We start from the raw sequence: 72,089 nt of genomic DNA, 5'->3' as shown, positions 1-72,089 counted from the left end.
AAAGTAGAAATAGATATATGTTATTCTAAGCGCAAAAATAACATCTTTAAAGCAAAAAAAAATTATTAACATTCTTATTCCTAAAACCGCTTCTAAAAAGTTTGAAATGGCAACACCTCAGGCAAATGCTGAGGTCATCTTGCGAAATGTCATCTTGACAAACGGTTTTGTGTTTACTTTTGGCATTTGTGCAGTTCTGTTTTTTCTTTAGTTTTTGGTTGAAAAAAGACGCATTTGAGTGTTTTTGTAAACTGTTACGACAGTAAAAACTTGTGCTGTTTGTGCCGCACCGTGGGAAAAAGGCGATTTAGGCCGATCTTTTCACAAGTAAATTCCCATATTGTGATAACATCATATCATGAGCCAACCATCGTTATAAACGTAGTATAATAAAAACTTATTAAGAAATCTACAATAATTATAAAATATTTAATTTTCATCAAAATGCGTTTTATTGGATAAGTACCTTTACTCTAATGAAGTACGTTAAAAAAACGCATAAAGTGTTCATAAACGGTAATATTTTTTATAATTTAAAGCATAATCTATTAATAATAGATATTTATCATGTAAATATCTTTTGACGACGTCACTGGTAAAGATTAGTTGTATCCATGGAGATTAGTTGTATCTAATCGTGTGTGTGTGTGTGTATAATAAGTGTACGTGCACACAGGACGCGATTAAGCGATTAGCTTTGCTATGAGATACGACGCTATGCGATGCTATGCTTTTGATTACTTGCTATATTTTGGTTGTGTTTTAATAGAAAGCGATAAACAAAAGCGTAGTAACTTTCAAACCTCTGCCTGCGTCAGTTCCAGCTACCATGGAATTATTATTATTAGAAAATTTATTTTTACGATATATGTATATAAAAAAATGAAAAGTCAAAAAAAGAAATGGGTACATGAAATTTATCGTGAACAATTAACCTACGGAGAATTTTATCATTTGTTCTCCGAATTAACCCTATATCCTGACAAATTTCGAGAATATTTCCGAATGTCTTTGGAAACATTCATACTTATTGAAACTGGTATAACACCATTAGTGGAAAAAGTGACAACAAACTGGAGGGTTCCAATCAGCGTTAAAGAACGCCTTGCCGTAACGTTAAGGTAAGAAAAAAATGCTTAGATATATGTGAGTACTTAAATATTTTATTTCAAATTCGTTACAGTTATTTTAGAAAAATAACTGTAACAAATGGAAATGTAAACGTATAAAATATGTCTTTTTTCTTCAGCGGAGAATTGTGTAAGAACTATTTGTTTCTGTGGAATAAGCGGGTGAAGCCAATGGTGTTGCCACAAAAGTGTGTGTCATTTGAGGCTGATGAGTTGCCATATTATTGGCAAAACTTATATTTTCAACATGGTGCTCGTTCACTGTGGCTTGATAAAGGAGTTCCTGCATCTTGAGACGAAACCACATCTTTGTTTCAAAAAGCATTTTTTTTAGCGGTGTATGGAAACTCATAAGAAAGTGATAGTCATCATCCTGAGTAATCTAAGATTGTGTCGATAAAACGGAATTATTTGCTTTAAGAACGTCAATTTTTTGTTGCTCTAATTTCAAAAATTCTTCAATATCAAAGTCTTCTTTTCTTTTAGCTGCTCTTTTTGCAGGCCGTTTTGGCGGATGCCCACAGTCAGTTGGCTCTTGACGTACATTTTTATCTGAGCTAGTAGTTGCAATAGTTTGGTTGTTGTGATCAGATAATAGTTGTTCTGATTCAATTCTTTCATCCGGAGTACCAGATGTCTCATCGTCGATGTCATCAGGAAATAAATGATCATTGGATACATCTTCATTTAGTTGGCTTGCGTTATCGTCAGTGGGTAAGTTGCCAGTTAGCTGTCTCGGAGTCATTTGATCCTTAAGGAACCATAAAATCTTAAAGTAAGTCCACTTAACTAAAGATTAAAGGAGTTTCGTCTCCAAATTTAGGTTTCGGCAACTTCTTCAGCTCATTTCTAAAGATATCTCGTAAAGATTTCCATCTTTTTTTAGCAGCTTTTTCTAAAAAAAAAATAATAAAATTGTATGTTTTCAAAAACTAATCTTGTTTTTATGAATCAATTATTAGTTAAAAATTAACAGTAGAATGTTGACATATCTCTTAACATATCACTACAGATAATTCACTAAGGGCCAGTTCTACAAACATGGTATAACTTTTTTCCTAGAGTAATTACTATGACAACGATTGTTGAGACAATTGTAATTTTAGCAATTATTCTAAAAATAAACTTATACCATGATTGTGGAACTGGCCTTTAGTGATAATAACACACTAATTATAACCATAACTAACCTATCTGGCGATAGGTGCCTCTTATAGAACCCTAGCATTCTCTTTTCACCTTGGCGTTTCAACTGTGCAAAGATAGTTAAACAAACATGCGAAGCAATATGGAAAGTTTATGTTGCTATATATTTGCCGGTCCCGACGAAAGAAATTTTTAGTCGTTCCGCCTCTGACTATTGGAATAAATGGAACTTGCCTCATTGCGTCGGCTCAATTGATGGTAAACATGTACGAATTAAACGCCCGGCGAATTCAGGAACAATGTTTTACAATTATAAACAATATTTTTCCATCGTTTTACAAGCTGTGGCTGACGCCAACTACAAATTTCTGACCATAGAAGTGGGTGCATATGGAAAACAAAGCGATGGAGAAATCTTTCAGTCGTCACAAACATATGCTTTGTTAAAAAATGAAGAGTTTAATTTACTCAAGACAACAACATTACCTGATTCAGACATAGAACTCCCGTACTATTTGATTGGAGATGAAGCATATCCCTTGACACATTTCCTAATACGACCATTTCCTCGAAGGCAACTCACAGATGAAAATGAGAATTTCAACCCTAGGCTATGCAGAGCTCGAAGGTGTGTGGAATGTGCATTTGGTATTCTAGTGGATAGATGGAGAATATTAACGAAAGCAATAGAGACCGACCCTTCCGTAGCAGAAATCATAATTAAATGCGCTTGTTTGCTACACAATATTATAATATACCGAAAAGGAATCCATGATTATGATATAAACAATCACGAACAAACTTGCAGTGACATGATCAGCCAGCCTGCCTCACCTGTAAACAACAGAGCATCAAAACAAGCATATGAATTAAGAGATATTTTGAAATCGTATTTAGTAAACCACTAATATAATTGTTATTATATTTCTCGTAAATTAAAAAAAGTTTTTTTTAAATATCAAAATAAACTAGTATGTAAGCACCATGTTTAACTTACTTGAAACGTTTAGTTCTGCAGCTACCTCCTGCCATAATTTGTCAACTTTGTCCCGATCTCGATAGCCTTTGTTTTGTTGATCCCATAGTGGAAGACGCACTCGGACTGCATTTATTAATTTTTTTGCATCCATACTACACGAAATACGGACAAATATAACTAGACAATAACTAGCAGCGCGAGGACCCAAGCGATTAAAATCAAACTTGCTTGAAAATCAAACAGACGCGCGAGATCGCGTTGCATCGCATCGCATCTTAAAGCAGCAACAAGCGCGCTGTTTGAACGCTTGCTTTTGATTTTAGAGGTTTGTATTAATCGCACCGCATCGCATAGCATCGCTTATCGCTTAATCGCGTCCTGTGTGCACGTACACTAATATACGTTATCTACATTCAATACTTTGAATATTGACTTCTTTATAGAATATCTTATTTATGAAAATTTATAAATCATATTTTATTTAAAAAAATGCTTCATATTTTAATAATGAGGAATAGTATTGGTTTGCGCCTGTCAAAATAAGTGACAAATTTTTATGATACTATAAAGTGTGTTTTTTGCCATTTCTACATAAACATTTGGCATTATTGCATCAGAGATGTTGCAAGCAATCAAACGGCCCATAGTTCTACGGCAATGCTAATTCTAGCCTTTAAATGTTCTTCTAAGGTTTCATCAAGACTCAATTTCTAGCTAGTAGTCAGGTTATGTATTTCTGCTCTACTTTTTATTGAGCTTTGAAACATTCATTCGCCAATGCCAATGAGTTCAGGATTGCCAAAATAAACTTCTTCTAAACTGTACATCGATTTGAGTTTATTTCGATTAAATATTTGCATGATTTTTTTGTATTCCTTCCATACAAATTCGGTTATTTTTGTTATAAAACATATCGTTCTTAAATTCATCTACTACAATTGTGTTCAATGTATAGTAAAAGAAAATCAATAATTTAAAATATATATTAAAATTATAACACACAAGTTAGTAATGTTAAGGTTAGAAATGGCTGAACTTTTTAATTTAGACTTTTATTTAATGTACAAATATAGAAATGCAGCCCAAAGAAGAAAGCCTATTTTTTTATTATATGATAATCCTTTAGTATCTAATGAATTGTCTTTAGTATGATAATCCTTTAGATATCTCGAAAACTATAATACTTGGTATAAAACTATATAGGGTTAAATATGTTCAAAATGATCTCACCTATCACCATCTTTTTTATATACGTCGATGAACCAAACATATATATACTGTATATATATTTATAAATGGTAAACTACTATTTCATCTATCCCTATTCTTAACCTCTACTCAATTGTCTTATATCCGCCTAGTCCAGTGTATTGTAGTTGTACGTAAGTGATAATTTCTGACCAGCTCCAGAACATCCGAAGCGTAAGATGTAGTTGATACTTTTCAAGCAAGTGTATTGCTTTTTTTATAATTCCCTGTGCTTATTAAAATACTGTGATCTGAAGCCTATATATCTCAACCTAACCTCCACATATATAATACATTATAGGGATTTTTTTTCCTTTTATAGGTACGGCTTCAAATTAAATTTGTCAACTGAAATATCAAGTCACTATAACAGTTTACCTAAATTAACATTTTTTAAGGATTTATTCAAAAAATAAGTAATATTTACTAAGAAATTCTAAAACAATGCTTATTATCTGTTTATATATTTAAAGCGTTTTAGAGCGTAATTATTGTTTACAAAAAGAACCAGTATTTACTTCATTAAATATAATTCATAATTGAAGCAGCCGAATCTTCTTGTAAGAAACGAATAAAACCACTTTAACAATGTCCATTAAACCGTATAAAATGGTTTTTGTATTCCTGACATTTCAAGTTCTTATAAAAGTCAATTTATCTAAGCAAATGTCAGAAAAGGCTGAAATGTCTAACTTGATTGTAAATTTTATGACCTCAAAGGTTATAGATCCAAAGCTCCCATATGCAATTTTAGAAAACATGTGTTGGGATCATGGTAAAACATTTTCGCAGCTGCTATAAAACACAATATACTTAATTTTTTTTTAGATTCTAAGTTCCAGCTTTACAGTAAACTAGCGAAAAATCTTTTTTTTTTCGGAGGTAATAGTGTTGAAAATAATTTAGAATTACTACAAAAAGGAAGAATTAAACGGATTTTTAATTTTATTATCGTTGCCCATTTAGATTGCAATTTTGAAAAGTTTTATCATCAGGTAAGTACAGAAATATCTTTAAAGTTACCTATTGTTAAGAAAATTTATATGAATTTTTTACGAACTCTGTAACTTTTCTTTTTGGCTATTTGGGACCTCGCCATCCTTAACACACTTATTTTCCTAAATAGAAGATTAAGCTATTAACTAGGAGATCCTATATTTTATAATACAGGCTCGTTACATCATAATCAATTTATGGTGTGGCCTGATGATGCTTTGCAAATGCTAAACTTATTCTGATCACTTATTTATTGATCGTTCATGTTCGATAACCCTTGTGAATTTTAGTTTTAATATAGAAACTAATAAAAGAATATGGCTATGCAGATATGATGGAGAACCGATTATTATTGCAATACAACTTCATAGAGTGGTGCTTGAAGGCAAATTATCGCAAAGCGCATGCATGCATTTCGTGTGCTATGCTACACACCTGCTAATTTGTTAGCAGGTGTTTTTCAGTACGAAGTTATTAAGCGTCTAACTTTGATAAGGATAACTGAATTAACACTTCCAAAAAATTTGGCTTATCATGCAACAGCTAAGGTTGCCAAATGCTCGTTGGGATGATCTTCTATCAAATAAAATTATTCATATATGGAATAGATTCAGAGTTTAGCTTCCTGCTATCTTTAACATAATTATCTCTAAAAGAGCCTTTGCTGACAAACCATTGTGCAAAGAATTACATGGCTTCTGTGAGGCCTTGCAGGTTGTTAGTCGAGCTTTAGTCAATTACAGAATTACATACTACTCGGACAAGGTTTATACTCATCTTTTGGCAGGCATATTCTGATTTGCATTACTCGAAACTCAGTCACTTTCGATTCTTGAGTTGTCTCATGTTTTAATGTCAATCAGATTCCCAGGTTGCTTTGGCTTGGCTTGCTTCTTCAGCCACGATAGGAAGTCTTTTAGGGGCAAGGGTTTCTTATTTACGAGAAATAATCCCAGTAATATTCCAAAGATTCGTGGCCTAGCCCAAAACAAAGTACTGCAATTGGTTTCATGGTCCCAAAAATCTGTCGTTTAAACGAATGTTTCTTAAAACCGGTTGCTTAAGTTATTGGTTAAATTCCCTTTTTTATCCGCGCATGTGTTTTTCGCTTTGCCATGAGGCGGAGAGCTAAAGAATCCGAGATGCTAATTCATCCTGTAGAGTTGCGAAATTCACTTTTAGTTTGAGTGAAATATGGACAGCGCTTATATATGAGACTCCTGCGATGGAACCTGGGTCATGTAACAAATTTCCACCTTGGGAATGATTGCGGAGTTCGAGCAGTTACCCTAAAAACTACACAAAGTATTCTCCAATAACGTGACACTACTGGTTATTTCTTTTGTTTATGATTATATATTCTGTTGTTTCCTCTTCTTTAAAGAAAAAAGAGGATTGCCATTTTTTCATGCAGACTATAAATATAGATAATATAATTAGGCTAATAGAAATTTAGTCGGGGTAGTTATTTGAGTTAGGTAAGTCATAGATTAAACGGTTCATAACGATGCATATGCGCATACTATTAATATTTACTCTAATTTTTTAATCTTAAATCAACTTATCTCAAATCATGATTTTACCGAGGGCAAATAGAATAAAGAGTTAGAAAAGGTTGATCAATGAACATTTAATAATTTTGGTGATATTTGTCGTATAGTTTATTCAAAATACTTTTTGGAATAATTTCATATGCATAACTGTTTCTAATTTTATTTCTAGGTTATTGAAAATGACATCTTACTTTATCCATCAATTTGGCTTATTTTTGGAAATATATCTCAGTTGTATGTAAATAATCTATATATTCCAGTAAACAGAGTATTTATAATACCTCATTACAACTCCGCTACAAGAATATGGACTTTGGCGTCCCTGTATAAAACAAATAAATATTACAAGGGATATTTAAAAAACTTGTTTGGTAGTTGGACTTCTCAAGGAGGCTTAGATCTAACTGGCTCTTTTACATTAACAAGAAACAGAAGCAATTTTGTAAACATGCCCTTTAGGGTTTCATATGTTTTTACTAAACCATATTTTAATGATGTGTATACTCACAGGTAAAAATTACATTTAGTTTGAATTTATAAAAAATTACAACTTTTAGACATAAGGAAACAGACCCCGCATCAAAAATGAGCTTATTTGTCATGCAACAGATTTGTGATTATTGGAATATGACTCACATCATGATCTTTAGAAATGACTGGGGTTTTAAATATAGACACCCTACTAAACATTTTTTACGTGGTGCTTATAGTGATCTTTTGAAAGGAAGATCCGATATCTTAGGTAGGATCAATAAAAAATATATTATTATATGCAAAAAAATATAATTTTACTTTTAAGGTACTATAGGTTACATAAGACTCAACATCTTTAAAATTTTGTACCCGCAAGATCCCTATTTTGCATTTGCAATATTTTACATAGCTCCACCGCTTCCTTACTATCTAAACCTGTATGTTTTGCCTTTTGATACTACTTGTTGGATTCTAATTATTACCTTAATGATCTTAATAGGAATTTGTATAGGAATAATTTTTATATGGGAAGAAAAGGTAAAATACTTTAATAGTGTTTCTCAACAAAAGAAACAGAACTTTTCTGGATGCAGCGACGTACTTATTATGCAGGTATTAAATGTGATCAATATAAAAATGTAGTAAAATTGCGTCTTCATTAATCATTCTCTTTGCAAAATTTGCAGTTTTATTACCCCCTTTTAATTTTATTTATAATGTTGTGTTGTATTATCTGTTAATTATTATTAAGTGTTATTTACTTATTATATGCATTATTGTAGCTAATACCTGCAACTGACATGTCTTTTAAAATTATACATGTTTCTTAAAATTTACTTTTACGATATAAAAAATAAAAGAATAGAAAGGCAGAAAACGCTGCCATGTTTACCCTCCCGCCTCACTTATAACAATAAAATGTATTTATGTTCCTGGTAGTTATTGTCAAAAATATGAAATTAATGTTAAATTTAGCAGTAAAAAAAATACTTTTTAAATTTGAGTTTGAGGTCCCAGATTTAGTAATACGCTATATGTTTATATCTTACAACTCATGATCTCACAACTCCAAGACCCAATATATTTAGGCTGTCACCGATTTATAACATACAGTGCGGCTCATAATTGTTCCCCCTCCCCCTCTTATCTTTTGAATGCGTTTATGCAAAAATTTGAAATTTGGCACACATCATTAGCAACCTAAATACTACTTTCTGGTCTCTAGCTCATTTTGCAAAACTTCAAAATGGCGGCGGTATACCATTTTGAAAAATAAAATTAAATAGAAAGAGGGGTCATGCGATACATCGTTTGAAAGCTCCCATTGAATGCTTTTTGGTCGTAAAATCTTAAGTCATTACTTCTACCCATTACAAAATGGCAACCTTTGAAAATTTAATTTTAACATTTTTATTTATTGTTATTTTCTTTACTACACCTGTTCAGGTATAATTTTTTTGTAGATGTGTTGTTGTTTGTAAAGTTTGTATTTTTTGTCACTGTCAATGTCACATTATTATCATAAAAGTACACAACAGTACTAAACAAAAAGTACAAAAAGTACTACACAAAAACTTGTCTGGTTTACCAACACCTTTAAAAGCGAATAAGACCGAAAGAAGAGAATATTTTTATTATTTCGTTCAGTGTAATTTTTCTTCTGCCTTGATATAATCGAGAATCCCTGATCCACATCCCCTTGATGCAAAAATTTAAATTATTTTCATTTACTGTGAAAATCGTAATGTACATGAGACTGAAAGAATTTTTAATATTCGCTTTCCTGACCGTCCAATATGTCGAAAGTATATTCGCGAGCGAATTCAGAAATTTGCCGAGATGAGTATTGTTGCCAGTAGGGAAGAATCCAGGCCATCCCAGCTATCCAAAAAAAAAAAACAGAAAACAGGTGGATACTATAGCAGCTATGTTAAGAGATACACAACAGTGGGTGATACGTGTGATATATCTTCTACTACTGTGAAAAGGGTACTTAAAAAACATAAATTTCATCCGTATAAAATTCAAATGATTTATCAATTGACAGAAGATGATCCTAATCGACGTATGAAACTGTGCGAATTAATGACCGAGAGAATAGGATATCAGCCATTCTTAGATGAAGAAGATTTGTTTCAGTGATAAATGTCCTTTTTTCTTGAATGGTAATATTTATAGACAGAATGTCCGTTATTGGAGCAGCGTAAATCTCCACATACTTCGTGAAACACACACACAATACCCAAAAAAAAAAAATATTTATGGGCTTGCATATCAGAATCACATTGTTGGACTTGTTCTTTTAGACCAAAATTTGACTGGAGACCTGTACTTAAACATGTTGGAAAATGCAGTAGAACCACTAATCCTTAAGATTATTGAAGACAATCCTCATAAATTTGAGTCAACAATCACAAAAATCTCGGTCAAAGAATAATTGATGCATGTCGCAATATTGATGTTAAGCCACTTTCCAACATGTTCGTCAAGAGATTATTTTACTGTCTTAAGTTAATGGTGCACATTTTCAACATCTTTTGTAGTAAAATAGGTACATTTCTGTGTTACTTAAAGCCGCCTACTCATTAACGAACTTGTAACTGTAACTGCAACAGTTACTGTATCAAAGGAACTACTATAACCACGTTCTTTGCTCTCGCGACCCTCTCGAGCCGCATTGTTCGCCGTGAGCTTAAGCCGCCATGTCGCAACCAGAAATGATAGTCAGTGCTGCTTTTATTTGAATAGATGTATTAATTGAAAAAGAAAAACGTCCTCGGCGATGGTGGTCTCATGCACTGTATAAAGAGAGAAGTGGATCTTCATTATTTGCAGCTTTGAAGATGCAACAAATTAGCGGACACTACAAAAATTTTACCCGCATGAGTCCAACGGATTTTGAATATTGTATTAATTTAATTAACAACAACAACATTATCGTAATTATTATTTTTTTCTTGCAGATATCTGCAGTTGTGCCTATTACGGAACCAATTTCAGCCCAAGCATCTTCTTTCAAATGCCTTTTATAATAATCCTTATGTTTTTGATCCCATATCACAGGCATCTTTTTATAATTTTCAATTAAGGCCAAAACGTTTTCTTCATCCCACGTAATCATATTTTTTGGGTTGCAGCGCTGCACGGCACACGCGAACCTCGCAAAACAACGTCCACGAACCAACTAAAAATTCCTTTGTGTTCGTCCTAAAAACCGACAAAATTTGGTTCGCGGCAAGCGGCTCTGCGCGTGCTCGCGAACTCTGTTCGGTACACGTCCACATTACTGAATTTGGTTGCTGTAACAGTTGCAGTTACAGTTACAGTTCGTCAATGAGTACGCGGCTTTAAATTCAATTATTTTAAATAAAAATAAAAATGCAAAAAAAGGATTTTGAAAGGCTGCCATTTTGCTATAGGTAGAAGTAATGACTTAATATTCTAGGACCAGAGAGCATTCAGTGGGAGCTTTCAAACGATGTATCGCATGATCCTCCTTTCTATTTAATTTTATTTTTCAAAATGGCGTCCTGCTGCGATTTTGATGCTCTGCAAAATGAGCTTGGAACCCAAAAGTAGGATTTAAGTTGCTAATAATATGTGCCAAATTTCAAATTTTTATATAAACGCATTCAAAAGATAAGAAAGGAAGGACAATTAAGCGCCGCATGTATATGTTTATAATGGTGAGGCTTAATTTAATATTTCGTATGTTACAAAATTGACGTATCACATTCTTGTCCCATTATTGTCTCATTACTTATTTTTAGACTTAGAGTGGATGTTCTTGTTCGCCTTTTTTGCATTTATTCTCCTACTATTTTGTTTGACTCATTTACGTATACGTTTACTTTTGTATACTATACCGGGTGGTGCGTCACCGAGCGGAACATAGGAAATCCCATGTAAATTTTAAGGGGGTCACTTATTGGCTTCCCTTATATTTTACAGAAAAAAATATAAGATAACTTTTCGAAGAGACCAATCTGGCAAACCCTCGTGCAAAGTTTCAAAAAATTTTAATAAGCGAATCTTCAATTATTCAATTAAATGTAATTGCAAAATTACTAAATTTTCGGTTCAGTTAAACCAGACACCAGCCACCAGCAAACAATTTGTTATAAGGCTTTGACAAATCTGTACGTTACATCTGATCTGTCCGTACAGCCGAATACAAGACATGTTTTTTTTTCGTTTCATTTATTATCTCACAACCATACATTCAAAGTAAGACACGTTAACATTACTTTTTTATCTGAATTTTTATTTAATATAAGTAAGTTAATCCAATAACAATTATTATTATCGATTATTAAAAAAATTATTTTATCATACTTAGAATTCAATTAAACCAATAGCAGTATTTGAAATATTTTCAATTTATTTTCCCATCAAGCCTATCTGGTCCATTTCAACCATTAAACCTATTGTTAGTAAATTTGAGTCCAAAGACATTGCAATAAATAATTGTAAATGTTTAACTCAGAAGATCGAAAATAGATCCGAAAAAAGAAAGAACAGAACTCTTAATATTTTACTAAGTGTATAAAAAAAAATAAAATAAAATACAATAACTTTTTTTAAAATAATAGAGAATAATACATAATACATAAAAACATCAATTAATCAAATGTTTAAGCAACCCCCCATTAACAGCTAAACAATATCCTAACCGATCATAAAATTCATTTCTAGCGTTACTAAGTTGATATTGGGAAATTTTATTACATTCTAACGAAATAGCGTTTTGTAACTGGTTTAGATTCTTAAATTTTACACTTTTATAAATGACACTTTTTAAATGACCCCACAAAAAGAAGTCATTCGGTGAAAGATTAGGTGACCTGGCTGGCCAAATTATCCGGTACCGTGGACCAATAATATTGCCGTTAAAAGCATTTTCCAAGCACTCTCTAACCATACGGGCATTATGGGCCGGGCAACCATCCATTTGGTACCAGATCATTTGACCTGAACAACTTCTTCCAAGGCGGGTCCAATTTGATTTTGAAATAAGTCCAAATAGGTTATAGTCCATAAAAAAGGGTCCAATGATATGGTGTCCGATAATTCCCACGAATACATTTGTTTTTTGGGGATATTGTGTCCGAGTATGAACAAAGCGATGTTCATTTTCTTGGCTCCAATACCGGCAATTCTGAACATTTGGTTCATGTTGCGGGTAAATGTAAATGTACATGTTTTTCGAATTTATAGGAATAAAATTTGTGTTTTTTTTAAGTGCGCACTACCGTTGTATGATGTTTATTTATCTCTTGCCCAAGAACCCTTGTACTAACCATCTTGTTTTCCTCCACACTCAGTAGAATATTAAGATCTCTGTTCTCTCTTTCTTCGGCTATTTTCGATATCCTGAGTTGAACATTTACAATTATTTATTACGGTACCTTTGGACTCGAACTTATTGACAATACGTTTAATAGTTGAAATGGGCTTGGTGGGGAAATAAACTGAAAACATTTCAGATACTGCTCTAAAACTGTTTCCCACATAATGCCACTTAAATATGGCTATTTTTTCGTCGATTGAATAATTCATACTTGGTGCCCGTTTGGTTTTACCTGAACCGAAAATTTGTTAATTTTGCAATTACATTTAATTGAATAATTCAAGATTCGCTTATTAAAATTTTTTGAAACTTTGCACGAGGGTTTGCCAGATTGGTCTCTTCAAAAAGTTATCTCACATTTTTTCTGTAAAATGTACAGGGAAGCCAATAATTGACCCCTTAAAATTTACATGGGTTTTCCTATGTTCCGCTCGGCGACGCACCACCCGGTATAATATAAAATTACTGTATTTTTAGATTTTAATTCGTAAATACCTAATGCCTTGCAATGTTTTTTAACCTTTAATGTCGAATAAACCAAAATAAATGAACAAAAACATCACTTGACAAGTAACTAGTGATTATGGCCTTATTTCAGCTAGCCATAATAAGCCAAATGGGAATATTATATGAGCCGAAAAGTATGTCTGGGAAAATAGTTATATTTGTGGCATTATTTACTACAGCTTTTCTATACACAGCATTTTCTGCAAATATTGTAATATTTCTGCAAGCAAAAACTACAAACATTAAAAGTATTGCAGATCTTCATAATATAGGATACAACTTTGGAAGTGAGGATACCACTTATAATAGATATTATTTTACTGTAAGTTGTCATTTTTCGTATTTTAAATATGTTTTAAATGTTGAGCTTAATACCTTATGCATATGTTTTATAAAAAGAAGAGGTTAAACTCTTTAAAAAAATTAAAGCCTATAAATTATTAGTTAATTAATAAAATAATTACTTAAGTGGCTTCATCCAGACTTGTCTTTAAGTTCATGATTCCTGGGTGCCCAATTCGATAGAATAGAACAATTAATAGAGCATCCCTGGGGATCGATCTTTAACTCATCTCTACTCCCTCGCGTCACATCTTAAAATTCGTATTCTCGACAGAAAAGAAGAGAGCAAATTTGAAGGGAAAGCGTAGGCGTGTTGCCAAATATTCCAACCAATTATAGAAGAGTATTCTTGACATTTGAGAGCTTGTTTTTAGTAGTGGGGATAGTTTTATGGATTGCCGATTTTTTTGCTGTTTAGTGTTTTCGTTTAAGGCTGTTTATTTAAGATTATTTCTCGGAATTCTCCAATATTCATTAGCATCTTCTTGGTTTTGCCAAAGAAAATAATAGTAAACTATAGAAAATCTATCCCGTGTAAATTTTTTGACCACCTAAAAGGATCCCCGCTTTTCGAGCGAGGATCCATCGGTGAAATTACGCGTTGAAATCTGGCCGATCGCTTGGCTGTGTTGCAAAATTTAATTCGGCGGTTGCGACCCGGCTGAGCAACACAATATTATTTTTGTTATTCGCTCTTGTGACGGACGTAATTCTGTTATTTTTTTTATTATGGCTGTAGGCGAACTAGAAGAGAGAATCCTACGTTAAAGATGTTTAAATTTCCTTATAAAAATCCAAGTATTTGCGAACGTTGGATTTTAAATTGCGGTAAGTCCTAGAGTTCTATAAACATACTCAACCTTAATAGTGCCTTAGTAAGTAAGTACAGGGTGTTCCATTTAAGAGGAAAAACAGCATATTTTTTGACTTTTCCGGTATATTTAAAAAAATTGAAGATAGCCAATCGACGTATTTTAACTCGGAGAATTTGAAAATCGTAATAAGAAATCAATTCCATAACAAACAAAAAAGACTGACGACATTGTTTTCTTATTACGATTTTCAAATTCTCCGAGTTAAAATACGTCGATTGGCTATCTTCAATTTTGTAAATATACGGAAAAAGTTAAAAATATGCCGTTTTTCCTCTTAAATGGAACACCTTGTACCTAAAATTCGTTTCATGGGTCTTTAACTGTGGCTCCTGGAAGAGCCAGGTATAAATACGTGTATTTTTACGCAAAGTTACAGCTGAATATCTGTGAAATGAACATCACCTACAATCTATATCTATCTCAAGTTTTAATTGGGAACTATTCGGCAATGAAAATTACAGTTAACCAAAAACTATAATTTTCTGACTTTTAGGTAAATGAAAAATGTCTAAGGTCGTAAAACTATGAGGTGATGTACAAAGTTAATTTTTGAATACTGAAAATTACATTTAAAGAATAAAATATATAATACCGGTTTAAATAGTCAAATTACAAAACAATAATTACTTTGAGATAAACCCTTAAAAATAGTACCATAACAAATAATAATAGTTATTTATTAGAGTAAAATAGGCGTTTTAAAATTACTGCCTTCGCTAAAGCTCGTGTAGTAAACTTCATTTTACTCCCTATTAATCATTTTACTGCCTCATCTGTAAAAGTCAATAAAGTGAACTTTTTGAGTGAAGGCGAAAAATATATTATTTTATTTTATTATACTGAATCTTCTAATCTTGACCAACTTTAAAGTATACAAACTCGAAAATTAGCGAATCGTCGAATTTAAATCATCAGGTTGACAAAAAATATAAGTTACGCTTTTCTTTTAAAATAGGTAGGTATTTTATGATACCGATTTTGGGGAAGTTTGAGGATCGTTGATATAAATATTTTTGATAGAATTTCTCTTTTGCGCGCCATTGTTTTTTTGTGCTCATGCAGTTTTGTATACTTTTGTATACTTAGTGTTGCCATTGCTAAGTGGGACACAGGAAATCCCATGTTATTTTTTTATAGGGATTGGCTTTCCTCTTTAACTTAGAGAAAAAAGTATTAAAATTTATTAAAGAGCACTAAAATCTATAGCCTATAAAATAGCACAGCAATAAAATAGCACGTCACGCACAGACATTTTTTACTTATTTAAACAGCTTAAATCTCTACCACTTGTTACTTTGATAGTCAAAATACCTTTGACATATATATCAATTCACGCCGATTCTGTGAGCTTTATTAAGCTTTATAGCCAAAAATCTATATAAAAATTAAAAAATTATCTTTTTTCATTGCAATGTATTTACAGGTAACAACCAACATTTTTTTATCTTGACTAGTGGACCGTTAAATAAGTTTGTCGTTTTATACATGACTACTGTATTGGTAGTAAATACAGTAGTTCAGTCCAAAAGATGTTTATTTTGTCCAAAAACTATTTTATTAAATATAAAGCGCAAGATTGTTTGAGTCTCAAAATAGAGAACAAAATTATTGCTCAAAAAGAGATTTCTACTTGGCTAGGAAGTAAAGACGATTCTTGTTACTTACACAAACTTTTTTTAGTGCATCATTTGGTTATTTATTTATTTATTTATTTACAGTCAAGGCTTTCTAACAGACAGGCACAGCTGTCCAATAATAAGAAAGCACGTTATATCACAAATACAAATTAGTAAACAAGTTCTATATAATAGTAATTACAACTACAGAGAATTAATTCTTAAAATTACATCACAATCTAGAAAGAATTACTTATGTAGTTTAATCAGGAAGCCGTCTTAGGTGTCGTTTAAAGGCATCAAAGCTCAAAAAAAATAAGTCAATATTAGGATGGTTTAACTCCAAACTATTATACATACGGGTACATCTAATAATTGGAGAATTCGATAAGTAATTGGAAAAATACCTGGACACTACAAAAGTTTGTCTATTACGAAGGATGTAAGGATTGATGTTAAAATTGAGTTTTTCTAAAACAGATGAAGAATCAATAAAGTTGTTTACGGCCTTGTATATAAATATTAAATCAAAATTTCTTCTTCGGACCTCCAACGATTGCATATTATAAAATTTTAAATTATCATCATAACTAAAGAAATGCCGTCGTCTGTTAAACCTATAATTTAAAGTGTTAACAAATTTGCGCTGCACACTCTCTAGTCGGCCAATATAATTGGTGTACATTGGATTCCAAACTGTTGTTGCGTATTGCAGTACAGGTCTTACTATACTATTGAATAAAATTGTTAAGGAATTTATGTTGCTAAATCCTTTTGTTGCTCGAAAAACAAATCCAAGATTTTTAAGAGCCTTTTGTACAATATTTTCAAGATGCTTTTCACTTATCACTAATATATTTAAATTTTGCAAATGAGAGACGAGCCTTTAAAAAAAGAACAAAAACAAAAACTAAAAAATTTTAAAAATAAGTAGTTTTTCGTACTATTTGTTATTATCAAGGCTAATGGAGACATATAACTGAAATATGTTCATGATGATGGCATTTCCGGTTATACCATAAGTTCTTGCTAACTTCCTTATTTTAAAAGGCACGCTCTACACTTCATTTAATTTTTTGATTCTACGTTAAATTTGATCTACGAAAAACATTCATGAATGAATGTTTTTTACTATTGAAGGATATTTCCAAACTTTGTGTTCTCAAGACGCATGCCAATTAGCCAAAATATTTAAAAAATATTCGTATTTGATTAAGAATGTTATTGCGCCTGTTAAAAATTTGACTCCAGTTTATTTCAACACCCTGTACCAAATTTGGTACACTTATGTTTTAAGTGGTCCTGAACAATAATCCAGTACCATTTTTCAAAAATAAATATCGCTAATACTACTTCTCGATTTTTCGCACTTCAAACTTGAATACAGTAGGCCATGACCTGCTTTCTCTAAATGTCGAACTTGCCATTTTTGACCATCTAACAAAAAAAAAGTTTTTGAAAATTTGTCAAGAAACAAAAATTTTAGAGGGGTGGCTAACCTTTAAGTGGGACACACTGTATAGACATATATTAATATAAGCTAATGAGCATTAACTTCCTGTATAACCGGAAGTGCCGCCAGCATAAAAATATTTAAGTCGTATGCCTCCCCATCTCTATCAACCCTATCAAATTGCGAGATTTAATAATTTCTTGTTTTCGAAAACAATTCTTTTGTAAATGGTTTTCGACTAGGTTCATCCAGGGACACGCTGTATTAAAAATGTGCATATTTTATTTGCAATTTTTTTGCCAACCGCTCATTTTTTTAACTAGTTTGTGGATTTTTTAGGGAGAAAATTGAGAAAAAAATACCCATTAAGTGCATCAAAATTTATGTTTTTTTTAATCTGAGACACCCTGTATTCTCATATTTATGAAAAATCCTACAATTTGAGTTTGAACACTTAACTGTATCAATTATATAGCTGTAAATTAAAATAATTCGTATTTCTATTGTATTAGATTATATATACAGGGTGTACAGGTGTATTAGATTATATAGATTATATGTATGTGATGTACATATAAGTATAAGTATTAGAATAATTTTCTTTTTTTTCGTCTAAAAGTGTTAATGATTTGCGGATCCAAGATTTTAGTAATAAATGTTATAAAAATGTGAATATGTACTACCTACATGTATATAAAAATCCAATTTTAGAATAACTTAAGCAGGAAGTATAATATACATATACTTAGTACATATACATATATTATGTAAGTACATATCTATATTATTAAAATTAGAAGTTTTTAAATTTTTGTTATAAAATATAGGTAATTATGCACCAAAATTCAACCCGGCATTTTGTCCTGTTTAATTAGCTTTAAACCATAACTTTAAGTTTTTTGATAAAAATAATATAGGTACTAGTAATGTTTCTTTGATTTTGTTATTTAAAATGTTTGTGAGAATTATTTTCTATTAAAACATATTCCTCCACTTTGTTCCTAATTAACTTCAAATGTCAACTTTAAAGATTAAGGCCTTATTAATAATAATTCTGCGATGCGGTACAAAGACAAATCAATGCAAAAAATGCCAAAAATTAAGTCTTTATACATTTGGAATTATTTTATTTTTCTAGGCACGTGCATTTTTTTTTTAATTTTAGCGTTTGAAATAATAATGGAGAAATTTTAATTTTAATGCGAACAAAACCAAAATGATGACTTAACAATTTTTCGCGATTTTTACAAATTTTTTCAATACAATAATATGGTAGGTGTCAGATTTTATGTAGTTTTCCAGAAGCAAATAATGCAGGCGGCAAAACCTCACTATATATTAAGCCTCAAGCAATTTTATCTCAGTGTATCTAAATAAATAAGGTAAAAAACATAGTCACAAGTTTCTAATAATAAGTTAAATCAATATGTTAAGAATAAACTAAAAATTAATTAAAACATCCATTTTCCCAAAACCTAATTGCGAATACCTCGTTCTGCCTTTATACGGCGCGGCGCGGCGCGAGAGAATTATTCACTAACAGATAAAATTTAAAATGTTACCAGTAATGGCAACGTCGCTTCGATTCTTACACGGTTAGCGCATAAAATATTCTTATTTAAGGAAGCATTGATGTCTCCTTGTCGGTTTACAGCTTGCCATTTACGTGGGTTATCTATTCGTTAGTATAATTATCTTTGGTTTTGCTCAACAATATCCCACACTAAGATTGAATTTAAGTTAATCTTGGTAGCAAATTAGAAAAGCAGAAATACGATAAAAAAGAACTACTTTAAATAACCGTAATCAAAGACAAAATAAACAATATACATTCATAAACACACCACCCCATAAAATAATAAACACAAAACAAAATTTACCAAAATGACACATGACATACAAAGTGAAATTAATGCGCTTGCGTTACATACGAGACCTAAATCGTTCCCCGCAAAAAAACCAGTAGAAGAAATTTTGATCTCCAGGGAGCAACCTTTCTATCAATTTTTAGTAGAGCGAAGTTCAGAAATACGGATTTTGTATTTTTAATAGAGCCACGCCCCCTTTCTATTAGCTGTTCTACTCCCGGTTTTCAAGAATTGGGGCCCTGCCATAGCAATATGAATGTAGCAGACTATAAAAATCACTTTTGTATAATATTTTATTTCATTTTGTTCAAACCCCTTTAAAAAAACACGCTTCTTCATAGATGACACTAAAATGCAGTCAATTGAATGTAAAACTTTAGTTGTCTACAATTCAAATTAGGAATTTAAAATTAAAATTCAGAACTTATTTGGATTAATTATATATTCTCTTTACCAAAACAAGTTATGCAGTTGCAAGTTAACCCAGATCAGCACAAGTTCTTAACCCTCTGATTGGCTTTGTTGATGATGAACCTTTTAGGTTATATGGAGTTTTTAAATAATTTTTACGAATAACGTTCGTTTCTAGTCCACTCAACTGATATTTACAACTTAACTCTTAAACAACGCTTGGTTATGTATGTGTTATTAAATGTTATTAAATTATTAAATGTTCCAAAATATAGGTTTATGTATGTATTGAGTACTTAGAAAAAAATTATGGATAAAGTCATGAAAACTATTGCTAAATATTTTTTGTTTAAATTAGTAACAGTTTTTATTAAAAATAAACATTATAACTAAATATTCTATTATTGAAACACATATTTATGGATTTTATATAAAATTAGTTTATTACATAAAATGGATAATATTGACATTAAAAGGAAAATATTTTTTTATCATTTCACTAGACAAATTTAGACTTATAAATATGTTTTTATAGAAACCTGATATAAAAACAAACGAATACTACAGAAAGCTTATTTACCACAATAACCTGCACTACGCAAATGGTTCATTAAAAAATTTTATGACAGTGGAAGAAGGGGTTCGACAAATGACACAAAATTACTTTGCTTTTCATGCGGATCCTCAAGCTGCTTATTATGCTATTCAAAATAAATATACAAATGCACAAAAATGCGCTTTAAGGAAAGTGGAGACTATTTTTAAAACTGAACCTATGTATGTGTCTTTGCCCAAAAATTCTACGTATTATGAATTTCTCATAAAAAGGTATTAAGGTTTAAAAAATTTATTTATTATTCATTAATATTTGCATATTACTTTTTTAGCATAAGAAGAATTCAAGAAGTTGGGCTTCTAGCCAGAGAGCAAAAAATATTTTTTAGTAAAATGCCAAAATGCATGGGACATAAGAAGATGTTTTTTAACGTTGGTGTAAAAGAATCTTACTTTGCCTTTTATATTTTTGGTACAGGCTATGTTATAAGTATAATCTTATTAATTTTAGAAAATCTAATTGCTTCATATATCAAACGAATGGACCAGAATAATGTCAAGATTTTGGTAAAAACTAAAATATAATATTGATGTTAGGAGTAGGACAGTAGGATCTCAGTAATTATAATAATATAAGCTTTATTTTACATTTAGGTCAAATAAATATGTAGTGATTTAGCCTTTAGGGAAAGTAGATGTATTAATAGATCATCTATAAACAAAAAAGCAAACATAATAAATATACCAAGTCTGCTGTTTTGAATTTTTATTAAAACATATTCAAGCAATTAAGCTTTGAAGCTTTTAAACCTCCAAATTTTATCACTTTTCAAAAAAATCCTTGAAAAAATATTATAATGATACTTCGTATCTTTTTTATACTACCAAAGATCTTTAATATTCTAGGCTCAATCATAACCCTTATCTCTAATAAATTTCAAGATACAGTCTTTCAAGCAATAATAATCAGGCTAAAAATTTTTAGTCCTCCTTTAACGTAAATATCGTCTAGGTAATATCGTTGATTGAATATTTGGTAATTTAATAATTTTTTAATTATTATATAATATTAAATTAATAAAATCTAAATACTTCCTAAATTTTGCAAAAAACTGAAATTTGGCAAAATCATTTTATTTTTTTTCTGGCGTTATTTCAAAATATATGACAAAAGTATTTATTAAATGAATAAATAATTATTGTGACTTTTTCTCGCCTATACGATGACACCTTTAAATTTAAAATACGACGTTCTGTCTTTAAAGAGCCATCATCAACTTTGTTTTTCTTTGTGGGCGCTATATTGACCACTTGCAGTTTAACTGCGCTGTGATCTCGCATAAATAACTAGATAAATGTGGTGGTCAAGTAATGTATTGGAAGGTGCTATCTCTTACAACTTAAATTTTATTAACAAATAATAAATTACTTACCAAAATCCTTTTTTGAGACAAAAATAAATAAATAAAAACAAAACAAAAATGCAATAAGCTTTTATTTATTAATTAGAAAATTAACAAAAATATTAAATAAAGGTGATGATATAGGTAGGTTTCACGTAAATATAAAGAGTAAATTAAATAATTAAAGATTTAATATCTATATACGGTACTATAGTTTTTTAGAGTCAATAATTTTTTGCAAAAAGTAGCCCGAAATGTGATTTTTGACAATACGGGTTTGTGAAACCAGCCAATATCTCAAAAACTGTGTCGGGTAGTGAGATCTGTGAAGTACACTTTTTTTGGACAAAAATATTGAAAAATAGATACCTTTAACTGAAATTAATATAAAAATAAAATCGCAAAATTTAAAAGGTTTTGAATAAGGGTGTAACAACACTATAAAATATAGAAAATAGGCCACATTTTAATTTGCAATACAGGCAAACACTTAATTACTAATTCTTAAAACTAGAAAAAGTTAATAAGAAAAAAAAACAAATATTTTGTTTTACAGTATGAAGGGTCTCATCGCGATTATACAGGATGTCCAAAATAAGGATGATTAAATGGTTTAATTAGGCGAAAGTTGCGCAATATAAATGCAATGATTGAATAAATGCAATCTAAAAATTGGAAAAATGCCAAATACTTCCTAATATTCAGGAAAAAGGTGAAATTTGGCAAAATGGTTTTTTTTTTCTGGCGTTATTTGAAAATATAAAATAAAATCATGTATACATTGTTGTAAACACTTTCTCTCATTTACAAGTTAACATCTTTAACTTTTAAATACGACGTTCCTTCTTTAGAGTGTCATAATCAACTTTGTTTCTTCTTGTCGACGCCATGTTGGCCACTTGCAGTTTTGTCTAACCCTTTTAATTACTTTTTCAACGAGGTAATTTCTAGTGAGTAGTTGGAATCATCCCTATTAAATATTATATACCTCTCTCTCTTTTAAATACAATTTCGAATTTCAAAAAATTCAAAACATACTTTATTCATAAATACATGGTACCTACTTGTTAACATGGTACTTCTATGATATAAAATAGGCATATTAATCGACATATTACTAACACATAATTTAAAAACAATACACAATAGTGGGTTCAACATACTAGTATAAACACAAAATGTATTTTCAATTTCAAAGCAAGACGACTTAAAAATTTTTTAGAGTAACATCACAAATTCTAACCTTTACATCTTTACTAAAAACTAATTATTACTATTGGCCTATTCCTAACTATCTTCAAAAAATTCTAATGCTATAAAAATACTTGCTTTTAAGAAGTTTCGTTAAGGACTTTTTAAAGCGAGGAGAACTTCTAGAGACTTTTATGACATTTGGAAAATGATTAAAAATTTTTATGCTCAAGTAAATAAGAGAATTCTTAGTTCACTTTTCGGGATGGGCATTGGAATATTGTATTTTTTTCTGATATTATAATGTTTTAAGGAGCCATTATTTTGAAGATACAATTTATATTTTTTGTTTATTAGGCAAGCAGACTCAACAATAAACAAGCAACACAAGGAAAGTATCTATAAATAGGAGCCTGCATGTCCTGTGGAGATTTATGACACATATATTTAATGGCTCGTTTTTTAAAAACAAACATCAAGTCAAAAAGCCGTTTACTAATGCAACTCCAAAATGTTATTCCATACTGTAGGTATTTTTGTATGAAAGTAAGTTCCAACTTTCGACAAAAAAAAAAAATAGAACGTTTTTGCAGATATCAATCTCAGTTCATTTAAAACCACTCTATAATTATATATATTATAACAGCATAACATCGTCTAGCCAGTTTTTGCCTCCTGACATATCTCCATAAAACTTAGGTTTATGATCGATAACAGTTCCAAGAAATCTGTTAAAATTATTCACTTCCAATTCTTTGTTGTGAATCATGAACTGCTCTGAACATAAAAACTTAACAATTTAGTCTTATCTATGTTTAAAAATAACAAATTAGCATCAAACCACTGTTTAATCATTAATAAATCTTTAGAAATTGTTCTTGTTAATGTGCTTTTGTTATTGTCTGCCCATAAGATAGTGGTGTTATCTGCAAAAATAGTGAAGAATCCTCTTATCTGGAGAAACGCCAGGTCATTTATATACAATAGAAATAAAATAGGACCGAGAAACGAACCCTGCTTACTACACAAAGTTCAGACAAATTGCCATTTGGCCAAACAAACTTTTTTCTGTCTAACAAAACAAAATTTTAACCATTCTAGAGCAACTCCCCTAAACCCATATCTAGAAAGCTTACCGAGCACTATTCCATGGTTGACACAGTCAAAGTCTTTAGAGAAGTCGCAGAATACCGCTGCAGCAAAGTGACCTTCTTCAAGCTCAAATATAATCTCTCCAAGAATGAAAACATTACTCGACATTCATTTAATATGTTATTTTTTTTAATTAGGAAAGCTACCATTCGTACTATAACCGGTTTCTCAATAACTTTAAAGGCTTTTTAGGCTTTATTTTTATCTTTTTCATGAATGAATTTCATCATGAAAACAATTATTGAAAATACTTAAAACACTAAAGACCATAAACATAATATATTGATTTAAAATTTTCTTAAAGTAAAAAAAAGAAAAAGAGAAAATGGCTCTCATAGACATGAAGAGACAATATCTTTAAGAGTTCGAGTTGATTTTTGTAGATAAAATAGATAATTTTCTGTGAGGTTTATAATTAGATTTTTTTAAAGATTTTTAGAAGATTTTGAGATTCCCATTTTAGGTTGTTATAAATCAAAGTCTTAATATACGCACACTGATTAATTTTGCCTAAAGGAGCCATCGTCTCACAAACTAAACACATTTACATATATCTATCTATTTGTGATAACGATATCCAAGAAAAATTTTTAACAACTACCAAATTGCAATACGGCAAACACGAACCTGTGCAAAAACTCTCCCACACGACTCAGGGATGATCGGCCGATTCACAGAACACAAATATATAGCCGATTACTAATGAGAAGCGACGGACGAAATTATTTTCGCGCATACTGGAGAGAACCGCCATCTATTTTTCACGCATATTTGCGGTCACGCTTTAGCCCATAAGGTTGCGTATCTTCCCAAATATTCAATCAACGGTAATATGTAAAACTAGGAAAAAGTCATCAGGGCATAAAGCTACAATACATGTATTTAGTTTTATCATAGAATAACGAGACAAATTCATATCAATTCATATCAATTAGACAAATTCATTCAATCAAAATTTCTCTCGTTAGCCTATGGTTTTATTTAAGCCTAAAATACTAGTATAGTCCTAATGTCTAAGCGACATTCTCCTAATATGAGGAAACTAAAAATGGTTTCAAAGGAATACTGTTATCCATTAGCATAATTTTTGCCATATGTTACTAGCTTTGGGGATTATTTAACAGTGAACAAAATTATCAGATTTTTTTTTAAATAAGAGCATTATCATCGGTAATCGGCATTAAATCCTCTGGGTTAGCTTAAATCCATAATTGGGTCCTCTCACGATTTTCCAGGTGTAATATTTGGTAGGTACTTGATAGGTAGCGAGATTAAATGAGAAAGGCAGAGGGTTATCTAGTTAGACTTATTTATTTCTAACTTAAATACATGAACGAGCTTAATACACACAGTTATTACCGTACTGAACTACGCGACGCTGTCAGGTGTTATGCTGCGACTTACAGTGCGAGGTTGCCGAGCATCATAAGATACAATACATAACACGCCCCTTATTAACAAATTAAATTAAAAGAAAGCTTATTATTAACATAACATAAATGATGGTTATAAACTGAGATAAAGGAACAGTAACACTTACAATTTAAAAATTTATAGAATAACAAATATATAAAATCCAGTTTTTCAGGGCGCTTAATTACCCGACCACTTCTTGTTTTAGAAATGTTATTGTCCATAAGGTTTACAGAAAGATCTATCTGCGGTAAAGCCTGTGCAGTAGGCTGAGTCTCGCTGGAATCTTTGTTTTCAGAATACTCAGAATATTCTGAAACAGCTGGTTCTGAAACTTTATTGAGAATACTTATTTCTCTAAGTCAACGCGGTTTCTTCTATATTCACCTTCTTGCTCGGTTCGAACATAATAGTCATTATAATCACCTTTGGAAATATCTAACCACTTTTTTCCAATCACGAAGGCCTCGTTCAATTAATATCTTATCATTTGGCTGTAAATCAGGCAGTTTTTTAGCATGTTGGTCATAGTTCAGTTTCTGTTGCATCTGCTTGTATTCCATTTTTTTTTAATATCTTTGTGCTAAATTTGAGTTTAGGCAGGAAAATGCGTAAAATTGGAAAGGTTGTTCTTAATTTTCTACCCATCAGAAGATCGCATGGAGCGGGCAAGTCTTGCTTAGGGGTAACATTATAGCTTAAAACAGCTAACAAAGGATCTTGTTTACTTATAAGAGCTTTTGTTAGAAGAACTTTAGCAGTTTGAATTGATTGTTCGACCATTCCATTACTTTGGGAGTGTTCGGGGCTAGATGTTTTAAGAGTTATGTCGTTTAAAGCGAAATTAGCAAATTCTGCGGAGAAGGAGAACCGTTGAGAAGGAGAATCTCTTGAGGTGTGCCATTTATCGGAAACACATTTTTTAAAGAAGATATTGTCATGGTCGCCGTCTTAATAGGTATCTTATTGACTATGACAAATTTGCTGAAATAGTCACAGATAACAAGAAAGTCGGTACCCTTATGACTCTTGAAATCTATACCCACTTTTTCCCAGGGTAATTTCGGAATTGTATGAGGTGTCAAAGCCTATTTCTGGTTACTACGGGAGTACTCCTGGCAAATTTTGCAACTTAATGCCATATCTTCTATAGCTGTAGTGATTCCGGGCCAGTATACGGTCTCATCAGCAAGTTTTTTACATGAAACAACTCCTTGGTAACTACGATATTTCATTTTAATGGCTAAGGGTATTAAAATTCGCTTCTTATAAAAAATAATATTTTTATGCAGATATATTTCGCTGCGAATATTCCAATATAACTTAGCTCTGATGGTTTTAAATTGCCTATATGTTCTGGCGAGCCTGAAATTCTATAGTCTATGAGTTTCTGAATAATAGGATCTTTAGAAATTGCATTTAGCAGTTTTTGTTCATTTTCTTTAGAAGTTGCAAGGACAGGGTATACCTTTAAGTGATTCTCTAGATAATCAGTATTTATCGATTCGTTTACTAGATCTCTGCTAAGTGCATCAGCATTTTTTTTTCCTGGCACATACTCCAGAGTAAATTGATATCTTAATAGTCTGATTATCAATCTTTGAAGTCTAACAGAGGCCTATGGTCGGTCTGAAGTAAAAACTTATTTCCATAGAGATAAAAATGGAATTTTTTACATCCAAAAACTAAAGCAAGAATTTGTTTCTCAATGTAATTGTACTTTTGTTGCGTCTCTGTTAAAGAAACCGAGGCAAACTCAACTGGATGATTATCTTGCATTAATACAGCATCTAGGCCATAAGGGCTAGCTGTTTACAGATAAAACAGTTTTCTTTAAAGGGTCAAAGAATGACAAAACTGGCGCAAACGTTACTAAATTTTTTAAACGGTTGAAAGATCTGATTTCATTTTCTGACCACTGCCAATCGTTGTAAATAAATTATGTGACGCTGTCAGGTGTTATGCTGCGACTTAGAGTACAGTTCGAGGTTGCCGAGCATCATTAAATACAATACATAACACCAGGATTATCATAAAATTCATCTAATAATTTAAACTTGTATCATACAACAGTCAGACAACCATTGGAAAGGCTACTTTGAACTGGAATTTGTTTTCTAAATTAAGTTTTTACACAGCTTTTATTTTAGTTACTTAAATATGGCTAAAGAGTTTACTATCTCGGTTCTAGGATTAATATCCTGGTCTCTGAGTTTTGCATTAAAATAATTCAATAAAAGCTAATATTTTATTTACTGTTTCTTTTATTGATATTTAGAGTATTCACACAAAGTGCAACTAGGTGATAAAACATCTAAATGGATACGAAAGTATGCGGTCGAACGATATAAGCTTAAAAAATATACACAAGAGAGACTTTTTGTCCAATAACAAAAAAGGGTACCAATTTTACAGTTTTGAAACGAATCTAGTTATCAACTAGTTACACGTATTATATCATAATATAATAACTTATATAAGTTAAATGTTGTAAATCTCCTCATTTCATTTTCAAGGCAGTTGTAACCTATAAGGAGTAAAGCAAAAGCATTATTTAGAGCCAACCAAATTCCGGCAGTATTCTTCTAGAGTCATGTACCCTATGTATATTCCTTTGAGTTAAAGGAGTTGGAGCTCTCGGTGGTGAATCAGAAGGAGGACTTAACGGTTGAGGAGTTAATGGCCTCGGAGTAAAAGATCGTTCCTTATCCTATAATAATTTTTTTTTGTCATTTTAGGATAATCTGCCATAATTCGACCTAGTAATATACCTTTTCTTTATGGTGAATCTCATCCTCTACATCAGACACGTTTTCTAGAGCAAGAGATGCCTTAAATTCATGTTTTGCTTCTTCAAAAAGCTGAAGATCTTGATCTTCAAATTTCTCCTCACCTTGCTTTAACTCATCTTTACCTACTAAATATAAAGTAAAAAAACTACTATTTTTTACTTTAAATCCTACCTTGAACATCAGATCTGTCCTCTTTAAAATTTTCGGAAGAAATTATTCTATTTAACTCATCACAACTGCCTTTACTTTCAGAATCTTCCGAAGAAAAGCCATCTTTGTCTTCATTCTCTTGGCCACTTTCTATTTGTGGTTGTTCAAAACGAAGTCGCATTGTTGACACGAGTTGCTTAGATGGAGATGTTTCATTTACCTTTAAAGATTTATCGGGAGAGGATAACTTGGGAAATTGTTGAAAAGACCTCGAGGGTGATGAGTTTTTGGACGTCTCTAAAGGCTTAACCGGCGGTGAGGGTATCATAAAGGGACTTTGGGCACCGCGAGTTGGAGACTTACCTTCAACAAAAAATTCATCTTAAATCACAATATCATATTTTGTTATACTATTTTAAAAGGTTTGCGTTTCTAATATATTTTGTTAAATATGGTTTTTATAATTCAGGATTGGCAATCAGATATTTTATTTATATAAAAATAAAACCGTAAAAATTATAATGATTATAAAAAATTTAATTAGTCGTTTTCGTTTTGACAAAATCTAAGTATAAACTACAATCAACAATGTACGAACTGTAAAACGCTACTGCCAAACAATGTTTACCCAATGCTCATTTTCTCTATCCTGTTAGGACTAATGACGGTTCTTTGCTAAAAAAACTAAATGTGTACTAAATAAAATAATATTTTTTAGAAAGTAATAGTAAAAGACTTTATACGTCATCTAAGTAGCCAAAATCTAACTATGATCGAATTTATCACCGTATATCTAAATTAATAAAGTCTTACTCGATGAATCCATAATATTCTTGTCAGTTTTATCAAGCTGATCTGAAGGTATACCATTCGATGTCTCAAAAATAAAAACTGAAGATGCCTGGTTACTTTCTAAATTTATCAAATCTAGATCTTGTTCTGTCGATTGCTTCGGTTGCGTCACTTCGTTTTTCGTAACTAAAGGTTCAGGAGGAAATATTGCAATAGTTGGCGAAAGTACGGTGCTTTTTTTATTATTTGAATCAAGTATAGTTACGTTTGGACTGATGCTTACACTTCCTCTGATCGTTCCTAAAACATTATAATATCATTTATTTAAATATCCATGTTTTTCTAAATAATGCTTCACACACCATACGGTGATGTATCATCTTTTATAAGTTTAACAATTTCAGCTCCAGTATAATCAGGTAAAGTCACCTGAGGACTTGCAGATCTAGAACTATCAGGACTCTTTGCAGCTAATCGTTTAGCCTCTGTTATGGCTTTTTGAAGGTTTTGTTGTTTTTTGAATGAATCTCTTCTGTGACACCTTCCAATTTGCGATCTGTAATAATAAATATATGAAAAGTATTTATGTCCGGAGAAATTTTACTGCCTATTCTTTGATTAATTTGAATCTAAAATCTCCATTGTTAGTGGAACACACAATATAGAATTTATCGTCTGTTTTGTCATCTACATGAGTAGTGTCAATTTTTTAAATAATTATACAGCAGATATCGAAAGTTTGGTAAAATGTTGTCCCTTACCTTGTACTTACCCGATAATTGTTAATACATCGTGTGTAATAATAATTATCATATATATATTTTGCAATACTTACGCTACGTAGGCTCCTTTAACCACTGCTTGCCACTTATTTAAGCTAGAATCCATGGCTGCCATTTTTGCGATTCGTCTAAATCTGTGAAAAGAAATGTTATTTCTACTGAAAGTGGATAAGAAATTATACTAAGAAGTGTCTTAAACTTAAGTATAATCTCATTTCAACTTAAAATATATTCATAACAATAGTACCTTGCCAAAGAGGTTTCACCTTCCGGTGGAGGTGCAAATAGTTCTTCATTTTCATCTATAGCAACTGGAGCTACTTTAAAGTCTTTCATAAGACGTCGTTCCCAAATTTTCATTCTTTTACCCAGTACAGCTAGAAAAAATATATTAATATAAGGTTGAAGAAATATAAAAAACTTACCCTTTTCTCTTTTCTCAGCAGATGAGACGTCCATGCCATTTCTGCTCAGTAACTCAATCAGTTCATAACGAAACGAAGATATATCACTTTTTAATTCATTTATATCATCTTCAGTTACCAGACTTTCATCATATTTTCTATGCATAGATGAGACATATCTCCACACTAAGGCTCTCATTACTGCAGTATATCTGTAGTCTCGCTCTTTCTCTTCTCTATTTCGTCTCTAAGAACAAATTATTGTATACATTTATTTTCGCTAGAATTAATAATTTAGAGGTGTACCTTTGTAGACATTCTTTTAAGTTTGTCTTTCTTTCGAAGCCCTAAAAGTTTAAATAAATGTTTAGGTTTAGGAAATATATTAAAAGGAGGTGGTAAAGTGCCAGATTCCTCGAAGTAGCTCATCCAAAGCTTGGTTCTTGCAAACTTCCATTCAGTATCCGAATGTTGCTTCAAAATATTTTAAATTATTAATTATTTATGTTAAACGAGTTTATGTTACCTCAATCATTGCATAAGAATTAGACATCATTGCAATAAGGAGATTCAGTAGTACAATAACGTTGATTACAGAATAAGAACCGAACATCAGTAGTCCCCAAAACCTGGTGTAGGTTTTTATACCAGTTAGTTCAAAGCTATCGAGATCCACCATTCCAAAAGAAGCCCAAAATAACGACTGAGAAGATTCAAAGACACTAAAAATGTAAGTCTAATTAAAAAAGTTAAAAAGGGTTTTAATATTAATTACTTTGCAAATCGTCTCCATTTCATACAAGAGTCGCCTGCATTGTCAAAGTCGGGTTCACCACTTGGTAGGTGATAGCACTTTTGTTTTTCGAGGTCGGAAAAGTACCATAAAAGTTGGTTAAGTCCTTAACAATAAAGTATGGTTAGTTTTTAATGCAGCTGAAATTCTTTGCAAGAACTTACCACAAGCAAAAGCAAAAAGAACCAATGAATAAATGAAAAAGAACTTCACTATATCGATTACCATTCGTCCTAGTGAAATTTGTAAAGGTCCTAAGTGTGGGTTTATTGAGAATAAGTGCACCAATTTTAAGGCACTAAAAATTAATTTTGTTATCTTAAACTCACTGACGGGTTTCTTTTAGTGGTTAAATAGCTGTACCTATTTAACTAAAAAAATTGGAATGTTTTCTATAACTGCAGTATAATAAGATACCGATGTTCCTCATTTTTTACATTTTTTATTGTTAAGCCCCGCTTTAATATTTAATCAAGCATATATGTAAGCCACACAAATTACATTTATATTATTGGTTTACTTGCGATTCCGAGTTTTCTATAATACTAATACTGATGATAGTTTTGAACCTCTAGTTCTTTCTACATACTTTATTCTATGTATATTTACTTTGTACATCTTGAATATGGCCCAGTATGCCTCGTTGTACCTACCTCGACTTTAGAACTTTGAAAGGCTAAAATTAGCATTGCCGTGAAACTATGGCTAGTTTATTTGCTTGCAACATCTCTGATGCATTAATGCCAAATGCTTGTATACAAATGGCAAAAAACACACTTTATAAGATCATAAAAATTTGTCACTTATTTTGACAGGGGCATAACATTACTATTCCTCTTTAATAAAATATGAACCTGAAATGAATGTTTTTTTTTTTTTTTTAAATATGATAAGATACTCGATAAAGAAGTCAACATTCAAAGTTAAATGAATGTAGATCACGTATATTAAAGAAAAAGGCAACAACATCGCAACGCCGCACGATCGCATTGTTAATTGCACCGAGACAAGTAATCTTTACCATTACCAGTGACGTCGTCAAAAAATATTTACATGATAAATATTTATTATTAATAGGTTATGATAAATTATAAACAATATTACCGTTATTATGCTGTTATGATAATATCGGTATTTACTTGTGAAACAAGCGGCTTAAGTCGCCGCCTTTTTCCATGGTGCGGCACAAACGGCGCAAAAACACTGAAATGCCTTTTTCCTTTTTTAAGCAAAAACTAAAGTAAAAACACAAAACTTCCAACGTTTGCTTTGAAGATGTTATTTTTGCTCTTAGAATAACATATATCTATTTATACTTTTTAGTTTTAATCCAAAAATATAACATTATTATATGTGTTGATATTTAGCTGAAAATTTCCTCTTTTGAAAATGCGTGTAAAGTTGACAACAGAGAATCGATGAATATGTTTATAAACAAAACACCCCCCTTGCCCCTGTCCACATGTTGAACTCAAGCAAATTGGTTGTTTACTAATTCTAGCCTTTCAATGTTCTAAGACTGCGACCATTGTTGATCTTTTATGTCGTCTCTGTCCTTTTGAATTGTCTGAATTGTCGAAACAGTGGGCTGCCAAGGCAGTTGTGCATATAGGTCTCCTAATGGACCCGTCATGCCCCACCGCGGGTCACCAGAGCTCAACGGCCTTAGAGAAGCCGATAAGGCTCTCTGGTCTGAAGGACTTAAAGTCACTCGGTACACTAAAAGTGTTACCCAAGTATTTGAACACTTTCAGTCACACACTGCCACTCCTCTCTACCTGCAATGTGCGTTACGAATCCCTCGCAGTCCACAGTCACTGGAGCCATGCAGTCACTGCCCATCAGAAGAAGAGGACATTCCTGTATGGCCCGTGACCAAATTTTTGCGTGACCGGTCTCGCCAGCACGTAGTTCGCCGAAGACGTATAGCCTGTACGCAGTCCTCATTGCCTCGAATTGCACAACGAGGTTCAGAGGCGGAAGGCTCAGCAGAGTCTCGAGCGCTCTAGTTGGCGTCGTCCGCATGGAACCCGTTATGCTGAGACATGCAAGACGTTGGACTCTGTCCAGTTGAGCACGAATTTTCGCTTTCTCCGTATATGGCCACCAAACGATAACCCCGTATGTAAGAAGATCCAGTGCGCGAGTAGATCCAGTGGAGGATCTTAGGAGACAGACCCCAGGTATTGCCAAAAGCCCGCCTGCAGGCCCATAGCGCACAGGTAGCCTTCTTAATTCTGGTATCTGAATGATCTTACCAGGAGAGTTTGGGATCTAACTTGATTTCCAGAAATTGACCTGTCCTGGAGTAATGCTGCAGCTGCACGCCACCTAGAGATATAACAGGGGGCGTGCCAAAGTTACGTCTCCTCGTGAATAGTAGGAGCTCTGCTTTTTTGGGGTTAATCCTGAGACCCCCCCGAGAGGCACCATATGTCCACCATACGCAGGGCTCTCATCATAGGGCCCCGCATTGAGACAGCGTCTTTCCCCGGGCAAAGGATTACCAGATCATTAGCATAGACCTGTGTGTATAGGCCAGCATTGTTTAAAAGATTTATCAGGCTGTCGACCACAAGGCACCACAAGGTAGGGGACAATACTCCTCCCTGCGGGCACACCCCGAGCCGCCAACGTTTCGATAATCTCGTTGTTGAGCTGAGCAGATACATGACGTTTCGAGAGCATGACCTCTATCTAGCTAACCAAACAGGGTTCTGAGCCGCGGCTCTCGAGTGCTTGGCAGATTAATGCTAAAGGGGTGTTGTCGCCCCTTCAATGTCTAGAAACGCACCCAGACAGGTCTTGCCACTACCCAGAGCACCCTCCACCTTCCTCACAAGGTGGTGTAGGGCCAGGTCCGTGGATTTTCCCGCCTGATAGGCGTATTGGTGCACATGCAGTAGTTTTTTGACCAGGATGCTTTCCTTAAGGTACCGATCAATCAGCCTCTCCATCGCCTTCAGCATAAACCTGGTAAGGCTGATAGGTCGGTACGATTTGGGATCTGTAAAATCGCTTTTTCCGGGTTTCGGAATCAAGACGACTTTCACTTGACGCCATAACTTTGGGACGTAGCCCTAAGCAAGTCCCTGTTCTTATCCAATACTTAAAAAGAAGAGCTCCATCAATGGGAGTGTTAGCAGATCCTCTTCTCTCAGCCTTTATGTATATAGAATTCTCTATTTCCTATAGCTCAGTGCTCCCCCATCTGCAATCAAGTGTTCCATCGACTCCTCTTCCTCGCCGAATTTCTTAATAAACTTTATGGTATATACCAACGAAACACAAATCCTTGTTATTCCTAATAAGTTGCATTGCCAATACTAAGTAATTTTATATTAACATTTGGTATACCCAATGTATATCCTTTATCATTCTTTAGGTTCAAAAATAATTTCCTTTATATTCACAAAAATATCATAATAATAATAAATATTTTTTAATTGCAAACTCAACATACCTACATAAAAAAAGAGAAAAAATACACATTTATTATTTTATGCAAATAAAAGCTCATATTATGTTAACAAAAAAAAAGAACTTGAGGTAATCTATTTTTCAACTTGCAACCTGTTTTCATAGCTATTTCTACTATTTTACATGTATTTTAGATTTAACGGTTTATACAGGGTATTAGTAAATAAGTGCGACAAACTTCAGGAGGTGATTCTGCATGGAAAAGTAATAACAGTTTGCTATATAAACGTATGTCCGCAAATGCTGTGTTTTCCGAGATACGGGGTGTTAAAAGTTTTTGTTAAAAATTGATGATTTATTTATTACTCTGAAACCGGTCGAGATATGCAAATGAAATTTGGAGGGTTTTAAGATGTATTTATCGCGTATTTTTTGACACGCAATTAAGAATTTTATGTTCACGATTGGCGCTCATACGGGTAATGATCTCAATTTTTTTCAAGAAAAAAATGATACATCCCCAAGATATTTTAAATTCAAAATAACTTTTGAATTTCTCGTTCAATTCGTGACAAAAAAATCCCTCATTTTTTTTTGGTATTTGGCGCCGTTTCTCTGCAAAAAAACATCTTGACGCGTATTTTTTATTTCTTTAATACATTATCAAGAACTATCTAATACAAAAATATTAAACCAGAACAATAATAGAAAATAACAATACTAAAATTTTAAATAGGCGCAAAGCTACAAGAAATGTTCAAAATGACCTCCCTCAGACGTTACACAAGATACAATTGAAAATGAATATGTGGGCCAGTGGAGACTTTGTGGGTCGTCAAAAGTATTTTCCATTTACTGGTCTGAAAGGTGTGCAGCAGGTAATTTACAGCATATCTTTTGACACATTACCCCCAGATTTTAACAAATCAACTAGGTCGTGCTGCAATTTGAGTGCAGAAGATAAATCAGCACAACTCATACAGACATTGTATATAAATGTATCTTGTAAAGAGCTATTTGCAACTTGTGGAAACCTGGAAACCAGAATTTGCTACTTCTTAAACTATACGAATAGCAACCTAATGGCTAGACGAATGTCACTGCATTTAGGCGATATTCCTGAAGTTTATCATTTTGGTTAAAGCGCCACAAAAGGCGTTGGGCATCCCTATGTTTTTCCGCCAATAAAATTTGTAAATATATTTGTTTAATATCAGCTAAAATACCTAAGGTAGAATCGAAAAACTAAAAACATCTTTGTTATATGTTTTTACAGTTTTCGACCTAATAAAAAAGAATCACTTACACTAACTTCATAATGTATTTCTTATTATCTTACAATCGGCTATAATTCGATTCCTCAACGTCATCAACATTTTCGACGGGAGTGGAATAAACTAATGACTTATGAAAACCCCAAATGCAAAAATCTAGAGAATTTAAATCTGGCGATCGAGCAGGTCAATGTTACCTATCCAAAGATTTTGAAAAACTGTATCTAAGTGATTACGTACATTTATACTAAAATGGGCTGGTGAACCATCGTGCATGAACCATAAGTGTTGACTCAGCTGTAGAGGAATTTCTTCAGAAAGAACAGGTAACTCTTCCTGTAGGAAATAAAGGTAAAATTCTCCTGTTAAGCGTTGTGGGAGGAAATATGGGCCGATTAACTGATCGTCAATTAATCCAAGCCATACATTTACTGAAAACTGATGCTGAAAATGAGCCTCAAAGATTCCATGTAGATTCTCCTCAGCCCATAAGTGATTGTTATGGAGATTTCGTATGCAATGTCTTCCAAAAGTAGCTTCGTCAAAATACCATTTAAATAATTAGGAATTTGAGCGATTTGATGAAGAATATTGGCAAAAAAATAGATGTGGAAAAAAGTCTCTAGTCTAGGTAGTAGAACTTGCACACGTTAAACATATATTGGATACAAATGATTTTCTTTAAAAATTTCAAATACAGTGAAGTCGATTACAAACAAAATGTTGGCAATTTTTCGAGGACTTATTTCAGGTGACTCCGCAATTAACTCTAGAACCGCTTTTTCTAGTTGCACCGTTCGTACTTGTCAAAGGCGACGGTAGTCAGCCGTTTGTTTCTTAAACGTACCATTTTCACACAAACGTTGGTGAAGACGAACAAATATTGTGTGATGGGGTACTCTACGTCCTGGATGCAACTCAGCATCTTCGAGATTGTCGACCATTTCCATTTCTTCGGCCATAGACAAAATGCATATCTGACAGTTCCGCATTTGTAAAATTTTCCATTTTTTTCGATAAAAGAAAAATTAATTACTTATTAATAATAGCTAAAAGCTTAATAGTAAAGGAACGCTAATTTGACATTTCGTATTTCGCAGATGAATGTTGACATTTTGTATTTAATATTATACTCTATTTACTTTTTGGTAAGAGCACAGTGCCTCATTATTTATGCAGAAGTAGCATAAATATAGGATGAGTCTTCCATTTTTCTACATGTAACAAAATGATAAACCAGGCTGTTTTTACCAATTTTAATGGGATAAGTCCTGTATGGTCTCAAATACAATAGGTCGTAAAATTCGGAACAATGGTTTCGAGTTCATTTTTATGACAAACGGGTTGCCAGTGTCGTCCCGACTATGGATATTGATTTTAATTTTTAAGTTAAATAATTATCTGTTATGAAAAATGTATAAATAATGTTGGATTTTATCTATTATCTATTAGATAAAGATTTTTAGAAAAAGTATGGTTGGTAGGTATAACCTATATTTATTAAATTAACAAGAAACATTTCTTAAAAGCGGAAAAGCCTTATTATAAAACTATGGCAAATAAAATGAAATATAAAAATTTGATTAATACCGCAATTTGATTGTTTTTTAAATGTTTAAAAAATTCTTATAAAATTTAATTTTTTTAATACCAACCAATAAAAAATGCAACTCTCCAAACATATCTTGTCATTTATAAGAAAGGTACATAAATATAAGGATCTTTTAATTTATTAACTATAATTACATATATTACAATAAAAATATTTACGAACTATACAAAAAAAAATCAATTTATAAATCACACATTTCATTACTCTCATCGCTTTCATCCGAATCAGACATTCTCACTGTTATAACTAAGGGTTCGACAGTTTCTTCTAGAAGATTATTGAGGGTCCACATATTTTCTTCTTCTTTTATAGCATGATTCACAGCATTGCTCCAGTTTTCTTGGGTAACGTTATCCACTGCTGCATTCAGAAGTTCTCTCACATCTTTCAATTTAAAGGTTTTATTATTTCTAGCCACAAATCCTTTTACTTGAGCCCAAATTAACTTTATAGGATTTAATTTACAATGGTAAGGTGGCAAACGAAGTACAGTTATATTGTGTTGTTTTGCCATTTCGTCAATAACGTGTCTCTTATATTTTGATTTATTTTCTGTAACTATTGTCAGAAGCTCTGCTTTTACCGCGTCATCTTCAAAAGGTATTTCTTTTTCGGTAAGCCAGTTTTTTATTTCCCCTTTTCGCCAGCAGGATGATGGTAATTTTTCTATTAATTTTGAATGGTAGCTGGCATTGTCCATAACAATAATTGAAGTTTCGGGAATTGACTTGATCATTTCGGAAAAATAATCTTCAAAAACATCAGCGTTCATTTCTTCGTGGTAATCCTTAGTTGACTTCGATTCGAATTCAAAGAGACCGCCATTTAAAAATCTGGTACATTTTCGTCTTCTTTTATAAGTGTCAAAATTTTGTCGATAGTTGGGATTTCATTCTTAAAATAAAATGAATATACTGTCCTCCTGATGATATGCATTGCTGTCTCATCAACTGCTATCGGCTTCCTACCGGCAGTTTTCTTTACACTCTTCTTAGGCAAGTTCTCACGGTTTTCAATTTTTCTGTCACTAAGAAGTCTGTAAATTGTTGCTTTACTTATGCCTGTCATATTGGCACATGTAGAAACTAGATTTCTAATAGTACTTAGAGGCATTTGATGCACAAGTGCATTATGTACGTAGTTATATAGTATAGTCATATATATCATCATACTATAGTCCTTGCTTTAAAATCTAAAACACCTTTACACACTATGGGGCTAAACTTTGACATTCTTACAACAAATGCGCAACAATACTGAAAAATAAATTAAGTTTTTAGTATATATCTATATTATATACCTGTTTGCATTTAAGATTGCACAATTTAGGTACCTATAATACTCCATATTTACCTACCTAGACAATATCTACTTATAAGGGTTAAAAAGAACTTGTTCATTAGGTACTTAAGTAATTCAAATAATTTATGGCTAAAATTGGCCTATTTCTTGCAATATTAAATAAACCCAAAAAATGAAAACATTCAGGTGTACTAGAAAAGTGGAACGCCAATGGTTTACGACCGTTTTATGGCTATCGACTCTTTCGTGTGCTCCTACGGATTAAGAAATGGACTATAGATAAATGTTGACAGTAGCCTATTAGATAATGTATTAAAGATTAATCATCAAGATTTTTTTATGCATAAAAACGGGGCCACATGCGAAAAGAAATAAGAAAAAGATAAGAGAGGTTTTTTGTCACATATTGAATAAGGAATTCAAAAATTCACGGACAAAGGAGACTTCTTGAAAAGAGATAAAGGTATTTCAAATTAATAAAGAATATATTAGCGACACAACAGAAATTGAATATACCGTGTCTTGTTTTCTACTATTATACATTCAATTCTTAAAAACATATAGGGCCAATTAAATTATAAGGTTCGAAGAAATAATAACTCCCCAACATTAAGCTTATCTATAGTAGAATAAATAAAATATGTTATTCAAATAAAAAACTAAAAGTCTATAACTAGTAATGATATTGAACTTTTAATTATAAATTTAATTAAAAATATCCATACAGAATTTAATTTAGAAAAAATTGTTTTACTAAAATGTTTTTATACCTCGTATTTGTTATAAATATTAGGTATTTATAGAGAAAACATAAAATTTTGGTGTGAGTTTTATTTTTTCATTTAAAATTTCCAAATAAAAACCAACTGCAGAATTTCAATTCCATCCTGTAGGACCTAAGTATTACTACCCAGTAGGATAGTTTAAAGATATGAAGACGCATATGAGTGTCAATGAGTCTTAATGGGCTTGTTTGATTAAGTTATAACGGTATATCTATTTTTTTGCTCCGTTTAAAAAAAAAAATTATGAAGCTAGAACTGGTTGCCCAATAGTGTTTCTGTAAAAATATAGAGGTAACGAGCTGTTATTAAATCATAGATAAGGGCTATAAATAAGATCTCATTTCCCAGTAAGAAATGTTTAGAAGCTGACAGAAACGATAATATAGCTAAAATTTACGTAATCAGACAATCAAATTAAAGCATATACATATAAAGTTAATAGCGGTAAAATTGGGAGAAAAATTAAAGCAAAATAAAGAGGTAGGGATTCGTATTTTATTCGTTATTAGAGGTTCATGTTGAATATCTTTATTTTAGATAAGAGTGTATACAATAGACAAGGATGTTATAATAAATAACAAGGATATATTACTTAGTTTTAAGCAAAATTTACATTATGTCAGATCTATCTTTCTTAGCCTCAAAATTAGCTTACACTGTTAATAACTTCGTTTGCTCACGTTAGACCAAAAAATGTGTTCGCACATATTTTGAACCGAGTTTATGCTCGAAACATGAACATACCCAGAAATCTGTTGACGCAATAAATATGTTTTGGCATTGATTAATTACAAAGAAAGTAAGAACATTAGCCCAAGAAGGGGCACATGACTAAATTTTTTTTTTACAATTTAGCGGATGCCACAGCGAAAATCCACGAATTAGGCTGCAGGATCACCTTACCATTCACCAGATTTAGCCCGAAGCGACTTTCTTTTGTTCACTACTTTAACTTGCAAACACATTTTACAAATGTCTTTAGGATTTGCCCCACTTCTCACAGAATATACGAAATGAGTGTTTTGGATTGGTATCGATTCCTAGGTATTTAATTCTTTTTCTAAGGTCGAGGTTACTACAGTACGAAATGGAAGCCTAAACTTTCTAAAAGATGAGCAGTTAAGAAGCGGCAAAGCCAGCAGCAATCTTGTATTTTGTGAAAAGCTATCGTCTAGAAATTATCTTTAAAAAGTCGGCTACGTGTGGTCAATTGAATGAATATTCCAAAGTTTTCTAGTATAGTTCTCTTTAATACTGTCTAATATCATCAAGTTCTAATACCATCTTATTTCTTCATATTTTATTACCAAGCATCTTTACGTAATCCTTTTATTCATTGTTTTTTGATTTGATTAACATTTGCTTAAAAATACTTATTTAAAGAAATGTTTTGAATGTATTTGCTACAATGTTATGCACTCAAAACTCTTTTTAATATTTCATTTTCAGATTTTTAGACAATTAAGATATTGTTCAAAATTCTGTAGAGACAATAAGACATGTTTTTTTATCTATTGTCAAGCCCATTTTCGTAATAAACATTACAATATAGGAAACCGATAAATATAGAAAAAAAAAATTAAAAAAAATATATAAATATATTTTACCTAAGAATATTTGCAGCTGCAAACAGTCCTTCGGCAATAAGCTGTGGATCAAAAGCATTCCATTCCTCCCTTCTTAAATATGCTGTTTGTGGATCATTATAAATTTCATTGCATTGTTGAAGATAGGCGATAGCTCTTAATCCAAAGGTCATAGAATAAAAAAGGTTTCTAGTAAAATCGATGAAATTCCAAAGATTGCGCAAGTAACTTTTTATGCCTTCTGTAAATATTTCTTGAGTTTCTTCAAATATAAATCCTAAAAGGATATATGGTCTTAAGAATACATTAACTTAGTGATTTATATCATAATAACTTACCTATGACATATATCAATACAGCATATTCTAAAAAAGTTGGTGTATTACCCCTTTGTTTCTGATATTTTTCCAAAACGTAAGCTTTCATAGATTGGGAACCAACGTATTCGAAAAAAATATCGTCAGCCCTTAAAGACACCAAGATCAATAGTACTGTAAAATTTATGGAGTTTTCATAATGGAAGAAAATAGTTAAAGGACTTACATAAGAAAAATAAGTAAGATGACGCATGAATCAAAAACTTCATAAAAGGTTTCCTCATAAGTTTACCACTTTTTGTCTCAGGTGCAAATGTATACAGAAGGCAATATAATGGAAAGAATAGGGCCACTTTTATAATTATCATTAACTTTTGAACAGTGGATTTCCTGCGAAATCCGGGAACTCCTTCATACCATAAAGCTGCTAAAAGCTGTTGAATATTCGGATGCGAAACAAACTATAAGAAAAAGTTTTGCGTAAGTAAAAATATATTATTATTCTATTATTTAATATGTGAGTTATACTATTAACTAAAACAAAACCTTTTTCTGCTTGTACAGGATAGCAAGTTCAAGCCTTGCCAGTTTCATGTGTTCGCCCTCCTGGTACGGAGGGTTATTAGGATCATGGTTTAAAATAATTGCCAATTCGCTTGAACTTCTTGACTGTTGCAGCAAATCCACAGCAAATTGCTGACATTGCTTACGTAAATCCATATATTCAGATTTTGATTCAGGTTCTGCAAAAGCCAAATTCCGTAATTCCCATGATAACTGAAATGCTGTTAAAAGAGGATCACTAGAGGAAAGCGCCATTAGCGATGGACTAGCCAAGGCCTTATACTCATTTAACCGAGATAATGAGTATCGCAAAGAATCTTCTTCTGATTGACTTACGCAGTCATCACAGCCGCATCTATAAGCATTCTGTATTTTAATATAACCAAACAGGTATTACATTATACTTACTTAATATCATGTGGCATGGGTATCGTAGCTCCCCTATCTAATAAAATCTTTAATATTTCGTAGTTATTTCTATGAGCAGCTAAAATTAAAGGAGTAATATCGGGTGTGAACACTGCAGTATTTAAATCCACTTTTTGCCAACTCTAAAAATAGTTTATCACTTAAATGAAACCCAGTATCCAAATTATTTACATAAGGTTCTCCTTCTTTATGTATCAATTCTTCATGTTCTAAAAGTAACTCGACTGCTTCAACAAACTCAACATTGATAGCATATAGAAGAGCATCTCTGGTTTCAACGCCCATAATAACAAGAAGTTCTACCATTTCAAGATTTTCTTGGTCAATCGCTATTGTTAGTGCCCCTCTACCTAAACTGTCTACACAGTTTATATCAAAGGTATTTTTTCTTTGGGCTCTCGATAGCAATCTTTAAATTCAATATACATTCTTCAATTGTAAAAATTTACAAAAAAATAGGTTAATAGTAAAGTAATGAGGAAAATAAAAACCAAGTAGAAGGCTTAAAAAATTAAAATTAAAAAGTTCAATATAACAAAATTAGAGCTTTTTAGAAGAAGGTTGATGATAAAAGTAATTCTGTTTTCATTATTAATTTTTCATCATTTTCAATTTTATACAGAGTCTGTAAGTTCGAATAAATTCAGTAGTTCATATAACTTTTTTTTCTCAAAAAAATCCTCGGACTCGTCGATTAGTATTTTTAGTTGCTCTCTTTTTTGTAGAAACCAAAGTTATATAGTGTGCCCCAAAAACAAGACATGACGTCACCGACGATTTTTTTAATAGCAATCCTAAGTTTTTATTACTTATTTTTATAGGGCGTATCAAATTATCCATAGCTGCAAAATTTCAAGTTTATGTGATTAACCATTTTTAAAAGAATTGAAATTAACAAAAAAATATTTAATTTAAATTATAAAATCTCTTTTACGCAAAAAGTTTTTTAACAAACGTTTAAAATGTAGTCCATCTACTATTTAATATTATTCGATGTACTTGAAAATCATTCTGATTATGTTTAACGATTTATGTATAAATTAATAGACAGCATGTTCCAAAATTGAAATACCGGGTGGTGCTTCGCCGAGCGGAACATAGGAAATCCCATGTAAATTTTAAGGGGGTCAATTATTGGCTTCCCTGTACATTTTTTCTATAAAATTTACATGGGTTTTCCTATGTTCCGCTCGGATCCACCGCACCACCCGGTATATATTATAATGTTATCGATGATTTTTTTAAAAAAGGCTTTTACTTATTTCTAAAGAGAATATCGACTTTTCTAAATAGCAAAATTTCAATTTGTCGTCACAATATTGCCGTTATTGGGCACAAGAAAATCCATTTTAGATAAGACAAGGCCAGCCTTAACATCCAGAGAAAGTAAATGTTTGGGAGGGAATTGTAGGCCAGTAAGTTATACGTCCAATTTTCTTTAAAGAAAATCTAAATGGGGCAAAATATTTACTGTTTTTACAAGAAGAACTAATTCCAAATCTAGCTGTTCTGTTTTCTGATTAAATAGAAGCTGATATGCCAAATAGGAACATCTGGTTTCAACAAGATAGTGCGCCTTCCCATTATGCGTATCCTGTTCGAAACTATTTGGATACTATATTTCCAGGCAGATGAATTGGTAGAGAAGAGACTAACTCCTTTAGTTTTTTTCCTATGGCGATATTTTAATTTCAAAAACGACTGAATTTAGTTCAAGTTACAGACTCGTACTGTATAACTTCTATTAAAAATTAAAATGTGCATACTTAAATGGCAAAAATTTATTTGTGAAAATATTTTTATGACGTATTGGACTCTTTTGAATTTTTTCTAGGTATTATTCATTTCTTGAGACACGAATTATAAAAGTCGCACTTTTCTTATAAGAAAAATGAAACGAACCATCAACATCAATAAAGTTCAAGCTTTTTAAATAAATTCCGTTCTATATAAAAAGCGCTCATGGCATAAAATAAAAATGTAGCGTAAAGGGTAGCCAAAGGCAATTTCGAATCACATGTATTATCTTAAAAAGAACTCAGGCATACAGAATATCTTAAAAAACTAAAAATTTGTTATATGGTTAAACGGAAATTATGCTGAAAGGACCATTATTTATCTAAATAATCATGTGGCTCACTACAATCGAAGAACTTGAGCTGCCGAGAAAATTAGGTGGTTATAATTTAAATTGTCACAATAAAGGAGTACTCAGAAAATACAAGAAGGCTACATTCATTAGGATATTTGTAACGAACAGGTAACAAAAATTAATCACAAAAATTAGACTTTGGGATAAATGAAGATGCATATGCGAAACTCCTAGTAAACCTCAATATTTAAAACATTGGGGTGTCAAAGCTTTTGATCCTGATAAGCAGGGAAGCAGTAAAGAAGTTTATAATAAATAAATTGGTTACCGCCATGGGCGAAGCTGCCTGATAGAGTCGTCAACACTTGCAAAACCGGAATATATGCAAGTGGCAAAAAAATTCACTTATTCTACCCATCGATTAATGATAATTGTTGAATACCGTAATTGTTTTTTTTTTTTGGAATTTATTAATTATATCCATTGTTTATGTATTCTTTTTTTCACAACAATTTTTTAATCTTATAACGAAGCGATTAGCGACTATTGGGCATTGTTGTTGTGATATTCAGTTTAGCTAATCCTTACTAAAATTGTTTTTGGCTTGTTTTAAATTTGTTAGATCTGATGATGAGATCATTGATTTAGGGGCTCCTGGGCCGATACAGAAGCACTTAAAACTACTATAAAAAGCTAATTGACATCTGAAATCCACAAAAAATTGCAGTTCTAAATTAGTTTCATGTTTTATGATATGGAGACTATAACATTATAACTCAAACGTTTCTTTTCTAGGCTTTTCACTAGCAAAACTTGTCGCAATTTATATAATTTTCTTCAGCCAGACTTCGGAAGCTCCCCGAATCCGTGGCCTTGAGCCACGGTCCACCCGGCCCATCCCTTAATCCGGCCCTGAATACACCTGTTTTAAATTGTACTTTTAATTATAAGTTTTCTTGAGACCGAGACTTGTTTGATTTTTGATATAGGCAATGCTGAATTAATTAGTAGATACAAGACTTGCTACTTACTTTCTTACAGTTGGAAGGTCTCCTCTTTCAATAGCCAAAAGGTATTTCTTTTCATTCAAAGTTAATGCTTTCGGCAGGTTCGGTAATGTTGTAAATTTATGACTGCGCCTAGCTTCGACATCTTCCTATAACATAAACTTACATATTGGAAATTTTGAACAGAAATAATAGGATTTACGTCATTTATATTTTCTTTACTCTCCATTGAACCGCTGGAATATGTACCCAATAATTTACTAAAAAAAATTAATTTGGTATATTTAATTCGTCTAAAAGTTACAAAAAATATTTTCAAAATATTATAAACATTTAAATTTTGGATTCTCACTCGGAAAAAATAACTTTAAAAATATGTAAGGACCAAAGCTTCGTTTAAACTACAAAGTCTACATTTTTACTAAATAAAACGAATATAATATTCATAAAAATTGGGGAAATATAAATAGAAACCGTCGTTTCTAGATTTAATCCTCTTAAGGTATTTAACAAACAAGATTAACTGGATGTCCTACAAATCCGTTACAAGGTCTTATTAGTTACTGTTTATAACTTAAATATGTTTTAAATGAATCTTTTATTCGATTTTTATCTAGTAAAAATATATAGGTATATGTAGACTACTCCCCAGATAACACAGAACATGCCAGAAACATACCATTTATAACTCAATGTTTCGGATGTTTACCGTACATTCTAGCGATGGTTTTTGTTAAATATTGCTGGTATAATTCTCATACGATGTTTTAGAAACAGTTTACTAATTAATTTTTGCACGGTTGTGCAAATTTTAGCTTTCATAAAGTAAAAGATCAAAATGCTTCAAATGCTATAGATTTATAATATGCAGCAAATAAATAATAAGAAAAAAATTAAGTTTCTGACAAGTGTCGTCTAAATCACACAAGATCAAACATAAACAAACTAATACACCTACCCCGTACTAAAAAATCAATAGGTCAAAGATGTTACACCTATATAGGAAAAAAAGCTATAATTTACTTCCATGTGATATTAAAAATAAGATCAATCAAGTAAATATTAGTAAGCTGATTAACTGGCTAATTACAAGTGACATAATTACAGTATCATAGTGAACCAAATTGCAAATTTTTTTTATTTATTGAAATTATCCAAAATGTCCTTTTATTGTCTTGTATTTTTATTCTATGTTAAAAATCTTTGTACTTGTTCGTAATCTTTAACTTCTTCGTTTTTTTTGTAATTTTAGTATAAACACTACCTTTTTAATTTTATTTTAAGTGTCTAATTTATTGTTAATTGAATTTTGAACAGGAAGAGAGATTGCGGTTTTTAAAGTAGGAGATTTAAGGCTGATAAGCGCAAGGAAGTTTTTCCAGTCAAACTTAGGCTTTGGAAAATTTCATATTGCTGGTTTGCTTCCAACTTTAAAATAATTTTAGTTCATATAATACAATTAATAATATAAATATAAATAATATAATTAACCTTTCTTAAATAACTGTTTATCTTATTAATTGAATTTTCTAGGTTAGGTAAACAATTTTACCGTCTATTTTAAAGTAAATAAAATATATTTGTTTCTAAGGAGAAAAAATGTAATCTAAATAAACGGTTTTTTGATTTGATTTAATATCTTTTAATTATTGGTTAGAAACTATAAGACACCAGATTTATGTTGGCAGCACTAGTTGCAGTGACGCTATGAACAGGTCGCAGGCGGCGTTTTTTGTCGTTTTCACTAGCTTAACGGCGGCTTTTGGGTTTTTGTCAGTGTGACGCACGAACTTAATAAATATACCTGGACTGCTAATGCATATGGCCACAATACCCAAAAATGACCACTGCCTGGTGGCCGCCATTTTTATAGTGGTTGTGTCCTTTTGATGTTGGTCACTCTGAACATTTTCGGTGTTGCCAACAAAAAATATATTAAATAACGGTAATGAAGTTGACAACGCTGACGTTTGACGTGTGGGTATAGCGGATTGCCTAGTTTTTGGCGATTTGTAAACGATACTTGGGTATATCGTTTGCATAGGGGATATAGCTTTCTCCTTATTTAATACGTGGATAATGAATGTATCACCATCCTTACTTAAACATATTTGGTTCACTGTTTCTTAAAACCGAATTATTGTGAATTGTCTGTCTGAAAAAGGGTTTTTAACTAAATTTGTTAAGTAAATACAAGCAAAAATTTAAATGATGCATAAGATCATCATTTGCATGGTATTAGGATTTTTAAGCTTAAGTTTAGATTTATAAGATTCAAGATTATCAGATTAATAAAACAAATATTTTAAAGTGCATGCATCTATCCTAAGCTTGGTCTCATTTCAGGTGGGGATTACTTTCTTTCATAAATTTTAACGAAATTCTTAAAGAAGTACAAGAAAAATCACAGATCTAACGCAACTATCTTAAATTCTTAACTAAATGTAATTTTCTATTTTCTTTTTGTAAACATAACCTCTCAAAAACTTTAATTGTTTTGTTTCCCTACAATTGGCACAACTGAAATTTGTCAGAGTGACCAATATCGAAAGGACATAATCACGCAAAATGGCGGCCCCCTAATAGTGGTCATTTACTTTTCATTGAACTGGCAGTCTCTTACTTTTTATGCGGTTTAATATTTCAGATTTTAACGGTGTAATTGCCTCTTGTCTAATTTCCACGTTTGTTGAAATTATTTGTAGTAGTTATAAGGGCTTTAAATTCGTCTATTGCTCCTGCAGGTAGGTATAATACTATTATATTATACTATGTATTATAATACTTTCTTAGACTCCTAGTTCTACGATAAAAAATAAAATATATTATGTAAGATAGGGATAATTTTGTTTACTTCTTATAAATACAAAACATTGCTATATTGTTTAATACTAATAAATACATTGGCCCGCAAAATTAACCGGACAACGAGAATTTGGTTCAAATTCAGTTCTTAATAACTTTTTTAGTATTCAAACTACAAGTCAGTTTTACCACCAACCAAAACTCTTTATTTTAGTCTCAACTCGTTTGTGAATCAAAACACATTTTGTTTTTTGATTCATTTCGATATCTGTATTTTTAAAGAAAAAGCACTGGCTTAAAGGAAACAATGCAATAATACTTTATTAGAAACAAAATAAAAAAAATATATGGATACTGGCGGTAGGGTAAACGAGATAGTTATTGGCCCTTTAAGACTTTTTTTTTTAATTTGGTGTCAAATATCTAATATTTGTAGAGGGTAAAAATAACGCATTTAAAATTAAAAATTAAAGTATTTTTCTTTGATATTTTATAATTTTTTTAATCATGATTTACAAATAGAGACAAAAAAAACAAACATATTTAAATAAGATACCCAAATCATAGTCATTGGCCTTTTCACTATATTGGCCATACGCAAATTAGTTATTGGCCTTATTTTACTTACCGTTCCCATAGCCTTAGCAACCAGTAATTACCCACCCCGAGGTAAAAAAGGATTCGATAAGCAATTAAAAACATCAAGTCGCACAAAAACAAATCTTTATTTCTAAGTTTATATACATTTTATACAGAAATTAATTTTTTTAAAATTGTTTTAGGCAAGTTTGGCATGTAAATATATTTGAATTTGACCTATGCATATTATGCTTTTTGATACAAATAAGGTGATAGGTCCTACTGCAATGATTACACTCAACACCAGCTTTTGAAAACGTTAAGTTACACGTACATGAAAAGTAAATCCCTTCATTTAGAATATTTTTGATAAATTTGAGCTCATTTTCGACTTCCATTAAATATATTTTTTTTGATCGTTAGAATGGTCATCACTTTTTTCAGAAATGTCTCCAAATTGTAGTTTTCTCGTGACATGCTGCAGTTTATCCTCCTTTAGCTGTGGCTGTAGTATATGCTGTGATAAAATGTTTACCTTTGGTGATTTTTGTAAAGGTTTCTCAAGTCTAAGGGTTAATTTATTTATGAAAAGCTCTTCTCGTGGTGGTTGTTGAGTACTAACAATGGTATTTTCAACCTTCATCTTTTTTAAGCATTTCTGTTCACTTTGCCCTCTTCTGTTTTTGCTTTTATGCGCTTCCTTTTCTTTAGCGGCTTTTTTTAATTCGTTTTCTTGTTTTTTCTTTTCCTTTTCATTAAGTTTTTCTCGTTCACTTATTAGTTTTTTAATTCTTTTTCCTTCTTTTTATTTTCCTTTTCACTAAGCTCGATCTGTTTCTTTGTTCTTTATCATCATGAAACTTTTTCCATGATGACGACGACAAAATAAAACATACCTTTTCTGAAGTTTTTTTCCCTTTCCTTTGGGGCGTATTAGGGTAGTATAAATACTTATCTAGAGTGGTTTTGTCTGGAAATTGTATAATGTTTTCTTTTGGATCATCCATAGTTAAATCATTAGGAATATCTAAAGGTATATCTACCTTATTAATTTCTTTGAAATTGTCCACGGTGATTTCATCTAATAAAAGGTCTTCAAACTCTTTGTTATTGTCTTTAACAGTTTCTTTAGAATTATTAAGATTCCCATCTTTAGGATCATCCATTGAATTTTCTTCAGGATAAACTATAATGCCAAACACCATCTTGTTCTATAATAATAGGCAAAGTCTGGATATCTATTTCGGACATAGATATTTCAGACATGTAATATTCAGTATTTTCCAGTCGAATAGGATCATAACTTGCTATTTCACCTGCTTTATCTTCTTTTGGAATAGTTTGTGTAGCCTTTTCTTTTTCTATTTCTTGTTGAGCCTCCCCGGATGCTAGTACTTGATTTGTTTCTGTTTGTACATTTTCGGCTACGTCATTTAATGCATTAACCTCAGTTTCTGTTATATTTTTTTACGTTTTGATATTCATTCCATAGATTATATAAAATATTATCATCATTCGTATCAAAAATTCCATCAGGATTTTTTGTGAGTAAATCAATTTTTGTTTGGCCAATAATTTCTTTAAATCTTCTAAAGTTTATAGTTTTTTCGTCATTGTTTGTTGGAGCACTGGATGTTGTATTGTTTTTCCCCAAACATTTACTAAATTCAATTGAGTTAGCATTCCATGGAAACAACCCGCATGCTTTAAAACCATTGATTATAATTTCCGGACGAACTGAATTTGAAATGAAAACGCTCAATAATCCTGCAAACTCTTTTTTTGTCAATTCTTCAGTTGGATTAGTTTTACGCCATTCTAAGACCCCCTTTCTCCAGCCATCCTTTAAAGCTTTAAACGTTGATACATCCGCTGGCTGGAGAATGCGGGTTGCATTGGGGTAGAGCGATATGAGAATAATTTCCAGGTTACTACACAACTGGCTTAATTTTTGATCAATATGTGTTTTTTGACCGTCGACGAAGAGTATTACCGGAAAATTAATGCCTACTTCTTTTAAATGCTTATAGAAACTATTGGCTACATATTCGTAGAAGATTTCTGTTTTCATCCAGCCTGTATCACTAGTTGCGAATGTAAATCCATCAGGAACAGAATCACCGATTTCTTTACGAAGTCTTTTACCTGGATATATGATCAATGGCGGAGTATAACTTCCCGCAGCACTAAAAGTAAAGAGCACGGTAAGAGTTGTTTTTGCTTTATCCGATTCTACCTCATATACGTTTTTGGTGCCCCTGGGCGCGATTACTTTTTTATTTTGGGGGCATAGTTGAAAATTCGTCTCATCGGCATTAAACAGTCGCTCGGGATGCTGAAGCACTTCGCTGTATCCTTTTTCACTTAAATAAGAATAAATACATCAAACCAAGATCTTATATCACTCTCGCTAACGTTGGATGATGCAGCAGATACTCCTTCAGTTTTTCGGATCGTCAACTCCGGGTGTCTTTTAATAAAAGCTTTATACCATCCATCTCCTGGCAGGTTACCTTTGAATGGATTTTCTCGAGGTGATTCATCGAGAATTTGTTTCACTGAAATTTGGATATCCTCTTTTCTACGCGGGAATCCTTTTTTTTAGCACTCTTTAATCCAGTTAACCAAAATGACCTCCTCATTGGTTGTTAGAATGGGAGATGGGCCGTGGGAAGATTTGGAAAACTTATCTGACAGCCTAAATTGCAAAGTAGCTCTGGGAATGTTGTACTTTCTACAAGCCTCTCTTTTGGGCATTCCATTATTTACTTCCTGAAGAGCTTTATTTAAACTATCTTCCGAATACCTTTTAGTATATGATTCTTGATTTGCAGTCTTAGGCATTCTAGAATAAAAAAAATGACAATAACAACTATAAAAAAAATAAATAAAAGGTTTTAATTATGTATATTATATTATTATTATTATAAAAATAGTTATTATTGTTATTCTTCAAATTATGCCAAAAATGTCGCTTAAGAAAAATTGTGTAAACTCATCAAAATGCTATTTACACAATTATTGGCCGTGGACAATAACTCAATCCAAACAAAATATTGAAAATATGGTACTGATATTATAGAAATAAACACCATTTGCAATGCAAAATATATTAAACCAAGTTCTTTTATAATAGAGCAAAATTACAGTTAATGGCCGCAGGGCCAATAACTATCTACCCTATACATTTTACGAATACAGTAATTGGCCCCTCTTAATTTTTAGTAAAAAAAGAATGTTTTTAAACCTTTTTGCTAAAAAAAAATTAATTTAAAATCCCACTAAATGATTTACAAGTGAATGTTAACCGAAAAAGATGATATTGACAAGAAAAACTATAAATAAAGATTAGCTCTAACTTACCTGTTTCAAGAAAAATGGACACAAATTCACTTTAGCAAAACACGTTCTCTCTCTAACAGCTGTTAAACGATAACTAAACGATGATATATCCGGAAGCATTGCATTTCCTTAAAGGATGGATCACACTATGCAAATCAAAAAAGATCGTTAAAGGTTTATTTACATAGCACTAATTAGAAATATTATAAAAACTGCGGGCCAATAACTGTCAGGGGGCCAACAACTATCACGTTTACCCTATTAAGATTTATTAATTTCCTTCTAAAATCGGGGATTTTCCTCACGATCTTGAATAACAACTCATTCTTTCGGATATAGATTTAATTAAAGAAGCAATCGCATCTTTGAGTATTTGTTGCCACTCGTTTGTCACTGCCTTCTTTGACGCAGCCAAAGTTTACAACTGGCCGTAGTTCTTTCTAACTTTTCTTTCCAGTATATTCCACAAGTACTCAACAGGGTTAGGTACTTGCTTAAGTACTTTAGTTCTTGGAGGCTAGTCCAATACATGCACGTCAACGTCGATTAAATATCGCCTTATTATTTGTCGAGCATTATCGTGCATCAAAATAAAATGTTTTTCTATAAATGGCTTATAAGGCACCACATGTTCTTCTAAGTACAAAAATATATCTATCGGCCGGCGTTAATACCCTTTTGAAGTGTAACAAGGTCTGTACAAAGTTTGCTTCCAATGAAATACTACATCACCCTTCCGCCACCTAATTACACTCTAGAAAAGATAAAACATTGATAGTATCTTTCTCCAGGACTTTTTTATACTCTTTGTCGTCCAATATGTAAATATCTGGTAGATGTAGACTCGTTTGTAAAAAGAACATTTCGCGATTCACTCATGTCCTAATCTGCATGAGTTCGAGCAAACTCAAGGCGCAGCCTTCAATAACCCGCATCTAATAGAGGACCTGTAGTAGATACGTGAGATGTTAAATTCTGATCCGCTAACCTTCTTCGTATGGTATCAGGTGAAACCAAGGTACCGTGAACAATTGCCGGTCTTCTTACCAAAGCTGGAGCAGAGGCTGTTTGCTCTCGAAGAACTTAAAGACGAAGAAATCGATCCTCGTTTTGAGCATTTGTGGACCTTCGTTTTCCCCGTATAGGTCTACTTGACTAAGAACCAGTTTGTATCGCATCCGATACCGAACTGCATAGATAACCAGGCCTTTCTACAATATACCTAGTCGAACGACTATCGTCTCATATCGCTTACGCTAATGCTTCGAAACATACTATCAAAAATAACATAAAAAACGCTTCAAAAAACTCAAAAATATACAGCAAAATTAAATCTAATTCATTGACAACAATCTTTCTCACATGCCACGGTGCCATGGAAACTTATCAAGGGCAACAACAAATCAGTTTTTTCAGGCAATTTTCGTAGCTCCGATATGAAAAAAATTAATTCATCGCAAGCCAAGAAGGACAAAGGGTCAAAGAGAAAAGATTTTCATTGTGATCACTTGCATTCATAATATTAATGCTAAAATCTTAATAAATATTTTTAAAGTTAACAGCTACAAATAAGGGCCTGGAATATCTATAGTATATAGTATGCTTGGAATAACAAACGTTTACAGTTCCGATTATTAGAGGCTTTTTCTTAATGTTTAAAGCTAATAACCACTATCTTTGTTAAAGTATTATTAGATTACATACTTTGTGCAAAAAAGATTAGGAAAAATAAAACAAAAACAATAGACATCAAAAAATACAAATAGTTAGTAATATGTAGGAAAAATAGATAAAATACAGAAAAACTAACATAAGCTCAAAAGCAAAAGAGCTGTGCTAATGATGTAGATTAAATTATATTAAGCTATACACGATACTGAAAATGCAGAGACAAACACTGATATAACAATACTTGCTTCACTTAACTAGTTCACCACTTTCTTCCCCGATGCTACCGTAGAACAAGTAAAATACTCGTTTTCTTTATAAACATTCAACTAAAATGATAAAAAAACTAGTCCTTTCGATATTGCTTATTTGACATTAGAATTTCTTATAGGCGAGAACGTTACTTACGTTCCTCGTTGGTACAATCTAGCTGAACTTTCCTGTATCTACTTGTCTAACATTTAGGCACCAAGTTCTCGCAGACCGAGTGCGGGATGCTTCACTATAGAAAAGAGTAATAGCTTATTTCTATGATTGAAATATTTTTTTCTAAACCCAAATTACTCAAACTATACACATAGAAATATTATTTTATGATCATTTTATAAAGTAGAAATATGTACTTCCATTTGAGAGTGTTTAATGGTTTTTTAGATTTATATTCTGCTGCACTTATTGAATAATTTATAACTTTCTTTTTCTCATTGTTTCTTATTTACTTACTAATTGTTCCCTTGATAAAGCATTTTATAATACGTATAAATTATTTATTTTTTTAATATTTTCTGAAATAGGCCGATTTAAATTTTAAAATCTTGTAGGGTATACCTACCTTGGTTACGAAGGTATCAGAGTATACGAATCTCATCTTTGTTTAATATGTTCTAAGAAATTATAGGAATATATAACTTTTATTATAAAGACATAAAGAAATTATGTCCAATTAACCGAAACTCTTATACAGGGTGTCATTGAAATGGTGTAAAAAAATTCGGGGGGTGATAGTACTCCTAAAAATTTTAAAAAAAGTTCCTATAACTATAGGGCGGAAAATGCATATTAAGGGAGTTAGGGGCACTGAAAGGGTAAATTTAAAAAACGGTTTTTTGAAATTGTAGGCTTAAAAAACGAGATAAAATTTCGAAAAAAAATCCTCTGCCATAAATTTTGACCCAAAATCAAATGGTGATACTGAAAAATAATTTGGAAAATCGGAAAGGGTAGTTTTTGCAAGGGTAGGGGGTTAATTCGTGAATAACTTTTTTTAGGTTATTTTTTTCGCAACGTGGGTTCATTTTTTAAAAACTACATACTCTTTCCTACAAAAAAGGTACTCTTGTTGCACATCGCCCAGAACCATGGTTTTCGAGAAAATTGAAGGCAAAAAGTTTGCTCTGATGGGCTGCTAACTGGTTAAACAACATAAACTTATGAAAGTTATGGGGTTTCAAAAGTAAACAAGTAGTTATTAAATAATTAATTGAAAAATCTAAATTTCATGATTTTTAAAACATCGTATTGCTTTAAAAAAACGAAATAAACCAATTACCAAAATTCCTTATTAAATGCATACTTATTTGATTCATTAGCCTAGTTTACACCGCGAGTACCAAATATTCAGTACGCGGACTAAAACCTCTACATATTCTCAAACCTATTAAGTCACAATTTGGAATAATTTAAGTGTAAACTTGTCAACTCGCGCACGTTGAGTTTGAGAATAGGGAATTGGGTCCGCGTATTGAATATTTGGTACTCGCGGTGTAAACTAGGCTAATGAATCAAATAAGTATGCATTTAATAAGGAATTTTGGTAATTGGTTTATTTCGTTTTTTTTAAAGCAATACGATTTTTTAAAAATCATGAAATTTAGATTTTTCAATTAATTATTTAATAACTACTTGTTTACTTTTGAAACCCCATAACTTTCATAAGTTTATGTTGTTTAACCAGTTAGCAGCCCATCAGAGCAAACTTTTTGCCTTCAATTTTCTCGAAAACCATCGTTCTGGGCGATGTGCAACAAGAGTACCTTTTTTGTAGGAAAAAGTATGTAGTTTTTAAAAAATGAACCCACGTTGCGAAAAAAATAACCTAAAAAAAGTTATTCACGAATTAACCCCCTACCCTTGCAAAAACTACCCTTTCCGATTTTCCAAATTATTTTTCAGTATCACCATTTGATTTTGGGTCAAAATTTATGGCAGATGATTTTTTTTCGAAATTTTATCTCGTTTTTTAAGCCTACAATTTCAAAAAACCGTTTTTTAAATTTACCCTTTCAGTGCCCCTAACTCCCTTAATATGCATTTTCCACCCTATAGTTATAGGAACTTTTTTTAAAATTTTTAGGAGTACTATCACCCCCCGAATTTTTTTACACCATTTCAATGACACCCTGTAGAGTGCTCATTCAACAATAATTCACTTGGATATTTATTTGAAATATATCACATTAAAAAAAGTAAACATTCGAGCAAACGGGCAGCTATATATACTATTGTATGATTATAATTTTCTGCAAGAAGCTAAGAAACATGCATACGATTATTTATTTGAAAATTAGTTCATAAGCAAATTACCTTATTTTAGAATACCTCTTAAATAATTGAAAATTTATTTTCATTATTCACTGTTCAACTTTTACATTTGCATAATGATAAGACCGTTTTAAATGAGTCCTTGAATGCCCTATTTCCCTTGAAATTTCCCATGGGATAAAAAAGACTACGGCAGTAAATATTGCCGATCTGACCTTACGGCTATCAAGTAACATTTTAATCAAATTAAAATTAAATCGATCGGACTTGAAGGTATTCATTCTGCCATGTTTCCGATTTTCTATTATTATGTCAAGTTTATTGTGAGTTATTTTGTGTCAGGTGCAAGAGAAGGCAAAAGTTACTATTTTTCAATGATTTATTATACGGTTGGTTTAAAAAATGAAGAGTACCGAATCAAGAGAGAATCTTATTGAAAAGTCCAATGAAGAGCTGGATGCCGCGGTATTGTTAAACGACCCAATCGAAAGGCCGCTCTCACAGATTGAGAAGACTTTCTTATTGCATGCAGAAAGAGGAGACTTGGCAACAGTTAAAAAGTAAGAATTAGTTTTTAGTTTTATTCAGGAATACAGTATCGTATAGTAAAAAACTTACGTTTTTACTATTCGAACGCTTTAAATATTGCAATCAGTATTTTAAATTAAAAAAGCAGCGGAATGGTTTTTCAAATCAGCTCATTGGGACCACCAATGCTTCCGGGAAGGTTTTAGCTTTAAATTTGAAAAGTAAACATATGAATATATAATATTATAATCTCAACCTTAATAACTTAGTTCGGGTGATTTTGCTTATTAGATTCTTCAAGGCAATCTGAAACCCAAAGAAAGAAATCCAAAAGGATTACCGATGAACGGATTTTGTAATACCTTCGGTGTTGAAGGCAAAATAAAGTGTCTAAACTAAGGAAGGATAGGCTCAATCAATATAGGCTGTCAATCAATATAAATTAAAAAACTATTAATGTAAGTACGGAACGTAAATAATAAAAGCGTTGCGAAATGAAGTGCAGACTTTGGAGCTAATATTTAATGGTTCTTTGGGCTGGAAAGCGTATCTGTCCATTAACAAAAAAACAATTGTTAGGCTAAAACTATGATACAGCCATCGGTATTTTCTTTTAAAAAAATTATATATTATGCGATTCTTGTTCTTTCGTTCTTCAACTATGTCTGTTTACGGAAATCGTTTTACAGCTGCTGAGTTAGAGTTTAATTTATTCAGAATTATTGTTAAAGAATTATTTTTTGTATAAGGAAATATGAATATATTTTACAAAAGTTAGCTAAATGCAATTCGTTGAGCTTGAGCCAGCAAAGAGAGCTTCACGAGACTTTATATTATGTTTGATGTTTATATTACAGAATCTTACAACTTATGTCTATCAAATTCTAAAGCCTATAACATTTACCTCATAAATATATGCTTCCTCACCGGCTTTGTCAGACTAATTAAAGAAAACTATGGTGTTAATATTTCTCTTGTGTATGTAAAGAGGACTACCTACTCTATCAATTATTAATATTCCAATACCAGTTAGTAAGGATAGTCGTGTAAAAATGCTTCCCGGAATATTCCAAAGGTTTTGGCGGTGCAATCTCTATATTTAAAGGAAAGTAGACCATGACTAAGTTAATGCGGAAAGTCACAGATATCAACTTTTATTTCTCTACAGCCCAAAGTGCTCATTCGCGAAAATACGGTTAATAAATAAAAATATTTTCTTCCCTACCACCTCTTTAAGTTTTTCGGGTTGACTCCTTAATCTTTTCGAAACCCCAGGTATATACCGAGTGGCGCATCGAAAACGAAACAGAGCCAATTACGGGCAGTCCATTAACTTTTAAAAAAAAACGCTCGGACCCGTCAATTTTATTTTCGAGGGGGACACTTAATAATCACAAAATCACTTTCCCACCCAACCCCCTAAGCGGGGGTGGCACTCCCCCTAAAATCTTAAATGGGAAAGGGGGTAGAGTGATACCTCATTGGAAAGGTCTTTTAAATCTCTTTACAAGGGTACACACCTCTACCTCTGTCTTTGAGTGGGTGTTGGGTATCACTCGACCCCCCTTCCCATTTAAGATTTTAGGGGTAGTGCCACCCCCGCTTAGGGGGTTGTAGGTGGGAAAGTGATTTTGTGATTATTAAGTGTCCCCCTCGAAAATAAAATCGACGGGTCCGAGCGTTTTTTTAAAAAGTTAATGGACTGCCCGTAATTGGCTCTGTTTCGTTTTCGATGCACCACCCGGTATATATATTGTACTGTTAAGAATTAAGTTTAAAAATATGAAGTATTGCGATAAATTCTTTAAGAAAATATACATGCTTTGTTAAACAGTCTCAGAGATTTTTATTTCTTTTGCAAAAATCAACGTTAGTTAACTATATTAATATGATTTTATCTATTTATATATTTATTATTTATATATCAGAGTTAATTAATTATGTCAGGGCGCATGCGAGAGTTACGATTATTATTTCAGAATAATCGACCAGTATAAAAATACTCCGGAAGAATTCGATATCAACTGTGTCGATCCTTTAAATCGATCTGCACTCATTGCGGCAATTGAAAATGAAAATATTGAACTTATAAAATTATTACTAAATGAGGGCATCAAGGTTAAGGTATGACCACATAATCTATTAATATTTAAAATTACTTCAATATTACTGTAAATAAAGGATGGATTACTGCATGCCATTAAAGAAGAATACGTAGAGGCCGTCGAAGTTTTATTAAATTGGGAAGAGTCGAATCATAAAGAGAATGAAGCATATGTAAGTGCAACAAATACATTACTTAATACTAGGTTCACTTATATATTAAATATTACATTAGAGTTGGGAAAAAGTTGATCGATCAGGTGCCTCCTTTACGTCCGACATTACTCCTTTAATTTTAGCAGCTCACAAAAACAACTATGAAATCATTAAGCTTCTTTTGGATAGAGGAGCTACTTTACCGATGCCTCATGATGTCAGGTAAGAGACTCACGATAATTTTCATTAGTATTACAATAAATAATTATTTTAGATGCGGCTGCGACGACTGCGTTCACTCTTCGAAAGCAGATTCTCTAAGACATTCTCAAAGTCGTATTAATGCATACAGAGCGCTGTCATCTCCGTCCTTGATCTGTCTATCATCTAGTGATCCGCTTCTAACTGCTTTTGAATTAAGCTGGGATTTAAGGAGGTTAAGTAGGATGGAAACGGAATTCAGAGCTGAATACAACGTACATAATCAATAAATACAATAATTGTTTAGCCGTTTTTTGATTATATTAATTATATTTATTTTTAGGAAATGAGAAGCCAGGTTCAAAATTTTGCGACGTCACTATTAGATCATGCAAGAACGTCTTCTGAATTGGAAATAATGTTAAACTACGATCCAAATGGCGATGTGTGGGTTTCCGGTGAACGACAAACATTAGAAAGGTTAAAGTTAGCAATCAAGTACAAACAAAAGAAGGTACAAAGAAAACATTTACATTTATTACCACCCAAAATAAGTAGATAGGTGATTGGACCTAAGCGGGTAGCTAAATAAGGATGTTTGCTGATTATTTTATGAACTCATTATTTAAACCTTTAAAGTTGATGTTTGTTTTTATGAATAGATTAAAAAAATAGTGAATTCTTCTTAATGAAAGGTGGGTGAAGTTGATTTTAGCATTAAACTCCTCTCATATCGGTGATAAATAGAGTCCTAATAAAACGTTTTTCTTGGACACAATTAGCAGCATTTTAGGCGATGTTAAAGTTGTGTGGGGATTGAGTTGATATACTATATATTTTTTAATAAAAGCTACAGTTGCTAACTTAAGAGTTGAATTCATTTTTATGTGAAGATTTGTTATACATCTATACAGTTACCTACTTAATTATTTTTTTAGTTCATTGCACACCCAAGTGTGCAACAACTTCTTGCAGCAATCTGGTATGAAGGCCTACCTGGATTCAGAAGAAAAAACATGATCGGGCAAGGCATACAAGTAGCAAAGTTAGGAGCCATGTTTCCGGTATATTGCTCGATTTACATGATGGCTCCCAACTCTAAAATGGGACTGTTTATGCAAAAACCTTTTGTTAAGTTCATAGTACATTCTGCATCATATGGCCTGTTTTTAAGTAAGTACTCTACATTAACTTTGTGTTTCAACCAATATAACTAAATTTTGATTTAGTGTTATTAGGTGCTGCGTCCCAAAGGGTCGAAGTATTAGCTTTAGAATGGTTTGGCACGGATTGGATGCAAGATATGGTTAAAGAATGGAAAAGGAAAGAGCGCGGTGCCCTATTCGGGTTGGCAGAATGTGGAGTCATATTATATGTTATAAGTAAGTATAACAAATGTCTAAGAAATTGTGATAATTGTTTAAATTTAGGTCTAATCTGGTCCGAAATGAAATCTCTGTGGTCCGATGGAATAATGGAGTATATTTCCGACTTGTGGAATATCGTGGATTTTATTACTAATGTTTTTTACGTTATTTGGTTATCCTTACGACTAACGTCTTGGTATGTTTGCTGGGTAAGTGATTTTGTATACAGGTTAGGGAATCATTACGTATAGAGAGGTGCTTAAAGGCGAAATATGACACCGCGCATGCATGCATTTCGTATGCTCTGCTAAACGCTTGTTACGTCATTGTTTTTTAATACAACGTTACTAAAAGTCTAACTTTGATGGGAGTAACTATATTACTTCAATAAAATCTTGCAAAATATTACGTTTTATTATTCTAAATTTTTATTTCATTAATTTATTTTAAATTTATTTCTAAAATATTTTTCTGATGCAGGCGTTACATACATCAGTGTACAACACACATAGAAACGTAATTTTACAATGTTTTTTAAGCCCACCGATCATAAAAGGCGTTTCGTACTTCCAAAAGAGTTGCTGGTGAAATGGAACAGGCACATTTAACCGCATTTTCTCGTTCTAGTAGATCAATAAATGTAGAGGAATATTTGCCTACTGAAATCTCCTTTGCAAATTGCCTCCTTAAGATAATGCCAGAAAATGAAAATAATTTGAGGACAAATCTGGGAATCTACCAGAAAATTTAATTTAATATCGCCAGTCCCACTAACAAGAGGGTACGAAAAGTATTTGTTAAAGATTCTTTAAGGTTATAATTCTTTTATCATAACCGGATAATAATTGTCCCGCTGGACAGTCATCTTGTTAGAAATCCCACGTCTAAGTCAAGGAGGATTTGAGTGACACGAAGAACTTTGTTTTGCAGCAACTTAAGGTATTTTTGGACAGAAAAATGGCTCTATCATATGGTCGTTTAAAATACCAGTCCTAACATTCAATTAGTAAACGTTTGGGCTAGAAAAATTGAAAACTTCTATGTTAATTTCCGCGAGACTAATATAGAACATCGGAAGGATTGTGTTTCTCATGCGACAGAAAATAAGATTTATCGGAAAATAGAATATTTTGTAAAAAAAATAATTTTCGTTTGCTTTTTCCATCATGGTTTCACAAAAAAATATCTTCTGAGTTTTGGAATATTTAAAACACTTGTTGTTCTATTCATATTATTTTTCAAATACTGGTAACAGTTTTAACTATTTTCTGTCCAAGATTTCTACTTGATCGTGGTGAATCTACTTATTATAAATCATATTTTCCAGTTTTTCTTGTACCTGGACTTTTTAGATAGAAGGTTCTTGCACATTAGTGTGGCGACAATCAAGACGACAAAAAGATGTTGCAAAATTTGAAATCACAAGATCAAGGAATCGGTCGTAATTGAATGTAATTAAAAACAAATCCCTACATTTTACTGCCGAATTGCCTCTATATAACCATTTAATAATTTTAATTCTTTTGGAAGTAGATCAGCCAAAATAAGTTCAAAACAAAATATTAGCACTTTAAAACTCAACAGTTCAGCGTGCAGTCACAGTGTAAAATGAGACATGCTATGACAGACAGATAGGCCTATCAGACGACCGGAGGCGGCCGCTCATCCACAAAAGGAAGCGGTGTTGTCATTATTTTGGACAATGCGTAATCTTCAATTCCCTAACCTGTATATATTTAATAATATGCTGTAGACAAATGCTAAAAATATATTCTAATTTGAGCTAGAGAGATGATCGAATAGGTAAACCGACTTGGTACCCTAGAGAAGAGTGGGATTCTTTTGAGCCAATGTTATTATCCGAGGGTGCTTTTGCTGCAGGAATGATTTTCAGGTATGATAATATTTTATTTTAATTATCACTTTTTCAGCTTTTTGCATATTTATTTATTTTAGCTTTCTTAAGTTAGTTCACATATTTAGCGTCAATCCTCACCTCGGGCCATTACAAATTTCGCTTGGACGAATGATTATCGACATTGTAAAGTTCTTCTTTATCTACACCCTTGTGCTTTTTGCATTCGGCTGCGGTAAGTAGATAATTTGGTGATGCTTCTAGATGCGTCCTATTTCATTACAACATAGATATGGATTTTAGGGCTTAATCAGCTCTTATGGTACTATGCAGAACTAGAGAAGAACAAATGCTACCACTTGCCCAGCGGATTACCTGATTATGACAATAATGACAAGGCTTGCAGTATATGGAGACGATATGCAAAGTAAAATTAACTTCTTAAAATGGTTACTATCAATTGTATATTATAACCTTGCAGCTTGTTCGAGACTTCCCAATCCCTATTTTGGGCAAGTTTTGGCTTAGTGGATCTCATGACCTTTGAGCTGACAGGTATCAAAGGGTTTACAAGGTTTTGGGCTTTGCTCATGTTTGGTTCATATTCTGTTATCAACATCATTGTTTTGCTTAACATGCTGATTGCTATGATGTCGAATTCTTACCAGATAATTTCGGTGAGCATAGAATTTAAAGCCTAAAACCGTGAAAATGTAGTTATATTTTAGAAATAACTATATCAAAACATTTCTTTAGGAGCGATCAGATACAGAGTGGAAATTTGCTCGAAGTCGTTTATGGATTGGTTACTTTGATGATGGAGACTCGCTTCCTCCTCCTTTTAATATTATGCCAACCCCAGCAATTGTTTTAAAGAAAATGGGGTGTGTTAAAGCTAGCAAGCCAAGTACAGCAAGCTTTAAGGTGTGTATGATTTTAATGCAAGGGCTGGTAAAGGAACAAAAGGGACATTACTGATCATAACGAGGACAAGTAGGTTTCATAGGATACATAATACTGTAATATTTTAGAAATGGATCCCTTTACGTGCTATAAATTCGCCCATAGGGCGTTTTTTGTTCGTGGGGTGTCCGAGCCGAAAGTGACAATCATAATCGGTATCTAATAGAAGAAATCAAAATATACAATTTTAGAAAAAGGTTGAAAGATCATTTTTAATTTCTTTCCGATCTTTTTTTCGTTTTTTCGTTTCTTCCATCTTTTTTAGTCCAATTCTCTGATGCAGGTACCTGGAAACTGTAACTGAGTGAGAACAGTTAAAGGTGGTATCTAATCGTTCGCTATTCCTATCTTTCCAACGACATCTTCTGCCAAGATAAGCTTTACAAAGCAATTTAGCAATCTACTAAACTTTACAAATACGTAAGAGTAAAGATAGTGAACTACACGCACGCATCAGATTTCAGTTTAACTGACAAGCAAGTTTACTCCAGGAACGTATTAATTTTTAAAAGGGGATAATTTGGATAAATAAATCATTTTGTAAAGTCAGAATTAGATTAAGACGTAAAAAATACAAAAAATTATTTTTATTAAAAAAAGCTTTGCAACACTAAAATTAATCTTATTATAATAATGTTCATTCAATTTTATATAAAATATAGTACAACTGACAGCATTTATGTACATTTTAAAATTGACATCTTTGGAGAAGCGCTTCAATGCCAGTTTTCTCGAATGGTAAACTTGATCATCCTTTTAGAAACAAAAGCTGTTAATTTTCTCTACATCCTTTTTATTGAATCACATATATCTGATATATAGGTTACCAGAATAACAAAGTTAGTTTGTTAGTTACAAACTAACTCTGATTTACTTATAGTTATAATGTTGATTATGAAGTTCTTGAAGGAGCATTAACATAAAAAAGTAAAACTTTAATGATTTTGCATATTGACATTAAGTACCTACCTATCTTGCCTCCAGAGAGTACAATATTAATGTGTCCACTAAAACGATAACTGCTAATCAAGATAGAATTCAGAAAACGGTCAAAACCATTATGATAATCGAATATTACTAGACATTATCTTGCTAACAGACATAATAGTTCTTACACTTGTCGTCCTTTAATCACAGCTTTTCTAAAATACTCTTTTCCTTATTAAACGGGTTACCTAAGTTGCAATCTCTCATAATACCATTGTAAGCCGAGAAACAATTGCTAATATAATACGAGATACTTTTATACGTATATAAAAATAAAGAAAATTAAGTTTCTAAAATTGAATATTTTAACCCAGGGCTTGGCCAAAATAGTTATGGTATCCTTAAAGAAGAAACTATGTATTTCATTATGATACTTAGATATTTTTTACTTGAACCTTGGTGACTTTTTTTCTGCCGTCAATATTAAAGTATTAATGCTTTTGTCTGTTAACCATTCGCAAAACGAAAAAAAAATCTCTGAAGACAAAAAATTATTTAAATAATTAGTAATGAATTCATATTATTATAAATATGAAAACAAAATTACAGATGAAATCTAGGGAGGCGGCAAGAGAAAAACACGAGGTAGTTATGAAATTACTAGTTAGAAGGTACGTAACAGCAGAACAAAGAAAAAGAGATGATTTTGGAATTACCGAAGATGACGTCATGGAAATCAGACAGGATATCTCCACGCTAAGATATGAGTTAATTGATATTTTGAGAAAGAATGGTATGAAAACACCGACGATTTCCTTGGAAGAATCGCAAGGTAATTAGGCACTTTGTATAAAATAAGCAGATAAAAAAAATATGTATATTTAGTTTCCGGTAAAAAGGGGAAAGTAATGGAAAGGCGTCTCTTGAAAGATTTCCATATCGGCATCGTCGAAGGTATAGTAAACGAAATCCAACTTAATCCAGATGAACCCAAAAATGTCTTCGGACAAATCGCCAAAGTTCTGGGTAGACGAACTACTTTTAAAGCGAAGAAAAAAGATTGGAATGAACTGGTAAGGAAAAATACGCATCCCAGTAATCCTATTGGATCTGCTCAAGAGGCTGAAGAATCCCGGCAAAAAAGACAAAGCATAAGGAAACATATTATTGCCAATGCTAATAAACCAGTTAATATTGAAGATAATAAGCTTATAGGTTGGTTAGATTTTAAAAATCACGCATATGCATGCTTTCATAACCTTTTTCTTTCTAGAATATAATCCAAAGCTTGTCGAAGTACCTAGAGGTGCAAGAGTGGCATATGCCAAATTTATGTCAAAGAAAATAGAAGAAGACTACAAGAAATCTGAAAGTGAAGAAGTTAAAAAAGATGGAAAAAGAGAATCCGTAGTTAAGTTTAAAGGAGGTAAATATATTGCGTAAGCTTTTTGGCATATGTTCATATTTGGTTGTTTCAGGTACTACAACTGGTTCTCAAATAGATGCGTCATCTCCGGTAAGTATAATGCATTAAAACTTTTCTTTTACAAAAACATTACATTTTAAGATATCTTATAATAGGAAGGACTCAATAAATTCCAATTATTTTCTAATTTCAGAAAAATAATAAGGACCAAAATACAACAACTCCACTTCTTCAACCTCTTAAGGAAACTGGTCTTAGTCCAGGTAGGCTAATCAGGTTATTTAGATTTTTTAACTTCATAATAGAAAATGCTAATATGCCTAAATAAGTTAGACTTGCATATGTAACTTATCGATTTAACCCATGTAATTATAATTTTTTTTTCATGTGAACATCACAACTGTTTTGCAACTGGTTAACGTTAGGTAAATGTCAGTAAGTGTCAAGTGCAGTTGCGAAGTTTAAAAGTATGGCGCGTTTAACTGAAAAACAAAGAATTGAAATTTTGATGATATGGTAGGACGGCGACAAGACTCGAACACAGGTCGAAGTTTAGATTAGATATTTTGCTCGATTTACAAGAAAATCCACATAAATCAATTCGACAAGTTGCTGCAGATCAGTCGGTTAGTAAGTCATGTGTTTATAAATTAAATATTTGCAAAGGAATAAATGGTATCCATATAAAATTCATTTAATTCAGGAGCTTATTGAAAATGATCACATACGCAGAATAGAGTTTTGTGAAATAATGATGAATAAATGTAATGCAAACCCACAACTCTTAAGTAAGATTGTTTGTTCCGACGAGGCAAATTTTTTTTTAATGGTTCTGTAAATAGACAAAATTATTGAGCACCAGAAAATCCACACTGGAGTATGGAAACTCACACACAATTTCCCAAGAAGTTAAACGTATGGACAGGTATTGTGGGCATGTCAATTGGGGTTTCCTACTTTATTGAGGGCGCACTTACCTCTGAAAAATATGTAGAATTGCTTCAAAATCAGATAGTACCTAGTTCAATTGCACTTTATCCAGATGGTGAAAATCCATTTATACTGGCAGATTCGATATGGTTCCAACAGGATGGCGCCCCCCCCCCCCCCACACTATTCGCGAACAGTACGAGATTACCTTACCAACCTTTTCCCAAATAGATGGATTGGAAGGGGAGGGTTTATTGAATAGCCAGCAAGGTCGCCAGATTTAACCCCATTGGATTGTTACCTATTGGGTTATCTAAAATCTAAAGTTTATTTTGATAGACCTAAAAGTTTAGAATTAAAAAAAAGAATTAGAGCCGAAATACAACAAATCCGGCCTCAAACAATAAGTAAAGTATTACAAGAATTTGAATATCGACTTGGTTATTGTCAGGAAGTTAATGGTCAACAATTGGAACATTTATTTTAATTTTTTTGTTTTGTTTTTTTAAGCAGTTCCAAAAATCATGGTTATAAAAAAATTTATTCGCAAATTTCTTAATAAATATTGAGGTTAGGTATAGGACATGGTATACAAAATATACTTAAAATTTTATACAGAATTAAAAAATAAAATAAAAAATGAGTGTTTCAATTAAAAAAAACTAAGTTGATAGTCGTAGCTCATTTTTGGTCCACTCTGCATACATGAATTCATCATCAAAAAAATCGTGACAAAAAATAAAAATTAATGTGTCCGAACGTTTTTTTTTAAACACACCCCTGAATTTTAAATGAATTTGTTCTAACTTGCGTGTCCTCACTGTATATAAATGTGAGCGTCTGTATGGTATTCGAGCATCACGCCTAAATCAAGTCAGAGCACTAAATAACTCAGAATAACTATGGGCATGGTTTTGTTCTCAACAAACGTCGATTTTGCGAGAACTGTTTTACAACAAAGTATACTATCTAAATACAAAGTATCCGAGAATTCGTTGAGAATAATAAAATAGCATATTCTCCATAAAATGCAGGTACGAAAAATCCTTTACTACTTTTCAGTGAAATAAAAATTTATGAAGTAACATGCATCAGAAGTTTAATCATCAGCCTTCGCTGCCGGCCGAATTGCCGATTACTTAGCGCGCTTTTTTTCCTCTTAATTATATTAAAAGACATTATTTCCTCATATTAGATAATTATTTTTTTATCTATGATCCAGTAATTATTATTAGTCCTTACAAGGAACGGTCAGCTCATTCATTTCATATCTTTCCAATTTTTAACATTTCTTTCAAGCAAAATAGTTCATTGCATGTCAAATAAACATCATAAAAAATACCTTAATTGCCACAATATTTTATAATTTGTATAAAGAATAATTAGATACAAAAAAAAAGGGAAAATATAATACTACTGCCATAACTACATGATTTTACACATGTCATTCCTTAAGTTTTGTTTGCCAGTAGTGATCATTTCATCAAGTCATGTAAATCCGTACACGAAATTTATAATTGATTTTCATAAAAAAATAAGTTCTACTTAATAAAAACTCTACTACAATGAAATCCGTGGAGACAATTGTAAAAAAACGGATACAAATTATAATAAATGTTCGGAGTGCCCTCCTTGCGCATTGCCACACAACCTAGTTAACATGTTATAAAGTGGGCATGACGTGCTCAGATATAGGACAGTTGACGCTTGCAAAGGCTGTTGCCACCCTCCCATCTAATTTCTCAATACTTGGAGAATCATACACAATCGATTTAACGTGTCCTCAAAGGAAATAATCTAGTGGATTTAGGTCTGGCGATCGTGCGGACCAGTTTTCTGCCACAGACGACCAAGTCATCTGTTATGATAGTTGGGTTGTTGGCTGTACTGGGCTTCTATAATGTTGGAACCACATTTCAAGTCGTTGGTCCAATTATTCAATGTCAACAATCGATTACGCAAAAACTTTATTTACAGGTGCCCGTTAAACACAATCTGTTAATCTTCCATGACCCAACCTTGAACATGATTATTTTTCGTTTTTTTCATCGAGTCCATTATTTGGTCTTAGCATTTAGTAGTTAGACAACTTGAAGATAAACTAATAACTTACCTACCAATCTGTCATTGTTTAGACCTGTCCAAATATTCCGACTGAATTCTACCTGAAATCTGTCAGCCCAAACAACATGTGGATTTTCTACGACCCACGCGTGAGAGTTGTTGCAGTTAAAAAGATCGCTATGACAAAATGTGCTTTCGTCCACGAAAAGAGCTTTTTAGATGGATTGCAGGATAGACATAGTCAAATTGAGACTATGTGCAATTCATCCATGGGTGCAAAGTCTGTAAACGCGAAAATGGCATTCTTTATAGAATACGTGAATTATTTTTTTTACTTATCATGAACACGTGAATTGTGTATTCTATTCTGTCCTCGATTTCTTTTATCGGACTAAAGTACACCTTCTGCATACAGCCCGCTAATAAATAATTAAATTAATTAATAATTATTATTAAGGAATATCTATTTCTATGTTCTAAGTAAATTACATAACTTTCCTTTCGATTCTTTGATACATTAGTTTAAGTATTAATTTATTTATTATGGCAATAGGCTGTATCTTATTAGCAGCTTGAGAAAACAGCTATAGTAATGTTAATTAGATATTCTAAAACGCTAACGCTAGGTGGCGGTACATAAATTTTCCTATAACTTTAAAAAGCGCAAAAATATCGTCCGGTTTTCTTAAATTTTATCTATTTTTCAAATATGTCAAAAACATACCGTTTAATTTGAACTTTTGGAGTAAAATGAAAAACTAATGGAATTATCACAAATTGCGCCTTTTAACTCTTTTATTAAGAACTATAGAGTAGTAATGAGATCAGACATTTAAAACAGCTACATTGATCTTGTAATTAAATGTTGAATTGCTAAAATGGAATAAGTGGTTTAGAAATTACACCTATTTTAATGATTCCACTTTCAATAGCTTCTCCCACTCCTACTATAGTTTTTTGGCCAATGAGCCATAAACCAAAATGATGTATGAGATGATGAATAATGAATGAGAATTTTCTAAACTTTCTAACAGTATTTTCAAAAGCATAAGTTGTAGGAGGAAACAACAATTTTCCTATTTAATTTTTAGTTACTAGCGGTTAAATACAGATCTTAAAAAAATCATAATTTTCTAATGGCAACTTTTAATAGAATAAAAAAAACATAGTTGCCAGATGTGAATGTCCTGAAATACCGCCACTTTTATTTGCCCACCCTGTATGGATAGAACAAATGTGTCATAATTCAAATTGAGAAGATTCGTCCTATTCTTGGAACTTTTGGTGTGACACTCAAGTCACAAGACAGTTTTACCACTAACAAAAGTTTTAGCTTAGTTTTAATCTTCTCCCGAAGATACTAACATCGTTAGCGAAACACGCGTCGAGAATAAAATAAAGAGTTTTGGTTAGTCGTAAAACTGTCTCGTAATCTGAGAATATTCGTTAATAATAAATTTTAGCATATTTAAAACCTTTGAAATGTTGTGAATCATGTTAAATACAAGTTCATTATATCTAGAATGATTTATATCTTATAAATATTATTTCAGAAGCTTCTCGTAGCAGCACTCCTACTAAAACCACCACTCAGACACAACCAGTGAACGCTGAAGAAAAGACTCTTCAAAAAGCCCAAGATTCCCTAAAAATGTTACGTTCCGGTGTATCTACTTCTCCTAAAGACACACCATCTTCCGCTCCTAAAAAAGAGCCACAAGAAACTAAGGAAGAAATGAAACCAAAAGAGGAGCTGAAATCCAGTGCACTAAAGCCACCAGTGGCTCCGAAAAAGGAAGCAGAGACTCCTCCTCAGTCACTGAAACCTGCTCCTACAAAAGTAGCCAAAGCTCCTGCACCCGAAATACCTAAAGGTGACAGTGTGAAAATAACTGTGGAGGAAGCTGAAGCAAGTACTTCTAGTGTACCTTCTATGAGATCTAAATTGACTGGGCAAAAACGTACAGGGTGGATTTAAGGAGTTTTGCGAATAAAAGCAATAATGTTTCAATATAACTCAAAGATGCAATGTTGATTGTTCAATGTGAAAATAAATCGGTTATGCAATAATGGTAGTTTTCCTTTTATTTAAGTTTGTACAAAAAGAAATGAAGTATTAATTATTAAAAGAATACTACGCATTTTATAATAGCTAAAAAGTTAAAATGTACCTACTACTTAACAAAATCTATTTAATGCCGAAAATGCAGCAGTCGTAAATAACTATCTATTATCTACTAAAACCGAGCATTTAATTCGAATATTAGATTCGAAATCCTCGAATCTAATATTTAAAAAAAAGCTAAATTCATTAACTCTTTGAGGTACAGAAAAAATGGTAAAAATTTACCCAAGTGGTACAAAAAAAAATTATTCTTATTTATAACAAAAAAACATAAAAACTAATTCAAGGTGCTCTAAAATAAAACATAACATTGAGAAATATCAAATTTTTTACTTTTTTCTTTAAAAAACCCATGGTACATATTTTCACCCACCATACCACTGCCTAAAGTTATTTTGTATGGTAGGACTGAAAACAAGACTTGTTCTTTCCCAAACATAGGGGAACTTGACATACGCTGCAGGTCCAGTTTGTGCGTATTTCAAATTCCTTGGAACTACAGACTGCACATCTTCGTCTAGTGGTTCGTACTGGCTGATGTGTACTTTGAGTAAGTCTAATTGTTTCTGGTTGGGAAGGATGTTACCAATTTGTCAGCAACTAGATGTTCTATAATATTCAAACGAAATTCTTTCATGTTCATTTTAGGCCCTTCAGATAACTTCTAAAGCACGTAAGCATTAACAACACCAGCATCAATAAAGAAAAATATGAATTTATGCCACCATTTTTTGCTTTATCGGTCG

At 32.1% G+C, this 72,089-nt stretch overlaps 3 protein-coding genes and 1 long non-coding RNA gene across 10 annotated transcripts in view; 3 read left to right on the top strand and 1 right to left on the bottom strand.

Annotated features, from left to right (window-relative positions):
* Nucleotides 1–4,282, top strand: part of LOC126738551 (neuronal acetylcholine receptor subunit alpha-10-like) — a 101,945-nt gene extending 97,663 nt beyond the window's left edge. The window contains exon 9 of the mRNA XM_050443928.1: nt 1–4,282. This exon is cut by the window's left edge and continues 688 nt beyond it. The gene's annotated coding sequence lies outside the window, so the exon portion shown is untranslated.
* A 9,870-nt stretch (nt 4,283–14,152) lies between these two features.
* LOC126738225 (uncharacterized) lies at nt 14,153–21,108 on the top strand. Its single transcript, XR_007661261.1, has 3 exons — nt 14,153–14,553; nt 20,484–20,776; nt 20,836–21,108. It is a non-coding gene; the product is annotated as an uncharacterized LOC126738225 (long non-coding RNA).
* A 6,788-nt stretch (nt 21,109–27,896) lies between these two features.
* Nucleotides 27,897–46,197, bottom strand: LOC126738223 (transient-receptor-potential-like protein). Of its 5 annotated transcripts, none has more exons than XM_050443450.1 (20): nt 45,966–46,197; nt 45,788–45,912; nt 42,836–43,073; nt 42,644–42,786; nt 42,218–42,590; nt 41,898–42,132; nt 41,693–41,845; nt 41,376–41,631; nt 31,540–31,673; nt 31,358–31,481; nt 31,109–31,304; nt 30,889–31,056; nt 30,426–30,829; nt 30,232–30,312; nt 29,759–29,952; nt 29,418–29,696; nt 28,626–28,967; nt 28,434–28,579; nt 28,262–28,372; nt 27,897–28,189 (listed from the first exon to the last, which is right to left on the bottom strand). In XM_050443450.1, exons 1-20 carry the CDS (start codon nt 45,990–45,992, stop codon nt 28,163–28,165), a joined length of 3,756 nt encoding a protein of 1,251 aa, XP_050299407.1. In that variant the 5' UTR covers nt 45,993–46,197; the 3' UTR covers nt 27,897–28,162. The 5 variants fall into 5 exon arrangements, with proteins under 5 accessions (XP_050299407.1, XP_050299408.1, XP_050299405.1 ...); XM_050443451.1 differs by having other exon boundaries at nt 27,897–28,372; nt 30,426–30,555; nt 30,604–30,829; nt 45,966–46,196; XM_050443448.1 differs by having other exon boundaries at nt 27,897–28,372; nt 45,966–46,056; nt 46,116–46,170.
* A 10,618-nt stretch (nt 46,198–56,815) lies between these two features.
* On the top strand, nt 56,816–71,288 carry LOC126738224 (transient receptor potential protein). Of its 3 annotated transcripts, none has more exons than XM_050443453.1 (20): nt 56,837–57,258; nt 59,206–59,350; nt 59,408–59,503; nt 59,565–59,707; nt 59,760–59,961; nt 60,030–60,200; nt 60,625–60,859; nt 60,916–61,068; nt 61,117–61,262; nt 62,841–62,947; nt 63,010–63,143; nt 63,212–63,335; nt 63,390–63,585; nt 63,665–63,832; nt 65,408–65,630; nt 65,684–66,013; nt 66,072–66,224; nt 66,277–66,314; nt 66,418–66,487; nt 70,775–71,288. In XM_050443453.1, the coding sequence occupies exons 1-20, from the start codon at nt 57,101–57,103 to the stop codon at nt 71,194–71,196; spliced, it is 3,414 nt and encodes a 1,137-aa protein (XP_050299410.1). In that variant the 5' UTR covers nt 56,837–57,100; the 3' UTR covers nt 71,197–71,288. The 3 variants fall into 3 exon arrangements, 2 of the variants coding, with proteins under 2 accessions (XP_050299410.1, XP_050299409.1); XM_050443452.1 differs by having other exon boundaries at nt 56,842–57,258; nt 70,772–71,288; XR_007661260.1 differs by lacking the exons at nt 63,212–63,335; nt 63,390–63,585; nt 63,665–63,832; ... (4 more) ...; nt 66,418–66,487; nt 70,775–71,288 and having other exon boundaries at nt 56,816–57,258; nt 62,837–62,947; nt 63,010–63,051.
* Nucleotides 71,289–72,089: the final 801 nt, after the last annotated feature.

The sequence above is a fragment of the Anthonomus grandis genome, chromosome 7, assembly GCF_022605725.1.
Source record: "Anthonomus grandis grandis chromosome 7, icAntGran1.3, whole genome shotgun sequence".
NCBI lineage: Eukaryota > Metazoa > Arthropoda > Insecta > Coleoptera > Curculionidae > Anthonomus > Anthonomus grandis.
Note: the sequence above shows the minus strand (reverse complement) of the source record. Positions and strands in the feature narration are given on the sequence as shown.

Excerpts from the sequence above, each read along its gene's own strand:
- LOC126738223 (XM_050443447.1), bottom strand. The coding sequence starts at position 45,992 with ATGGAGAGTAAAGAAAATATAAATGAC. Across the intron at positions 29,697-29,758 it reads AGATGATACATCACCGTATG|GAACGATCAGAGGAAGTGTA; the intron begins GTGTGTGAAGCA and ends ATAATGTTTTAG. Across the intron at positions 28,373-28,433 it reads AGATTCACCATAAAGAAAAG|GATAAGGAACGATCTTTTAC; the intron begins GTATATTACTAG and ends AAATTATTATAG.
- LOC126738224 (XM_050443452.1), top strand. The coding sequence starts at position 57,101 with ATGAAGAGTACCGAATCAAGAGAGAATCTTATTGAAAAGTCCAATGAA. Across the intron at positions 60,201-60,624 it reads TCAAGTACAAACAAAAGAAG|TTCATTGCACACCCAAGTGT; the intron begins GTACAAAGAAAA and ends TTATTTTTTTAG. Across the intron at positions 66,014-66,071 it reads TGAAGATAATAAGCTTATAG|AATATAATCCAAAGCTTGTC; the intron begins GTTGGTTAGATT and ends TTTTCTTTCTAG.